The 68,511-nt window shown below is 52.2% G+C and overlaps 3 protein-coding genes across 10 annotated transcripts in view; all 3 read left to right on the top strand.

Moving 5' to 3' along the window:
* JAML (junction adhesion molecule like) overlaps positions 1-18,128 on the top strand; it is a 28,680-nt gene extending 10,552 nt beyond the window's left edge. For all 4 annotated transcript variants that reach the window (XM_059182094.1, XM_059182079.1, XM_059182085.1 and 1 more), the window contains 7 exons: positions 346-571; positions 5,438-5,550; positions 8,201-8,438; positions 11,470-11,608; positions 14,513-14,573; positions 15,986-16,072; positions 17,634-18,128. In XM_059182094.1, coding sequence (XP_059038077.1) covers positions 346-571; positions 5,438-5,550; positions 8,201-8,438; positions 11,470-11,608; positions 14,513-14,573; positions 15,986-16,072; positions 17,634-17,705 — 936 coding nt within the window. In that variant the 3' untranslated portion in view covers positions 17,706-18,128. The remainder of the gene's footprint in view (positions 1-345; positions 572-5,437; positions 5,551-8,200; positions 8,439-11,469; positions 11,609-14,512; positions 14,574-15,985; positions 16,073-17,633) is intronic.
* Positions 18,129-26,581: 8,453 nt separating this feature from the next.
* On the top strand, positions 26,582-39,044 carry SCN2B (sodium voltage-gated channel beta subunit 2). Of its 4 annotated transcripts, XM_059182041.1 has the most exons (6): positions 31,292-31,436; positions 31,829-31,982; positions 32,791-32,856; positions 33,991-34,157; positions 34,448-34,658; positions 35,244-39,044. In XM_059182041.1, exons 1-6 carry the CDS (start codon positions 31,371-31,373, stop codon positions 35,441-35,443), a joined length of 864 nt encoding a protein of 287 aa, XP_059038024.1. In that variant the 5' UTR covers positions 31,292-31,370; the 3' UTR covers positions 35,444-39,044. The 4 variants fall into 4 exon arrangements, with proteins under 4 accessions (XP_059038039.1, XP_059038050.1, XP_059038024.1 ...); XM_059182047.1 differs by lacking the exon at positions 32,791-32,856 and having other exon boundaries at positions 31,296-31,436; XM_059182056.1 differs by lacking the exons at positions 31,292-31,436; positions 31,829-31,982; positions 32,791-32,856 and adding an exon at positions 26,582-26,849.
* Positions 39,045-48,329: 9,285 nt separating this feature from the next.
* SCN4B (sodium voltage-gated channel beta subunit 4) lies at positions 48,330-68,291 on the top strand. Of its 2 annotated transcripts, XM_059182034.1 has the most exons (5): positions 48,517-48,717; positions 56,497-56,669; positions 57,688-57,916; positions 60,504-60,633; positions 64,429-68,291. In XM_059182034.1, exons 1-5 carry the CDS (start codon positions 48,657-48,659, stop codon positions 64,520-64,522), a joined length of 687 nt encoding a protein of 228 aa, XP_059038017.1. In that variant the 5' UTR covers positions 48,517-48,656; the 3' UTR covers positions 64,523-68,291. The 2 variants fall into 2 exon arrangements, with proteins under 2 accessions (XP_059038009.1, XP_059038017.1); XM_059182026.1 differs by lacking the exon at positions 56,497-56,669 and having other exon boundaries at positions 48,330-48,717.
* Positions 68,292-68,511: the final 220 nt, after the last annotated feature.

Here is a 68,511-nt window from a genome sequence, read left to right as displayed (position 1 = left end):
TGATGACGATGGTCATGTTGGTGATGATGGTGGTGGTAGTGATGATGGTGGTGGTGAGGGTGGTGATGATGATGGTGGTGCTGATGGTGGTGGTGGTGATGGTGATGGTGGTGATGGTGGTGGTGGTGATGGTGATGATGATGGTGGTGGTGATGGTGGTGATGGTGATGATGATGGTGGTGGTGATGGTGGTGATGGTGGTAGTGGTGGTGGTAATGATGATGGTGGTGAGGATAATGGTGGTAGAGATGCAGCCACTGGCACAGAACAGGGTCTTTTGGATCCAGACTCCTAGGTCTGGTGCCAGTGACTCTAGATTTTCCCCGACGTTGTGTTGCCCTCCAGGAGGATTATGTGCTGTACTATTATGCCAACCTCAGTGTGCCTGTGGGGCGCTTCAAGAATCGTGTGAGCTTGGTGGGGGACATCTTACGCAATGATGGTTCTCTCCTGCTCCAAAATGTGGAAGACGCTGACCAGGGAACATATACCTGTGAAATCCGGCTGGAAAAGGAAAGCCTGGTGTTCAAAAAAGCAGTGGTGCTGCATGTACTACCGGAGGAACCCAGAGGTACGTGAATGGGCAGGAGGAGGGTGAAGGGGCAAGAGATTTAGTGTGCAGAGAAGGAAGGGAATAGATGTTGTTAAACGTGTGCCAGCCTTTGGTCCAGATATGTACCACAGAGTGAATCCACAGTAGTGGGTGCTCTTTAAATAAAAATAATGAGAATGATTATTTATTTTATTATTTTTTAAAAATTTTATTGATTTATTTAAGGGGGGGGTGGGGAGGAACAGAGGGAGAGGGGCAAGCAGACTCTGTGCTGAGCCCCATATGGGGCTTGATCTCACAGCCCTGAGATCATGATCTGAGCCAAAATCAAGAGTTGGTTGCTTAACCAACCGAGTCACACAGGCGCCCTAAGAATGATTATTTTGTGATTACCTTACATGTGTCCATCCTTGTGAAAATGCTGTGTAGGAGGTATTGATCCTTTTATTTTACAGATGAAGTCACTGAGGCTTAGAGAGGCTTAGATGTGACTTGCCCAAGCACACATATTTATTAAATGGCGTATCTGGCCTTGAGCCCTGGCACCTCTGACCACAAAGTCCCTATTCCTTTTACTCTACCCTGGTGCTTCCCATCAGTTATCCACACTGATGCCATGTCCATATCTCATAGGTTCCTATGGTAAGTGCTGGGGAAAGAAAAGAGATGAGATCTCTCTAACTTCTTTGGATTTCATTTTCCCATTTGTCAGTGGAGGGAATGGCTTTAGTAGACTGTGGTTTTAAGCTGTGCCCTGATGAAGCCTGAAGGTTCAGCCAACATGGTAGGCTGCACAGAGGGTGAGAACAGTCCAGGGGGGTTAATAGAGGACTAGGTCAGGTAGGACCTCAGGCTCCTACCTCCACTGCAACCAAAATCCTTTCTCTTTTTCCTGTTTTATTCATTGGGCTGCCAGCTAAGAGTTTGTTTAAAAGAAAGAATTCTGCTGCTTCAAGAAAGTTTGAAGACCGCTGAATTAGCTACATTCTTTGAAAGTGTGCATTGAGGGAATAGTTCGTGGCCTCAGGAAAGCTTGCAGTCTAGTTAGGGAGCTAAAATCTGGACCTCCTCCCCTCCCCAGCTGTTTGGGTTGGGTCTGTGAGTGAACTCCTTTGGAGCACCTAGTGCTCCTTGTTGGTGATACTTTTCACACCTGTCCAGTTGTATCTTCCCTGTTTGTGTGGGTCTGTATTCTCTGTCCTCTATTCAGCCCTGGACACCATGCGTGGCACAGAGTAAGCAATCAATAAACCTTCACCAAATGAGTGAATTTCTTGAGTTAGTATCCCTCACTTGAATCCAGTTTCTAAAAAACTGGATTTGGAATTGTAGAAGGAATTGTAGAAGGTGGCCTCTGCCTCTCTCCTCCTTTTTCCTACCTTATTTTTTCCTACTTTTTTTTTTAAGATTTTATTTATTTATTTGATAGACAGAGATCACAAGTAGGCAAAGAGGCAGGCAGAGAGAGAGGAAGGGAAGCAGGCTCCCTGCAGAGCAGAGAGCCTGTTGTGGGGCTCGAGCCCAGAACCCTGGGATCATGACCTGAGTTGAAGGCAGAGGTTTTAACCCACTGAGCCACCCAGGTGCCCCTTTTCTTTTCTTTTTTTTTTTTTTTTAAATTATGTTGTATTAGTCACCCTACAGTACTTAGCTTTTGATGTAGTGTTCCATGATTCATTGTTTACGTATAACACCCAGTGCTCATTGTGATACGTGCCCTCCTTAATACCCATCACTGGGTTCATCCATCCCCTCAACCCCTGCCCCTCTAAAACTCTGTTTGTTTCCTGGAGTCTGTAGTCTCTCATGATTCATCTCCCCCTCTGATTTCGATTGACATTTTTCTTTTGCTTTTCAAAGCTGTATTTCTCCAGAAAGAGGAAAGGAATCAGGTTCTCCAAGGATTATCTTTGGGCTACTCCTTTCTGCTTTGTCTTCTGATGCCTTGTCCAAACACAAGCATGGTATATAATATGGGAAGCTGTTCTCTCTTTGAAGAGACACAGAAGGCATGAACTGAAAGCCAGTTTCACAACTGGAGAATCCATGGAGACAGTCCACAGCAATTTTAGGGTTAGTCACATAACTTCCCCACTAGTCCATGGAGCAACCTGTATTTTTCCTTCTAGTCAGAAAGAGGGTAGAGCCAACTCCTCAAAATGTGCCTGGTGGCCACTGAGAAGATGTTCAGCTTGCTTGACGGAGGTTGGCCTCCCCCATGTGAAGCCTCTATACTTTTTTCTACAAAGTTTACTCATCGGTTTATAATCATTCTATGCTTCTACTCCTTCACTTCCTTTTCTCATAGTACTTATTTTAAAATAGGATAAGCAATATTCTTTTAAAAAATTCTAAAATAATTTTTAAAAAGATTTTATTTGTTTATTTGACAGAGATCACAAGTAGGCAGAGAGGCAGGCAGAGAGAGAGGAAGGGAAGCAGAGAGCCCGATGCGGGGCTCGATCCCAGGACCCAGGACCTGAGCTGAAGGCAGAGGCTTTAACCCACTGAGCCACCCAGGTGTCCCTTAAAATAATTTTTTGAAGATTTTTAAAGATTCCACTTATTTGAGAGAAAGAGTAGAGAAATAGAGAGCTCGGGTCGGGGTAGGGGGTGAGGGGCAGAAGGAGAGGGAGAAAACTGCCTGCTCAGTGGGGAGCTGGATGCAGGGCTCGATCCCAGGACCCTGAGATCATGACCTGTCCCGAAGGTAGACGCTTAACCCACTGAGTCACCCAGATGCCCCTATAGGCAATATTCTTGCAAATAAAAATACTGTTAACTTCCTGTACCTTTGCTCTAGAATCAGCTGAAATCAGCTCTCCTTCCACTGATGTGAGGTGGCACAGAATAGTGAGTGAGAGCTTGGGCTTTTCTTCCCTCAGGCCTGGGTTTATGTGCTGGCTCTGCCTTTCACGGACTCTTAGGCTATGTGCCCTTGGGCTCTCTCACCTTTTCCTCTGACAACAGGAGAACAACAGCGCATATCTCAAAATACCGTAATGACTAGCTGACATGCTACATACACAGTGTCTGACACATGCCTGATGAAAGGTGCAGAATCGTTTGGTGTTTATTATTGCATTTTATTCTATCTTGTTTTATTTATTTATTTATTTATGTATTTATATAATTTTTAAAAAGATCTTATTTACTTGAGAGAGAGAGAATGAGAGAGAGCATGGGAGGGGGGAGGGTCAAAGGGAGAAGCAGACTCCCCCTTGAGCAAGGAACCCGATGTGGGACTCGATCCCGGGACTCCAGAATCATGATGTGAGCCTAAGGCAGTGGCTTAACCAACTGAGCCACCCAGGCACCCTTGTTTTTTTTTTTCTTTAGTAGGCTCCATGCCCACTCCCAGTGGGGAGCCCAGTGTGGGGCTTGAACTCACGACCCTGAGATCAAAACCTGAGCAGAGATAGAGAGTCAGATGATTAACCAACTGAGCCACCCAGGTGCCCTTATTACTACATTTAAAAAATAAAGTTCAGTTCTTAATGTACTTTTGGATTTAGAGGACTCCCCCCCCCCCACTGATGTTCTTTGGAGTGAATTTTTATTACTTTCAAAATGATTCCCTCCATAGAGTTTCAAGTTCATAATATTTTCTCTTGGTTTCCTCCTATCGTGCATCTCTCCTGCTGGGCAGGAAGTTCACATTCTCCCAGAGAAACAGTTCCGATGAAAAGGTCAGCTTATGCACTCTTTGTTCCTTCATGAGCTTTGCCTGATGTGCTTTTGAAGGAATTCTGTCCAGTTAAGACTTGCTAAGGCTTGTGTTTCCCTAAATACCACCCTGCATTTCATTTCTCAACTGACTTTCTGGTTGATTTGTGTAGAACATTATTGAAAAACCAGAAATGCCTTGCTAATTTTTTTTTCCAGGAACCCCTCAAAATGACTTATGTAATAAGCATATGATGGGGTCAGCTGCTCATACAAATAAGCAGAAGGAAGAGCCTAGGAGTTGGGAAGCCCGAAGCAGGGGGAGAGGGATCTGCTGAAGGGAGTGGGGGTAGGGATTAAAACAGAAAAAAGAACTAAGAGGAAAAATGTCTATTGTCTTGGCCTAATTAGCAAGCAGTCCTGTGACCTGTACTGTAGCCAAAACTATCCTAAGCAAGTCCTAAGACAACTTGTAAAAAGAATATAAGAAATTGAAGAAAATTGCCTGTGAATCAGTTTTTCAGCTAGAAGAGCTGGTGGGTTATACTTAAGCATGAAAGTTATATAACTCTCTACTTCCTGTTTACGTACCACAGATGTGGGTGTCTAAGTTGGTGAATAGAAAGGGGGGCTTCGGGGCGCCTGGGTGGCTCAGTGGGTTAAAGCCTCTGCCTTCGGCTTGGGTCATGATCCCAGGGTGCTGGCCCCGCATTGGGCTCTCTGCTCGGCAGGGAACCTGCTTCCCTTCCTCTCTCTCTCTGCCTGCCTCTCTGCCCACTTGTGATCTCTGTCAAATAAATAAATAAAATCTTAAAAAAAAAAAAAAGAAAGGGGGGCTTCAAAATTTTTTGTACTTCCTTTAGCATAGCTTGAACTGGAGCGGGGCCTCAGGAGAAATTCTAGAAAAGGGGAAGGAGCAGGGAACTAAAGGGAATCACAAAGTGCTTGTTGTAGTTTGAAGACCCCTCAGAGTTGAAAGTGTGGGTAGCTCTGGGTACTCTCTTACTCATGGGGTGTCCTGTGAGTGGGAGGCCTCTGGCTACTACTTCATCCACACAGGATCATCTGGCTCATCTGTGGAATGAATTTGTGCAGTATTTAGTGGTGACATTGATTTTATGGCTGAGGAGCTTTGGCTAAGCATGAGCTCTTATGGATGTTCTTTGACTTCTGTAGACGTTACCTTGGGTTTGACTTGAGTTACCATTTTATCCCCAGAGCTCACGGTCCATGTGGGTGACTCGACTCAGCTGGGGTGTGTTTTCCAGAGCACAGAAGAGAAACGCATGACCAAGGTAGACTGGACATTCTCATCAGGAGAGCCTGCCAAGGTAAGGAGGAGGAACCATCAGCATGTGGTGGAGTTCCTGGCCAACGGTGTCAGGACAGTGTGGGGAGAGGGAGAGTTTCGGCTCCAGGTGCCATGGGCTTTGGAGCTTGTCAGAAGCGCTACTTGCCTGGGCAGCTTCAGCTCCGTGGTGGGAAGAATAACTCTCATGAAGATGACAAAGAAGAGGACGATATTCCGGCTGCTGCTGCTCAGCCTGTTGGGCTGTTGGGACACGTATGCTAGATCATCCCTGTGAAGCACTTGTGTGTGCCTTGGCCACTGCATTTGAGTTTCCTTCCTCTTTTCCCATTCCCTCTTTGTAGAGTCCAGGGGGTTGGCTTCTGTGGCCTTGTCTCTAAGCTCTGGGCTAGGCATAAGAATGATTGTATTCTTGTTTTTATTTGGATTATTTTGATATGTTTTCTTCTGTGTCCCACTGCCCCACTTATGGGATGGAAGGAATTTTCTTTGTTTTTATGGGTGCTTTGATGTTGGGATTAGTAGGTCCTGGGCCAGGGTATGGAATGGTTTGTGGGAACTCTGAAGCAGCAAGTGGCAAGTTAGTTCACTAGACTGGTGGATCTCCTCTGTGCATGGTGATGTCCTCTGTGCATGGGTCAAGGTGTGTTGTGGGGGAGATCCCAGGTCACTTATTGCTAATAAAAATCAAGGTGCAGAGTAGCTTTTCTATTAAGATATTCCCAGTCATGCCTATAAAAAATCATTTGTACTCACTTGATTCGCATATGCTGAGTGGGTGTGAAAGGGTGGCATTGTGATAGAGTGTGGGAAATTACATGTAGTCTCAGGTCCACCTCTGGGAGCTTATCATGTGTTTAGATGTCTGCCACTATGTGAGTCACAGCAGAAAATAGGTCAAGAAAGGACATTTTGATCTGTGAATTCAAAACACAAGAGATAAGATATTAGGGACCAGGTCTTCTTGTTCATGTTCATGTCTGTATACCCATTTCCTTTCCTTAAAAGCTTTTAAAAATAGTAATATTTACTTCTCTTTATTAAAAATTCCAACACTTACTCATTTAACAAAATTTTTTTTTAAAGATTTTATTTTTTTATTTGACAGAGAGAAATCACAAGTAGGCAGAGAGGCAGGCAGAGAGAGAGAGGAGGAAGCAGGCTCCCTGCTGAGCAGAGAGCCCGATGAGGGACTCGATCCCAGGACCCTGAGATCATGACCTGAGCCGAAGGCAGTGGCTTAACCCACTGAGCCACCCAGGCGCCCCAACAAAATTTTTTTTAAACATTTTATTTATTTATTTGACAGAGAGAGATCACAAGTAGGCAGAGAGGCAGGCAGAGAGAGAGGAGGAAGCAGGCTCTCCACGGAGCAGAGAGCCCGATGCGGGGCTCAATCCCAGGACTCTGGGATCATGACCTGAGCTGAAGGCAAAGGCTTTAACCCACTGAGCCACCCAGGGGCCCCTTAACATGTGTTTTAAGCACCGATGTGGCAGACACTCAGCGCTCCTGCTTTGATGGGAGACTTAAGATCAAGGGAGACACACAGTAAAATAATGAAGAAATAAATATGTAATATGTCAGGTAATAGAGCTATGGAGAACAGAAAAACAGGCATTTGTGGTTCTCATTTTACATAGATGATCAGAGAGGCCTCTCTGAAAAGATGACATTTGAACAGATATCTGCTGGAAGTGAGGGAGGGAACCATGTGTATTTCTGGGGGGAAGAGTGTCCCAGGGAAAGGGAGGAGCAAGTGCAAAGGCCCTGAGGCCAGTACTCAAAAAACGCAATAAGGCCAGTGTGGATGGAGTGAAGTGACACAGATAGGTGAGGGAGGAAAAAGTAGAAGATGAAATCAAAGAGGAAGATGGAGTGGGGCAGATCATGGAAGGTCTTCTACTTTTAGTTGAAATGGGGAGCCATTGGAGGGTTTGAAGTAGAGAAGTAACATGATTTAACTTCTATTTCTAAGGGCTCTCCTATTGAGAATAAACCATAGTTGGGAGTAAGGACAAATAAGGAAGCTCTTTGCAGGAATTCAGGTGAGGGTTGGGGTGGGTTGGGCCAGAATGATAACCGTGGAGGAAGTGAGAAATGGCTAGATTTCGGATCTTTTTTTTTTTTTTTTTGGATCTGTCTTGAAGGTAGGAGTGACAGGATTTGCTGAGGGATTTCAGTGTGAGTTTAAGAAAGAGAGGAATTAAGGATGACTCCATGATTTTTAGCCTGAGCATCTGGAAGAAGGCTTTGCCATTTACCAAAAAGGGATGGACTGGAAGGAGCTGGTTTGGGGGAATAATTTGGAGTTTAGTTTTAGACATGTTTCAAGTGCCTATTGGAAATCCAACCGGAAGTGCTAAGAAGTAAAGGTATACCTTTACTTCCTTTCCCTGGTGAAGTACAAAAAAGGAATGGCCCTTCTCCCCTTTTCTTCCTCATGCCTTTGTGCCAGTCGACAGTTGTTCATGGTTTGGTGTGTCCGTCACAGCTACACATGCTACACACGCGTGTGTGTGCATGACTCATGATGTCTCATACTGCCTGATCACGCCTTCACTGCCCACACATTCAGGGCCCTGTGAGTCCCAAGAGCCCCCTACTCCATCTTCCCTTCTCCCCCCTCTTCCATAGTCCTTGCAAACTCATATGTTGCCTTTCCCTTCTAGGAGGAAGTTGTGTTACGTTATTACCCCAAACTCAGTGTCCCTGTGGGGTACTCCCAGAACTGGGGCCGCTTCCAGAACCGTGTAACTCTGGTGGGGGACACTTCCCGCAATGATGCATCTATCCTGCTGCAAGGAGTGAAGGGGTCTGACAGAGGAAGCTACACCTGCAGTATCCACCTGGGGAACCTGACCTTCAGGAAGACCACTTTGCTGCACGTGATCGTGAAAGAGCCCCAAAGTATCTGGCATTTGGTTGAGGGGGAGGGGCCTCCAAGCTGGGAGGCATGGCCAGGACTAGGGTGAGGTCAGAGAGGCATCGGGGGTGTGAAATTGCAGGAGGCACACCTCTGAGATGCTGTACTTCCATGACCCTGACATAAGTCCTCGTACCCTGGACATACGTGACCTTCACAGTGATGCCTCCTTCAGTCTGGAGTCCGAGGCACCTTGCTTGCCTCACTCTAGTTCTGGCCCTGCGGGTGCCTCAAAGACAAGGGAGCTAATATTTGGTGAACTCCAGCCTTCCGCCAGAACTCACTCCCTGCCCGTCTAGTATACTGATTTAAAAATACAGGAGCTCAGAGATGGATTGGGGCTAATGTCCAAGGTCTTTTTTCCTTGGATGCTGTACACTCTGTAGCAGAAGGGAAAATGACCCTGAGCTGGTGAGCGACAGAACAGAGCAGAGAGAAAACAGGAAGGGACCAGAACCCAAAATAGAGGTGTTCTCTGATGAAAGCTTCTCTATTCTGGCAGACATTGTACATTAAAGCCAGTGGTGTGTCAATTGTGTGGACCCAGAGAGGTTGATAAGTGAGGGCTTAAAGTTAAACGGTAACACAGTTAACAGTCAGGATGTGGCCTGTGGACTTTGCCTTTTGCTGGAGCCCTTTGCTGGGGGTTGGCTGCGGTTTGTTGGGGGTGGGGATATGGGTGAGGAGGGAACACACCTCAGTACCTCTGACCAGAGACTTGAGTCTCTGGAGGCACCTCGTTTTAAGACATAACAAGGGGGCACCTGGGTGGCTCAGCCGTTAAGCGGCTGCCTTTGGCTCAGGTTGTGATCTCAGGGTCCTGGGATCAAATCCTGAACCAGGCTCCCTGCTCAGCAGGATGTCTGCTTCTCCATCTGCCCCTCCCTCCTACTCATGCTCCCTCTCTCTCCATCTCAAATAAAATCTTTAAAACACACACACACAGCAAAGGGTCCCAGCTGGAGGGGGAAGCAGGACAGATGGATTTCTTCACTCTCAGAAGTCTTATTTCCATTTCACAAGGAAAATACACACCCTGAATGGGAGCTCACTCAACCTCCAAGCCCCCAGCCCGCCCCTCTCCAGGCCTACCTCCATCTGCCCACATCCTCCCCTGTCTGTCTGTCCCGCCGTGCCAGGCTCCCTTCCACCCCAGGCTCATCCAGACTCCTGTGCTCACGTGGCATTTTCTCCCTGTCTCGGGAAACTAACGCTTTCTAGTGGCTTCTGCCATCCAGCCTATAAATATGCTCACCCCTTCCTCTCACCTTCTGTCCGTGTCTACTTTAGCTCTTATCCCGTGTCGTCGTCTTAAAACAGAAACAACTCACATCCTATACATTCACCCATTTAAAGCCTACAACTCGGTGACTTTTAGTATATTCAGAGTTGTGTGTCCTTCACTTCAATCAGTTCTCGATTTCTGTCTTGACCTAGCCAAGCCGCTTGCTCAGGGACCATATGTGGTGCCTCCTCTCTCACTTCCCATTAATTCTTTCGTGCATTGCATCCTGGCTCCTGCTTCCGCCTCTGCTCTAGCCTAGGTCACCAGCGTGGCTCTGTCTGCCCTCGGCCTTCTTTACCCCAGTAGTATTGGACGCCGTATTCTCTGTATATACAATATATTCAATATATTCTGTGTTGGATTCATTCTTCCTTCCTTCTTTCCTCCTACCCCTCCCTTCCTCCCTCCCTCCCTGTCTAATCCATTTATGTATCCATCCAAATTCTAGCCAGATAGTCCACAGATACTTCATATGCAACATTATCCTAACCCGCTTCTGCACTCCTCTTCCTGGCCCATCTCCTCCACCTCAGTCAACGCCGTCACCCTCTACACAGTTTCCTAGCTGGGTGCCTGGGAGTTGTATCCCTTTCCCATGGCCCCCAATCTCACAGGTCAACCAGGTCTGTCGTTTCTCCTACTGACTTTGAGTACGCCTCCCTTCCAGTCCTGCCTAACACTCTAGCTGTCTTCCTCTCTGTCTTGACCTGTAGGCCTCCAGCTGGTGTCTGCTCTCATTCTCAGCCCCGCTCGCACTCTCCCTGCAGCTCTCCGAGCCATCGCTCTAAATCACAAATCCCAGCGTTCTGTCCTGGGGCTCAGAGTCTTTCAGTGGTTGGTTTCTCCATCATTTACAGAAAGCAAGCCAGACTCCTGGGTGGTTTAATCAAGGCCCTTCATGACTGAGACTCTGCCATCTGTCCAGCCTAATTCCCCACCTTGCCCACAAATGCAGCTTTGAGCCAGACCCGTGGAACTATTTCTAATTTCTGGAAGTACCATCATCCTCTTGGGTCTCCAGACCTTGTGTATAATGCGCCCCCTTTCCCATATTGTCTGCCCAACAAACTTGATGTTTCCTTAAGACTTTTAAACTTTAACATTGTTGTTGAGAAATTCTCAACATCTGTTTCCCATAGAATTGGGTACCCTTTTGGACTTCCCATATGGACTTCTGTCATGGCCCCTATAGCAGTCTGTGGTTTTCTGTCAACATGTTTGTCCCCATCCTTGAAGGGATCATGTCTTATTTGTCTTTGTAGCTTCTTTGCCTAGTGATATTTGGCACCCAGGAGTGTTTGTGTACATATTTAGAGTAAACTGAAGAAATGAATGAAGGGTAAATATGGGTAGAAATGCTTCACCTGGTATCAGGACTGTGGGTCTGAGTGTTGTCCCATATATGCTTTTGAAACCAATCACTTTCTCACAGAAAGATCTGAAGCCTCTAAAACGTCTGTTATTTTATTTTAAGGTAGAATTGTTAATAACAATGTCTGCTGTCACCCATCCACCTTAATCCACACTGTAGGTAGGGATAAGCAAGGCAGCCAGACTTGGTTCTCCATCGAATAGGGACAGCTGGAGACCCAGCGTTTCAGCGTGGGGTGAAGTCTGGCCTTCTCCCCCAAATTCCTGGCTTGGCTGTGTCTCCTTGGTAAGAACTGGTGGGACTCACGGCTCTTTTCTGGGATATTGAGACCCTCTCATTGCTTTTCTCCTTTCCCAAGCATCGGTGACCCCAGTAGCCCTCAGACCCGAGCTCCTGGGTGGCAATCAGCTGGTGATCATCGTGGGGATTGTCTGCGGCACTATCCTGCTGCTTCCTGTTCTGATACTGATTGTGAAGAGGACCCACAGGAGTAAGAGGTACAGGGCTGGGTCGGGAGGCCAGTGGTGCTTCGAGCCTGAAGTGGAAGAGCGAGAGGGTGCTCGCTGTGCCATCCTCACAGAAGCGGGTACTTTTTTTTTTTTTTTTTTAAGATTTTATTTATTTATTTGACAGAGATCACAAGTAGGCAGAGAGGCAGGCAGAGAGAGAGAGAGAGAGGAAGGGAAGCAGGCTCCCCGCGGAGCAGAGAGCCCCATACGGGGCTCGATGCCAGGACCCTGGGACCATGACCTGAGCCGAAGGCAGAGGCTTTAACCCACTGAGCCACCCAGGTGCCCCAGAAGCAGGTACTTTAAATAGAATCGTCCGTGGTTGTCACGATAGATGTCATCTCTGTAGTGACCCCAACCCTCCACTCGCTGTGTTCCAGGAAGACTTCGTATGGCTTTACACCCTCCTCTTTCATTCTGGTATTTTACAGAGATTATCAGCTCTTTTGTAAACGGGGTTCTGAGGGGAGCATAATTAAGAGTATAAATCTTACACGAGAGCTATAAGCTGTCATTCCATGCCAGAGAGAAGTGGTTTTTGAATTATCCACAATACCCACTTCACAGGGAAGATTGGATCTTGAGGGTTGTCGGGGGCTTATTTAAAGGAGCACATTCGGGAAGCCTGAGCGGCTCAGTTGGTTAAGCCTCTGCCTTCGGCTCAGGTCATGATCCCAGGGTTCTGGGATCGAGTCCCGCATCGGGCTCCTTGCTCGGCAGGGAGCCTGCTTCTCCCTCTGCCTCTGCCTGCCTCTTTGTCTGCCTGTGCTCACTCGCTCTCTCTCCCTCTGTCTCTGACAAATAAATAAATAAAATCTTTTTAAAAAATAAATAAATAAAGGAGCACATTCCAGGGCACCTGGGAGGCTCAGTGGGCTAAGTATCCGACTCTTGATTTCGGCTCAGGTCATGGACTCAGGGTCGTGGTATTAAGCCCCACGGGGGCTCCATGTTCAGTGCAGGGTCTGCTTGTCCCTCTCCCTCTGCTCCTCTCCTTGATCACACTTTCCACTCTCTGTCTCTCAAATAAATAACATCTTAAAAAAAATAAATAAAGGGCCACATTCTAATTCTGAGAGGCTATTTTTTGTATGGATACCCTTAGGTCCCAAGTTACTTATTGTCGAAATATGTTGTTAAAGTCTTGAATTTCATCACTCCTTCTCCCAGCATCTCCGAAATGTCCAGATGCCCCGAACACGGCAGCCGTGTTTCACCGGCTGTGAGCAGGCCTGCGTCCCCCCATTTTCCCACCTGTTGATGAGGGGATCCATTGCTGGGGCAAACCAGCTCTCTTGTCGAAATGCTGTCAGTGGGCAAAGACCCCCATTGCAGGTGCTGCCTGCTGAGTCTCCTTTCCTCACAAGACACGGACTCTACAAAAAGCGCTTGGCCTGCTGGGTTGGCACTTCTGATCCCCAGGGCCTCTCTGACTTGGTTTGTACTTGGTTGGCCTCTCTGAGGGTCTTTGCTCTGGGTGTGCAGATGGCCCTGAGCCCAGAGGTAGATGGCTGTATCAACTCACCTCCCCACTCTGGGCCTCAGTTTCCCTCAAAATGAAATCAGTAATTCCACATATACTAGCTTATCTTAAAGAAACAACCAGGCTGGTACACTGAGATCTGTACACACGGTTGCTGTAGCCATGATGATATTTAAACATGGAAATCATCCTCGGTGACTGTCCGCTAACGGTTCCCTGAATCAGTGTTCCACTCCGGGACATACTGCTCGATCCCGGATGTAGGGATGTGGGAAGGTGTCCCATGTGTAGTATGTAATATGATCTCATCTTTATAAAAAAGAAAATTAGATAATGCTCGCTGCAGCAGCATACACAAAAAATATATTTTATGTGAGCACATGTAGGCCTGTGTCAAGAAAGAATAATTCAGGGGCGCCTGGGTGGCTCAGTGGGTTAAGCCGCTGCCTTCGGCTCAGGTCATGATCTCGGAGTCCTGGGATCGAGTCCCGCATCGGGCTCTCTGCTCAGCAGAGAGCCTGCTTCTCTCTCTCTCTCTCTGCCTGCCTCTCCATCTACTTGTGATTTCTCTATGTCAAATAAATAAATAAAATCTTTAAAAAAAAAAAAAAAAAAAAGAAAGAATAATTCAGTAGTGTCAGTAGTACCATTTGAGAGAAAAGACAAGGTGGGTCCCACAAGGGCAGGAGCTTTACCAGGACTTCAACCTCCAACTCTCTCTGTTTCTTTACTATTTGAATTAATTTTACAATGAGAGCATACAACCTTATAATGAGAAAGTATGAGAAAACGATTTCCTCCACTTTGGGACCAAATATATATATATATATATATATATATGGTTTCTTTTCTAGCTTCAAACCCCCCCCCCTTTTTTTTTTCGCTCTACCTTAGGCCAAAACAGAAAAAAGGAAGTATATTCAGTGGCAGATGCAGAAGGCAGATGGTCAAGAGATCAAAGGCCAAGGGCTGGGAAGGGGCCAGTGCTGGCGGCTGGGGTGGGGGTGAGGAGGAGGGGGCGATGTGGCGGTATTTCTGTAAGCCCCCCCCCCCCCCCCCCCGCATCGCCGAGCTTCGGCTGCCCCCTGCTGGCTCAGCAACACCTCCCCAGTTCTGGATTCTGGTAACATGGAATCCTGTGGCGGCGCTCGCTATTAATTCCTAAAGACTGTGTGGACAGAAAGATGTTAGCTAGGAGATAGAGAAGGCAAAGCTGTTGAGCCCAGACTCCCTCCAGAATGCCTCCCTGCTCTCCACCATAGAGATGTACTTTCCAGGTTTCAGAGCGAGCTGGGGAGCCTAGAGAGCAGCGTTCCTCCTCTGGGGTCCCCCTCGGTGGGGTCTCGGGCTGGCCCCCTTGAGTATACAGTGCTGTCCGGTTAATTCCACCTGCTTTTCTTGTCTTGCAGCTCAGTAACCTCCACAACCCTGGTAAAAAGCCTGGAGAACATAAAGAAGGCTGATCCAGAGGTAAGGAACAAACTCAAACCTCCGTTTTGCTGCTGTGCCCTGTGAGGGCAGGGCGGATACGCTCCATCATCCAAGTGGCGTCACTGTCTTTCTCCGTGGCCTGTCTTACTTGGTGTTACATCTCAGCATGCTGGCCAGTGCTGGGCATGGAGAGGGGCTCGGGAAAACTTCATCACCAGAGTGAGAGCCCCCGAGGAGGGAGTGGGGTGGGCCCATGGGGCCTCCTGGTAGGGCCACAGGAAAGAGCACTGGACTCAGAATCAAAAAATCCCCGCTCATGGGAGGCATAGGTGGCTCAGTCCGTTAAGTGTCTGCCTTGGGCTCAGGTCATGATCCCAGGGTCCTGGGATCGAGTCCTGCATCAGGCTCCCTGCTCAGTGGGGGAGTCTGCCTCTCCTTCTCCCTCTGCTGCTCCCCCTGCTTTCTCTCTCTCTCTCTCTCGCTCGCTGGCTCTCTGACAAATAAATAAATAAAATCTTTAAAAAAAAAAAATCCCTGTTCAAGCCCAGCTCTGCCACCTCCCAGAGCCACACTTTTCTCCCCAGTAAAATGAGAATGTGGACCAACATATTTGACTGTTTTAAGGTTCAGATAACCTGAAGTTCTGCAAGGGCTTCATGATCTCTGTGGAAGCATAAGGGAGAATTGGGGTTCATTTAGGAGTTACAGGAAGGAGTTAACAGTTCAAATTAAATATTCGGGAGCCCTAAGAAAGAGGATCAGGAAGAACTTTTTCTTCCATATTAGTTTATCATGGAGCTGTACTGGGGTCTGAGAAATGAATTCATTTTCGTGAACTCCCTTTCCTCCCTCCCTCCCTTGTTTTAAAAACTCCTCTTGGAATATTTACTTTCCCATATTTTGCCCTGTCTGTGACCCAAGAGTAGGATTTTTGTCACAACATGGCACAGGGGCTTCCAGAAGCCCAAGAGTTTGTCACCGGATGACATCACCTCCCCAGTTAGGGACAGGAATGTGAATCACAGCGTACCAGTGACCTCACAGATACAAGGTCCAGCGAGGGCTGTCCCTGCCCTACAGACCCTCTTGAAGAGCTGGCCCTGGTTAGTTGCCAGGCCTTGAATTAGAGGGAAATAAGCGCGAAGTACAAGTAACCTGGCCAAACAAGGGTTCCCTGCTGCTGCCTTAAAGTGCCCGTCCAAGCAAAGAGGTTTGTCTTTTGAAGCAAAGAATTTGTTTCTTAAGGTAGTGCTCTTTGCTGACTGGCCAATTTTCTTAATTTTTGAGAAGACTGGGGATTGAATTATCATCATCAGTGATCATTGTTCTGGCTCTCAATAGCCCTCTGGTGTCGACGCCCTGCAGATACTTATAGATGGTTTTTTTCTTTGGCATGTAACATTTACTGATGTTTAGTAATGTTTATACTATTCCCGCCCCCCCCCCCCCAGAAGCATGTTTACTCTTCAATAGCCACACGGGAGCAGACTGAGGAAGAAGAATCCAGTGGAAAAGCAGAGGCCACCTACATGACCATGGTGAGAGCACTTCTGGGCGCAGCTGGGCCAGGTGTCCAGAGGATGGAAAAGGAGCTGGCAAGGATGTGGCAATGTGGCTGGGTCCCTGGAGGAGGTGACTGCTGAGGGCGGAGACTTTTCTCTGTAGCTGGGAAGTCCGGGAAGCTGACAGTCTGCTGGATAGAAGAGTGACACCAAACTCGCCTTCATACCCAGTCTCGAGTATTTAAAGGTCATTGGGGCTAACGATGATTGATTTTAGTGGTGAAAAGAGGCACCTTTGTCAGGGAGAAGCAAGTGTCTTTGCCTCATTAGAGGTTAAGCAGAACCTAAAAGAGAAGGTACCACAGATCCTTGGACAGACGTCGTGTTGCAACTTTCCTTCTGATCCGAGAGTCCCTTCCAGTTCTTAAGTTTTTAAATTCTGTGGCTTATGTTGTTCTGACATACTGTGATTGACAGGAAGGCTACATTCTATATAATAATATGGAGTCGGATTCCTGCTGTCTCCTTCCTCCACTCCCGGGAAGTGCAGCACCTAGAAAAGGCACCTGGCAGCGGGCACGGTGCTATCGGTAGGCTAGTCATAGGCATCCAGGCCATGCAGGGACCAGTGTTCTGCTAGGCTCGGGAAGGCTGGCCTCCTCCATTTGGGGGATGGTGGCTTGCGTGTGTTCCCATCACACCAGCGCTGAGGACACATGATGGCAGCAGAGAAAGATCAGGGGCCTGGCGGGGTTCCACCTAGTGGAACAGTATCCGCCCTCGGCGGGAGTCGTGTGCAGTCCCGTTTCCCCCGCTGTTCTTCTCCCGTGATCACCACTGGTGCTCCCGGCGCCGCCTGTCCTTGTGCGGCCTCTCGGACTCCTGCTGCTGACAGCTGCACGGACTGGTGGCCAAAAACCTGTGAGGCCTTCTTCCCCCGTGTTTGGCAGAGGCGCTTGGATTGAGACTCTGCAGAAAAGAGCACTTCTGTCGTTCGGGAACGGGTCCAGTGAAGCGAGTACGGTGATAGGCCAAAGCCACAAGACTCTTAAGTCCTGTAGAGGCCGGTCAAGTTGTTTTAAAGGCCGTATTCCCAGTTCAGGAAGCCTCTGGGTGAATCCGGGCCCGCAGGCAGCCTGCGGGAGATCTCGGGCAGAGAGGCGTTATTTGGTTAGGGAGCAGGGAGACAACAAGCCTTTGATTTTGTTGTTGTTGTTGTTGTTGTTGAATTGATTACGTCTGCTTCAGAGGAAGGGGCACCATGCCCTCTGTGTCCCTGTTCTGGGGCCGGACAGCTGGTGGTTAACATGGCAAGCTTTGAAGCTGGGCAGACCTGGGCCCGACTCCTGGCTCTGTGACTTTGACACTGGATGATTGCAGGCAGTAACTTAGCTTGTCTGACACTCAGTTTCCTCATCCTTAAAATGGGAATCACAGTACCCACCTCCCAGGTGGTGAGGCTCTCACACAGGAGGGCTTGTGAAATTCAGAATTGGGGCAGACGGATGGAAAGCGCTTAGTACATGGCAACTATTCTGGTGGAAATACTTACACATGTGCTTTGTTTCTTTCCTCCCCCTCCCCCTGCCCCTGGCAGCACCCAGTTTGGCCTTCTGTGAGATCGGCACCCAGTAACCCACCCGAGAAACGTCCGCTGGGGGAATTCTAAAGCCAGAGCAAGATGTTTGAGAAGAAAAGAGAGTTCCTTTTGCGCTTAGCAATGGCAGAGACTCCTCTGTGTGTCCTGAGTTACTGCGCGGGTCCTTCTGGGACCCCCCCTGCCCCCCGAGTTGTTCTCTTGCCTCATTGGTCGAAGGGCTGAAGAAGGAGGGTTCAGAACCTGGCAGAAAGACTGGACAGCTTGGGAGGGACAGGCCCCGGCGGAGGGAAGCATGGATGCAGTCCTTCTGGCCTGGGATGCTGGCCCTGGGGACCCTGGCCAAGCCGTGGTGGCCTCGAGCGTTCCCTCAGATCCTCCGCATCGATGGTGCTCTTCGTGGAGGGGTCCCTGGGAAGAATCACAGAAACAAAAACCAACCCAAATGATTCCTTTGGCAAATTACCCCTAAATAAACATGGCTTGTGAAAATCATCCTCTTTGTATACCTGGCTGAGGGGGGCAAGCAGAGGCTTGGCGAGGAATTTAGAGTTAGGAACGCCTCGGACAGCCGAAGTGAGGAGAGCCGTTCTTGACTCACACTGGAGGCGGTGTTGGCCCTGGGACCGTGCGTTGGTGAGCAGGTTGGAGTGGGCTGTGAATACCGCTGGAGGATTTAGCCCGGCCTCTGCTGGCCTGGCTGGGTATCTAACGGCAGGCGGCTCTTTGCTGGGCTCCACCAGAGGCATCCAAGCTGGAGCGTGGGCACATGTCTTTTTCAGAAGTGGTGCTCACGGGCTGCTGAAGTGGACAGCCACTGATGTAGCTCTTGATCTGAAAGGTGAGGTTCCTGTACTTTTTGGTTACCATCGTAAAATTTAATGAGGTTTGTTTTAAAGATCCTCTGGTTCTTGGGGCGCCTGGCTCAGTTGGTGAAGCATCGGCCTTTGGCTCAGGTCATGATCCTGGGGTCCTAGGATCAGGCCCCTGCATTGAGGTCCCTGTTCCTTGGGAGAGTTTGCTTTTCCCTCTGCCTCTGCCTCTCCTCCCTCTTGTGCTCTCTCTCTCAAATAAATAAAATGTTCAAGAAAAAATAAATAAAGGTTTTTTGGTTCTGAGCTCCCATTTCTAGCCTGGGCTCTGCTCAGACCTCCTCTCCACCACCACTGATGCCCTTCCTCATTCTCTGCACCCCAATGCCACCCACTTAGCCATTCAGGGCATGGATTTCTGATCTAATCTCAAGAGTTTTTTGTTGTTGTTGTTGTTTCTTCCTTTTAGAGTTGGGGAGGGGTAGAGGGAAGAAGGAGAGAAAGAACCTCAAGCAGACTCCCCTCAGAGCCCAATGTGGGGCTCAATTTCACAGCCCTGAGTTCATGACCTGAGCCAACATCAAGATTCCAATGCTTAACCAGCTGAGCCACCCAGGCGCCCCTGGAGCTACATTTTTAAAGGATTCTCCTAACTCTCCAAACTTCAGGACCCTCTTATAACACATCCATTATTACTTCTTTCTCTTTTACCGACTGTTCTTGGGCGACTGTTTGGAGTCCTGTCCTGTAGCCTCTGTTCTTGGTCAGTTGTGGGTGAGAGTCGTTGAATGCATCCTTCTCACCTGTTACTCTAATAAGGAATATGTCAGTAATTTGCAAGACGTGCATCCTGTCCAACACATACCAGAGAAGTGACACATGCTGCCATGGTAAGTAGAACAGAGAGAAAGACTTTCATATCTTAAGAATTCATGGAGAGGAAGTGATTTCATTTGGGCATTGTTAAGTAACATGCTCTCCTGAGCTAGGGGTCCTTTTTTACTTCCTGAAATATTATATTCAGAAGAGGAGGACTTTGAAGATATGAGTTAGGTGGTTGGATGAGGATATTAATTCTTGTAATCTGGATCAAAGAGAATATACTGGGGTGAGAGCTGGAGGGAGGGCTGTGCAGTTACCCAAATGCTCCTGCAGGGGGCGCTTGGATAGGGAAGTGTGGGCACCGCCCCTGCAGGGGTGGACTGGTCCAGATTTGAACTTCAGTCATTCAAAGTTTGGCTTTCATTCTGGGTGGAGCAGTTATAACTGAGGAGGAGGAGGAAGAGGAAGCTTACTTCTCTCTCCCAATCCTACCTCCCCACAAACCTTTCTTTGATACACAGTCCTCAAGTCAAGGTGGGGAGTGGAAATCACAGCTGTCACATATTAATTTTGCCTCATAACAGAACAACCCTGTGAGGACCATGAGAAGATCTGCTTGCTTCTTCATGCTCTTCTCCTAGGGGTGGTCGTCTGTTAAATGCAGGAGCATGAAGGAATATGGTGTAGGGAATGGGCTTCAAGTTCAAACAGGCCTGGTTCAAATCCTGGTTCTGCCTTTTGCTAAGTTTACTTCAGTTCTTTGTGGCTGATTCCCTTTATAGAAAATAGAGACTCAAAGGGTCTTTTTGTAAGGACTACATGGGGTCGCTTAGGTGCCAGTGCCCGGTGTGGACCCTCCAGCCCCTTCTGGTGTGTTCTTCCCTAGTTGGGTTGGTCTAACGGTGATTCAGTCCCCGTCTCTCATTAATTTTTATTTCTGTGGGCAGAAAGCCCTTTAACCCAACACACCTAAATCCCTCTTCCCACCCAAAGGAAGAGAGCGCTAGGACGCTGAGCTTCTGGAAGGGTTTTGCTGGGGGACGGGGGGCGTTCCACGGGTGGGAGAGCTCCTGAAGACAGCCAGCTGGATCTCCTTGTGGTCGAGCCTTCAGCTAGTGCTTCTGTTGCTTACATTTGCAACTTAGTTTAAGTCCCTAGAACACCAGATGCTCCCACATTCAAAGGTTTCCAGAAGTATGCAGGCTTTTGCCAAAGGAAATCGGGCCTTGAAAGGGGGAGGGGGTGGGGCCCCCCCATGAATAATGGAGAAGTTGGCAGCCTCAGAGCTTGGCTGTTGGAACTGAAAACACTTCAGCCTGTCCCCAGGGACCTGGAGAAGATGTGTCTCCTGGAAAAGGCTGCTGCCTTCCACCAGCCCTTTACTCTTTGTTCCAGGTTCCCACCCGGCTTTGTCTCCCTTTGGCTGGTCAGTACACTTCCATGTCTGCATTGGCAGCTTATCGTATAAAACACTAGCCGTGTGCACGCACATGTGCGTGTGTGTATGTGGGTTTGGGAGGGGGCACGCTTCCCCTAAATGAACTTGGTCACTTAAAGCCAAAAAATCTTAGCTTGCAAATTTTGTTCCAACACAGACCAGTTATCCCCTTTTAAGAAAAAACAAAGTTTCTAAGGACTCTTGACCTTCTGTCCAGGCCAGCTAGCTCTTGAATGTGGTCTGGTCCTCCTCAAGGGAGATCAGGCAATCCATAACCACTTCTGTAAAACTCAGCTCTCAAAACATGTCTCCTTTACCAAAAAATAAAGGAACTCCGAGTTTTCTCAGAAGGCTAAAACCTTTCTTTAAAAAAAAAAAAAAAAGATTTTATGTATTTATTGGAGAGAGAAAGCAAGCACAAACAGGGGAGGAGGAGAGGGAGAAGAAAATTTCGCTCCCCACCTCAGCCCACCCCCAGCAGGGAGGCCGCTGTGGGGCTAGATTCTGGGACTCCAGGATCATGACCTGAGCCCACGGCAGACACCTAACAGACTGAGCCACCCAGGCAACCCTTAAACCTTGCTTATTTTATAGATGATGAGAGCAACAGTGATTGGCCCATCCCAGAACTTTCAAAGCACCTGTCTGAACCCCATATCTTACGTTCATGGCCTCCTGAGACTGGGGGCCATGTTGTCTGCCTATCCATTCCTCCCTTTTTTTGTTTCTTCCATGGCAGGACCCCTCTGTTCCATATACCCGTGTCCTTTCTGCTTCAGAGCCTTTGCTCTTGGTGTTTCCCTGACTAGAATTTCCTGTCCCTTCTTGCCTGTTCAAATCAACATTCTTTTTTTTTTTTTCTTTTTTAAAGATTCTATCTATTTATTTGACAGACAGAGAACACAAGTAGGCAGAGAGGCAGGCAGAGAGAGAGGGGGAAGCAGGCTCTCCGCTGAGCAGAGAACCCCATGCGGAGCTCGATCCCAGGACCCTGGGACCTGAGCCGAAGGCAGAGGCTTTAACCCACTGAACCACCCAGGCACCCCCCAAATAAACATTCTTTCAAGGCTCCGCTTCAGTCCTCTCTCTAACATCTCCCTGAATGTGTCTCCATTTACCAGATCTTATCTGCTAACATTCTCTAGTTGTCTCATGGATGTGGAGCTTTATTTTCTCAGCGATCATAAACTCTTAGAGACCTTGTTTTAGGTCTTTTCTGTGTCTTTTGCAACATCTGACTCCACGTGGGTCAATCCCTTGTTAATGGGATTCCTAGAAATGGCATGGGACAGCACGTATGGGAAGCTGCTGGACCTGGCTTCTGGTTGGGGTTCTATCCTTGGCTGCGTAAGTTCAGGCTGATGGAGTTTCTGCCCTTTACCCAGATTTATTTATTTATTCTCAAGTGTCAGAGACAAGGGAGAGGCTCTGCTCAAACTCAAAATGAGACCTACCCCCTGTCCTTAGCTGTAGTTAAGCTGGGGAGACAAGACAGGTAAACAAAAAAATGACAATCCTTTCTGATATCCAGGCAATACCAGGTGTACATTTGTTCCTGTACCCCTTGTTGAGGGGAGTTTATACCTTTGACTCCCCGTCTAGAATGGGAAGAAGGTGAGCTGTATTTCATTGGCGGTTGAGTCTCTAGCATCTAGCCTGGTATCTGGCGCATGCGGGACAGTAAGTGGATATTTGAGTTTGTTGAATGGGGGAGTTGATAGAGTGAACGTACCCAGTGTCGCAGGTGCACAGAGAGAAGGGGTACATAGGAGGTAAGGAAGAGGTGAGTTGGTAGCACTTTTTTTTTTTTTAAGACTTTATTTATTTGACAGACAGAGATCACAAGTAGGCAGGCAGAGAGAAAGAGGGGAAGCAGACTCCCCGCTGAGCACTGAGCAGAGAGCCCAATGCGGATAGATCCCAGGACCTTGGGGTCATGACCTGAGCCAAAAGCAGAGGCTTTACCCACTGAGCCACCCAGGCAGCAGAGTTTTGAAGAAAGACTAGGAGGTTGCTGAACAGACAAGAGAAGAGGGGCACTCCCAGAGGAAGAAACAGCAAAGGAAGGATGCCAAGATGTGAAGAGCTGGGCTGGGTGAGAGGAGCCACCCAGTATGCAAGGGCTGGAGATGCGCTTGCGGCAGAGGAGAGGTGAGTAGAATAGTCCCGGGCTTTGTTAACTCCTCTGGTTCTGCAGACCCTGGGACCAGCATCTCATCCTCCGCTCGCTCCTGCTTCCTGGACCTGGCTTCTCATTGCCCCTTGCTCATGGATTGCAAACCTTTTACTTTTAGTTGAAGTCAAGACTTGAATGTGCTTGAGAAGCACCTAGAGATCTTATTAAAAATGCAGACTGTGGTCTTATGGGTCTGAGGTGGGGCCTGTGGCTCTGCATCTCTCAGCAGCTCCCAGGTGACCCTGCAATGCTGGTCCGGGGACCACGCTTTGAGAAGTGAGGCTTTAAGACAAACAGGCTAGGGAGGCTCTCTGTAGAATTGGGATTGGGCATTCCAAAGACAAACGGAAACTACCTTCCTTTGGATTACTGAGAACACTGCTTCTCCCAGCAGGGTGGGTGACTAAATATTATCTAATAAAATATTCAGGGGTAAATGGCACCGGGTAGAAATGCCAAAATATAGGACTTTACTCCCCCCACAGCCTGTTTTTTGATATTGGTATCTTCGTTCTACGAAACACCTCTTTGAGTTTCAGCTTCCCTGGCTTTGCTGGCTCCCAGGGAACAAATGGGCATTTGGAGGCCCAGGTGAGCCATGGAAGGTTCTGCGGTAGCCCTCCTCCTGCCTCACCCTTCCACCCCTGATCTTTTGACCCTTACTCCTGGGGGATTGAGTTGCACAAAGGCTATTCTGTTATAAATTGTACACATGATTTCCCTTTCCCAAGTTTTGGGTAGAAACAGAGGGACATTCCTTATCTCAGATGTCTCCAGAATAGAAGTTTCTGGACCCTATGTGAGACCAAATGAGCCAAGGAAGCAGCTTCCCTGAGCCCCACAGTCACCCTCCGCGACATAAGGAAAAGGAGGAGGCCGGCTACGTCAAACCAAAACTCTCCGGCTGACATGTGCCTGCGGCAGCTTGGGTGGCTGAGCTGCAGACCCGGGCTGGCTTTGCTGGGCCCGGCGGGAGGCCAGCCTCTCCCTCTGGGCACTCTGGAGAGCCAGGCAGCTGCCGGTGCTGGAGGAGGGCTGTGGGGATGGAGACAGGCTGTTGCCACTGGAGGACACTTTTCCCTAGGCTGCCCCTCTGCTCCTTTGCTGATCTCCCTTCCCCTGGGCTGTGCTCCCCTTGTGGAGGAACCTGCTGAACCAGCCACAGCCAGACACGATTAAGTGATGGAGTCTGTGAAGATCTGGGTGCCTAGAGGCACCTCTCTTCCCGCTGCCTTCAGCCCCGCCCCCCCCAACCCGGCCCACGTCACTCCTTCCAGCCCAGAACAGTTTCAGCAGCCTTGGGGGCTGATTTCACTGCTGTCAGCACGGTGTCTGCTTTCCCCCATTTTCTCTTCAAATTCATTCATTCGTTCTTCATTCCTTCTTCGCTTCGGTCATTCAGGCTTGCGCCTTGCAGCGACTACTATCCCTGTGTGTTGTCTGCCTGCTCCTTGCAGCGACTACTATCCCTGTGTGTTGTCTGCCTGCTCTGAGCCAAACACCGCACTGGGCTCCCATTCTGTTTATCCACACCCCGCGCGCTCTAGCACCCTCTTCTCACAGCCTGTGCAAAGGTCCCTCGCTTTGTCCATTCCAGTCTTCTCTTCCCTGTGTCTCTAAACAACCTGATGGGAGGTCTGGGGTCTCTTCCCCTTGGTGATGGGTTGTGTAGAATACTGGAAGTACCCCCTGGCTCACACAGACCTCAGTTTGAATCCTGGCTCTGATTCTGCCCTCACTGCCTACCATGTGTCTTCTCAGGTGGGTTAAGGTCTGTTAGCCTCAGTTTCCCCATTTGCAATTAAAAAAAGAGAGAGAAGAAGAAATCCCCATCCCAGGGCTAGAGTTCAGTCGAGATATCACCTGTGAAGTACTTGGCACAGAGTTATTACTCAAAAGGATGAGCTGCTTGCTCCCTCTTTGGTGCCTCGGTGGCCCTGGGCAAGTGTGAGGGATTGCTGCACAGAAACCTCTGTTCTACCGAACATCTCCCCAGAAGGGCTACCTTGGTTCTCCAACCTAAGTCCTCGTACTTGCGACGTTTGCCTATTTTTTCCTTCTTTTTTCAAATGGAAAGTTTTCAAACCTGCACCACCGAAGACAGAACTGTGTAATGAGCTCTGTGCACCGGCCGCCAGGTTCAACCATGAACAGCAACGTCCAGACTCGGGTCACCTACCTGCCACTCCTTTTGTGTGTGTGTGTGTGTGTGTGTGTGTGTGTGTGCGTGTGTGTGTAATAAAGCAACTACAAGCCACCCTATCATCTCACTTTAACACTCCAGTGTGTATAACAGATAAAGATGTTCAAATCAAAATCACAGTAAGATACCATCTCACACTGGTCAAATTGGCTTAAATAAACCACTCAGGAAACAACAAGTGTTGGCGAGGATCCGGAGAAAGGGGAGCCCTCTTGAACTGTTGGTGGGAATGCAAACGGGTGCAGCCACTCTGGAGAACAGTATGGAGGTTCCGCAAAAAGTTGAAAATGCTTACTCTACGATCCAGCAATCGCACTACTAGGTGTTTATACAAAGGACACAAACCTAGCGATTTGAAGAGCACGTGCAACCCAGTGTTTATAGCGGCAATGTCCACAAAAGCCGAACTATGGAAAGAGTCCAAATGTCCATCAACAGAGGAACGGATAAAGAAGATGTGGAGTAGATACGTACTCAGTCTTCAGAAAGAATGAAATCTTGCCATTTGCGATGACCTGGATGGAACGAGAGGGTACAGTGCTAAGTGAAATAAGTAAGTTAGAGAAAGACAAATACCATATGATATCGCTCATATGGGGCATTTAAGAAAAAGCAGATGATCATAGGGGAAGGGAAGGAAAAACAAAGATGAAATCAGAGAGGGAGACAAACCATAAGAGACTCTTAACTCTAGGGGACAAGCTAGGGTTTGTTGCAGGAGGGGAGGAAGGTGGGGGGGTGATGGGCATTAAGGAGGTCCCGTGATGTAATGCGCACTGGGTGTTACATGCAACTGATGAACCACTGAACTCTACCTCTGAAACTAAAAATCCAGTATATGTTAACTAAATTGAATTTAAATAAAGAATTAAAAAAAACCAAAAAGATATTCAAGAACATAACCACAATATTTTATCACACCCAACAAAACTAAGAATTATTCATGAATATAATTTAATACCCAGCCCACATTTATTTTTTCCCAACTGTCTCAAAAAATGTCTTTTTACTCTTGATTTGACTGGGTGTCAGGATTCCCCAAAGGCTCGTATTACATTCCTTTGTAAGATCTGTTAGGTGTTTTTACACCAACCTGCTTTGATATGTTCTGTTTTCAGTGGTAATTGTAGAAAAATGAGGAAGTCCTCATTTCCAGAAACTCTCCCCAACTCACTTCCCAGAACCCTTTCTAGATAACACAAAACAAGCATCTCCTTTTGGGGGTGTTTTAAAGAGTCCCCCCCCAACTTATAGCAGTTTTGAAATGAATGAGCTTCTCTAACAACCTTTAAATCCCAACAGTCATCCCAGAGAAGAAGAAGAAAGAAGAAGAAGGGAGGCAGGACTTGGTTTAGTTCTTGGTTTAGGGGGAAAAGAATCCTGGGGAACTTTGTTCTTTTCAGAAAGACTTTTTTATGCCCTCCCACCTGCTTTTCAAAATCCACCAACCACAGAATTTACTCCATCCCCCTTTTTCTCTCTCTCCCTTACACACTCCCTCTCTCTTTTTAGCAGCAACAGACAAGCCGGCCATATTAGAGAGATGGAAATAAAGCTTCCTTAAAGTTGTATGTGTCTTTGAAGTACCTCTGTGCATTTTTTTTTTTAGCATCTAACCATTCCTCCCTTGTAGCCCTCGGCCCCTCAAATCACCCTGTCCCTTATCCCACCCGACTAACATCTCAGTCTCTGAAAATGCACAGAGATGCCTGGCTACCTCGCCCTGCCTTCAGTCTCACGGGGCTCAGTCTCTTTTTCTCTTTGGGTAAGTTAGACTGCACATCTGCATGCTCCTGAGGGTCCAGAAGTGTAGCCACAGCTGGAAAGAGGATGGGGGCCGGGGGCAGGAAAGGAGACCTGGCTGGAGCTTCCCTTCATGTCCTTGGGAAGGGAGGTACCGGGGACTGGGGGAAGACATTGTTGGGGACTGCATAACGCTGGGACGAGCTGGTCACAGAAATGTTGGGTCGGGGATCTGAGTGTGCCTCGGGGGTGACAGTTAAAACCACGGGAAGTGATTTTTCTTTGGGTTCCCCTGAAATGGACTTACGTGGGGGTGGGGGAGGAGGATAGGTCGATCTGCAAAGTCTCTTCGTGGATTTTTTCTAAGCTGCTGCAAACATGGGGTCCTGGGTCTTCATGCTCTCTTAAGGGGCTTCTCTAGCAGACCATGATCTTTGGAATCTGGTGGATTTAGGATATTAGGAAAGAATGTTTGGGGGAGTGGGAGGTAGAAAGTTGAGTCTGGAAATCGGTACCATTGATTTGTGGAAATGTGGGGGGGGGGGCGGTGGGGGGATATCAGGCTTGAAGTATGGTCTCTGCATTGAGGACAGACTTGCTGAAGCAAGCGCTGATGGAGGCCTCTGGGCCAGATGGAGTGGAGGAGGGAGTCAGGTGAAGGGATCAGGAAAAAAAGAAAAAAAAAAAAAAAAAAGGAACTCTTTGGCTGAGTGTGGCTGTGGCCCTTTAAGAGCAGCCCAACCTTGCAAACAGCCTTGTCAACTGATCCAAATGTTAATTTCTAATTTCACTTTGGACCACTCAGGACTTCCTGGTGAGTAGGTGGGCTAGAGAGTTATTTGCAAGCCTGCTTTATAGGTAGCTTCCTTCTTGCTCCTAAACTTACTCATTGCTGATGTAGTCAAGCCCAGGGATTGTCAGTGGGGTTAGTCCCCAACACTATCCTCCCTCCTCCTTCCCTCTTTCTCCTTGTCTTTCTCTGGTGTGCTGGGTTGGATATTGGGCAGGAGTGCTAGACAGAGACAACACAGAGCCCCTGGCAGCTTGCGTCATAAGGCCTACTAGATTTGCCGAGTTACTGGACATATTAACAGAGCAGGAATGTTACGGAAGCCTGGGCCCTACAGAGACTGGGCCATACAAAGATGGTGAGCCTTGGAATCAGTTCTGGGTTTAAAATCACCTTTACTTCATGACCATAGACAAGTGACTTGACCCTTCTGAGCTTTGGTTCTTTCGTGGGTAACCTGGAGAATGCCTGGGTTTTGTGTAAAGCTGCGGTATACAGCAGGTGCTCAATAATAGTTGGGCTTTTCACATGCCCAGGGGGTGTATGCCTTATTTAGTCCTCGGGATAATCAGTAGAATGAGGTAGGTGCTGTTATGATCCTTCTGTTATGGATGAGGAAACAGGCACAGAGAAATGCAGTAAGTAAGTTACTTAAAGTAACTGAAAGTCATACGACTAGTGTAAGGTGAACTGAGATTTGAACCAGTTTGTCGGGCTTCTAGTTCTTAGCTGTTGAACTCTACTGCCCCCAATGTTCCTGAAATGGTACTGCTATATTAACAAGAATGGATCAAAGAATCTCAAGGCAGGCAAAGAGACGGGGAGTTGGGGGATGACCTGGGTGTAAGGAGCCAGGGATGGAGGACACGTGACTTCCTTGGCACGTAGGGAGAGCTTCCTGTGGAAGGGCGACAGTCTTATGAGAGCCTGATCTAAGTGAAAAAAAGGAAGGGGGCTCCATGACTGTGACCAGGGAATGTTTTCCGGGAGGATGGGGTCTAGAGTGAAGAGGTCAGGGAATGGGGCTTGTAAGGTGATGGTGGGAGGAAGCTAGAGCCTCTGCAACCTGGGTGGTAGATCTTGAACTTGAACTTGACTGATGCTATGATGAGGTAGGCCCTGGCACTCCAAGTCTAAGGGCTCAGGTGGACAGTGGAATTTTGGTGATTGTAATGGCGTCAGTCTCCAAGGTGAAGGGACAAATGACAAAGGGGGGACCACATCAGGGGAAGGGTTTGTGAGGATAACCATAGAGCAGGTAAATCATAGAGGATAACCAGCTGGGCAATCTGCCGTACACACAGCAGAGGCACGTGAGACTAGTTTTTAGCTAGAAATAGTCTGAATGACTGGACTTGCCAGAGTTTTTCTTAAGACCATCGGCTCTGCAGTCACCAGCCTTGTTACCAAGACTGGGTTAAGTTAGGCGAGGGTTAGAAAGTGGAGTCCGGTCCTCACTCGGGCCCACTGCCTGCATCTGCAGGGCTCTGGACATGGAGGGGAAATACCTTTCCTTCCTTCCACAGACATTTATGGAGTGCCCATCTGGTATCACATACTGTTCTGGGGATACCAAGGGGATACCCAGGGATACCAAGATGAGTAGAAATCAGTTCCCCAGAGCCTCCCAAGGGACACAGACACAGGCACACGAACAGATAATGACAGCACAACATCACAGGGCCTGTCCTAATGATAAATCATAATGAGGCTGATCATGATAGTAGCGAGCCTTCGTCGAGGAATATGTACCAGGCATCACTGGGAGCTTCATACATTTGCAAGTCATGTAATCCTCACAACTGCCCTAGGAGTCGGATTCTATTATTGTCTCCCATTTTACAGATGAGGAAACTGGGGTCTGGATGGTTAACTCTCTTGCCTAAGATCTCACCGCTTGGCCACAAGGCTGTTCTGCCTTCCAGTCACCTGGAAGTGATAGGAACAGGGCTGGGGAGAGGGTCCAGGTGCTGGGCAAGCTGTCCTCATGGCATGCCTCATGAGCTGTGAACTGCAGCATAGGGAAGAGGGCCCCAAGTTGAAAAGGGTGAATGAGATTCCTGGCCTGAAGCATAAACGTATGCAGAGGCATGAGGGGTGAAAGAAGGTGGGTTTGTTAGGAAAAGTAAGGAGTCGGAGATCACCGATGTGGAGGAAGCACGGATGGTTGGGAGCTGCAGGTGAGGAGGCCAAGACTTAGGTTGGTCCCAGATGGCAAAGGGTTGGAAGCTGTGCCCAGGAGCCTGGACTTGATCCTGAAAGCAACAGGGAGCCAGTGGAGGGGTGGTGAGGACATGTTGCCAGGGGTAGACTTGGCTTGGAGATGGAGATCCTGGTGTGGGGGAGGGTCTGAAAGCAGGAGGCAGGGTCTGTGTTTCACACTCCTCTGGGAGGCAGGGGGCTGCCTCAGAAGGTTGGGGAGGACCAGTCCTCTGCTTAGATACTCTCTTAATGAAGAAGAAAATAAACCTACCTCATTGGTTGCTGTAAGGTTGGAAAGAGGAATGGAGAGAGTTCCCTTTTGTCTTTGCAGGAGACAGAGTTTGGTAGGACATGAGCAAATCTGTGTGATCTTTGAAAGATGGGCCAGTTAGAACAGTGGATAGCATGGGACCTGGGGTGCCCAGATGTGGCCCCCCAAGAAAGGAGGGGAGGCTTGGGTGCCAGTGATGCTTTGGAGCTAAGACCAGAAGCCACATCCTTACTATACCCCCCATTGATCCCCATTTCCTTTCTATCTGTTGGAAATCAGGAGACCCAGACCTGGTCCTAAATGGGACAACCAGGCCTGAGCTTCCTTTCATGGATGTTCCTTTAAACAGTACCATTCCCCTCCAGAGGTGGGGGCTGGCAGTTTGGGGCTGGTTCTGCTGTGGAGACAGTCCGGGGGTGGGGAGAGATGGGGGGTGGAGGCGTGGTTGTTCCCTGGCATTCCTTGGAGTATCACCAGGCCTCAACCCCTCACCCCTTGTCTGGAGCCTGGCAGCCTGGGCCAAAATGGAACTTTGTCACTTATTAGCTGTGAACTTGGGCTATGCATGTAACTTATTTGTGCTCAATTGCAACATCTGGAAAACAGGGTGGTAACAGGGCTCTTGTAAGTATCAAATGAGGTCATATCTATGGAATGAGTAAGACAGCATCTGGCCTGCAGGAAGCACTCTGTTGTTGGGAAGTCCTTTCCATGGCCCTAGCTGCGGGCTTGGCTACTTTCCGGGAGCCGCAGAGTTTACTGGGGTTTTGCTCACAGCTCTGACCTTCTTGCATGGTGCTTTCTTCGTCTTTAATGGGGGCCTGGATTGGTGAGAGGTCTAAAACCCTGGTAGGGGACTCAGGCTGACGACGGTGACTTAGAGTAGGAGTCAGGAAGCACGGTCTGGCCCTAGCTTGTCCGCGTCCTCTGTGTGTTTCCCTCAGTGTCTCACTTGCCTTACTGGGGAAGCGGTGGGTCTAGGTCCCCAATTCTGGTGATGTCCCATCTGGCTTCCTCTGTTGTGACCATCCCCGCGTCTCTCTGCGCTTGGGACTCCCTGGTTGTCTCTGACCACTAGAGGGCGCACGCGTCCCTCCTGGGGCCTCCAGCCGGGGCCAGGCGGCTGGGCTGCAGGAAGTAAAGGGACTCCGCATTGCACCTCGGCTCACTCTGCTCAGCCAGAAAGGACCTCCCCGCAGCTCTGCCCTTCCACACGGCAGGGTGCGGGCTCCTTCTCAGCGGAGGGGGCTGCCTGTGGAATTCAAGTTCTCATCTGAGGGATGGGGGCTGACCTGGGAAAAAGGCCAGGGATAGGTCAGCCCGTTTCACAGCACCTGCTTTCTGGGGTCAGTCGGAGGCCCCTTTTGGGAAGGAGCCCTGGGAAGGTAGCGGCACTCGGAGGGGGTTAGAGAAGCGGGGGCCTTACTCGGGTAAGAGGTGAGCTCAGGACAAGGCCCTGCCTGGTTGCTTCCCTGCAGATTTCTCTGCCTCTGCAGAGCGCGGGCGGCAGTGGCATTTTCTGCACACCTCCTCCTTGCCTGGCGCTGTGCTAGGTGCTTTCATAATGCTGATGAGAGCGGGGATCCGGGAAATGGGCTTTGTTCTTCTTGGCAGGCCCACTCAGCCTCCCCAGGTCACGCTCCCCTAGTGAGCGCAGCCCACGCTCCCAGAAGCCCGGGCGCTGCAGGTGGGTCTGCACGCCTAATGCCTCCACCTAAGACTCCGCTACGACCTCTAGAGCCAGCAGGTCGGAGCCCCTCCGGTCCTTAAATCCCGGCCACTTATCCCGGGGGAGGAGCTCAGCAGACCGACATCCCCCGGTTCGCAGGCTGCGCTGCGGCTGCTTCCGGGGAGGGGCCCAGCTGTTGTGCGCTACACCGCGGTTTGGCAAGGTGAGACCTGCGGGTGATGCTTCCGGCCTGCGCCGCGGGCCGGCCGGGTGCCAGAGCTGGGGGAATTCCAAGGGGCTGCCCTCTGCCAGGACACTGTCCCATAAGGCCTTCCTGTTTAGGAGGGCAGAACTTAAGGAGAATGTAGGGTAGCAGGAGCTGCCAGCCTGCGCATCACGCTTTTAGTATTTTATCTCTTTGAAATGATGATGGCAGGAGGTGGCTGTCATCAGTTGTGTTTTACGGAGCAGGCGACTGGGCCTTGGAAGGTGAAGGAGCTTGCCCACATCCCCCCAGCGATGGAAGGCAGAGCTGGAAGGGGCCCCGTGTCTCAGGGATCTCCTAGTCTACGCTCTTCCTGTAGCCATAGCTTCCTAGCCACGCCCTCTGCCCCTCCTCCGTTTGCACCCCTCCCGCCTCCATCCCCAAGCCCCAGAGAGCTTTCTATCACACACAGAAGAAAATCGGAATCCCAAATTCTGGCCACCCAGAGCCCCTAGTGCCTCACTCCTGCCTAACTCTGGGATCCTACCATTTGCTCCTTGATTGCTGCTCCTTGTGATGCAGACACAAGAAGCTCATTCCAGCCACTGGGACTGTGGTCTTGATGCTCCACTGCTCTGCACTTGATTCCTTCAGGATTTGAGATGGCTCACTCCCTCACTTTGTCAGGGGCTGCCTACACGTCAGCTCCTCCGAGCAGTCCTCCCTGACTGTGGGTAGGAAACAACACCCCTTTGCTTTGCTATAATTCTTACAGTAGCTGCCAGACATCACTACATAGTTACATTATAATTTTCTTCCTTGTTAGGGTGTGTTCCCTTCCCTAGATGGCAAACTTCATGTGGCGGGGACTCTGCCGCCATTGTTCACAGCAGTAAGTCCTGGGGCGTAGGCTAAGTGCAGGGGCGTGTGGGGGGGGGTGGCTTGTAAATATGGGGTAAATGAATGAATGCGTGGCTGATTCTGGACGTTACAGATTAACTCTATAAACAAAATGAATATTTTGGCAGAAAATCTTAGCGTTAAGTTCAGGACTAAGGTGAGGCCAGTGAGGGACCTATGGTGTGCAGTTTAAAGACATGTTTGCCTGACCCTGAGGGTGGATGACCCCTTAAATTCTGTGTCCAAGGCTTTCTGCCCCATGGAGATCCCTGCGGCTTCAACTGGAAGGGCTTGGGCTCCCTCAGCTCACCCTAGCCTCTGCTCTGCTGAAGGTGTCCAAGGGGGCCGGGCAGCCCCAGCACCCAACTCTTCTACACTAGGCCTGGTGCTCCTTATAGGATTTGACAGAAATCTGCTGTCCCCATTCTGTTACCCCTTCAGCCTATGTCAGCTCCTTGCTGGGACATTTCCAGGTCTGACATCTCCAGAAGGGACTCCTGTCCTCGTTGATGCATCCGCTGGTCCCTTGGAATTGTGCCTCTTCTTCTGGGATCCCTCTTACCTCCCACTGCTTGGCTGCCATTTTTCCTGCTTGCCAGAAACCCCAGGGAAGAGCAGGCGGCTGGGCTTTCCTGTGGCCCTCGTGCATAGAGAGCAAGGCCTTCTGAATCTTCACCTGTCCTGAAGGCTTTCTGCCATGTGGGAGTCACTGCAGCTTCGGCTGGAGGGGCTTGGGATCAGCAGAGTTGAGAAGGGGGAAACTGAGGCCAGCACAGTGGAGTCCCTTGTCCACGGTCTTCTGCTAGCAGGTGGTAATAGTAGAGCTGGGGCAGGACAGCCAGATGAGGGGTTGCACATCTATGGTCCTGGGAAAGACTTGGGGCCATTCGTCTGCCCTGGCTTAATAGGCAACTTCTCTCCCCACCAAGCCTTGCTTTACTCCAAGGGCCACATCACGTACCCTGGGTAGCTTTGCCCACCCCACACCACTCCCTGACTCATTTCAGACCCAAGGGACCCAGCCCAAGGCCAAGGCTCTGCTCCTCTCCCCATCAGGTGCAGAAGGCTTGCTGCCTCCCTGGGCCCATGAGCCAGAATCCTCACCAGCTTGTCACTTTATCCACAGTGCCGCCGGGGCGGACCATGGAGGTCACAGTACCTACCACACTCAACGTCCTCAATGGCTCTGATGCCCGTCTGCCCTGTACATTCAACTCCTGCTACACAGTGAACCACAAACAGTTCTCCCTGAACTGGACCTACCAGGAGTGTAGTAACTGCTCTGAGGAGATGGTGAGTCCCCGGAGGGGGTCGGTGGGGAGGGAGGGGGCAGGAGCTCCTGGGCATGAAGCCCACATTTCCCACCGTCTGCCCCTTGCCGTGGACCAGGACCCTGGGGATCCTGGTGGGCAGTCTGCTCCAGAGGGCTTCTGCAGAAGGTGTGTGGTCACACCTGGGTGGCCCTGGGAGGGCGGCAGAGACCTGGAGGTAGCCGCCTCTCTTCCAGGGAACCAGGTGGGCAGAGGGGAGGGGTGCACGCCCTCTCCTTGCAGCTGCTCGATCATGTGGTTCCTCCTCCCCAGTTCCTCCAGTTCCGCATGAAGATCATCAACCTGAAGCTGGAGCGGTTCCGAGACCGCGTGGAGTTCTCAGGGAACCCCAGCAAGTATGACGTGTCGGTCACACTGAGAAACGTGCAGCTCGAGGATGCGGGCACCTACAACTGTTACATCATGAACCCGCCCGACCGCCACCGCGGCCACGGAAAGATCTACCTGCAGGTCCTCATGGAAGGTGAGTGGCGGGCAGAGTGGGCAGTCGACTGCCCTGGGGCCCCTGCCTGTCCCACGCCCCACCCTCCAGCAGGGGGATCACCCCGCTCCTTGGGAGGGGCTGTGCCTTCCTGAGGTGGGAGCTCTGGCTTGTGGGGGGGTGGTGCGGGGAGGCATCCCTGTTACTTCCTCAGGTCTCTGAGGACTGAAACCAGGTCTTATCCTTATAATGACCTTGGTCATGGTCATGAGGCCACGGTCATTGGTTGGGCACATGCTATCACTAGAAGTCAGCCACCTAAGGTCATGCAATGAGTGAATAGCACAATCAGGACTCAAGTTTGGGTCTATTTGATCTCAAAGTCCGTGCTCTTAAATTCTGCATTTTACTGTCCTTCCCTGGGGCTTTGAGGTGCGCTGCGATTTTGGGGTGGAGTGCAGAGAGCTCAGGGGCCTGGTTTGATTGTGGCTTTTACTACAGTGCTTTCTATGCCAAGCGTCCGGTCAGGACCACCCCACGTATACTGCGGGGAGCAGGGGGCCGAGGCGGAGGCTCCCTTTCCCTGCCCCGGTGCTCAGGGGAGGTCTGTTTCTTTTCCTTCTGCAGAGCCCCCTGAGCGGGACTCCACAGTGGCCGTGATCGTGGGCGCCTCCGTGGGCGGCTTCCTGGCGGTGGTCATCTTGGTGCTGATGGTAGTAAAGTGTGTGAGGAGGAAAAAAGAGCAGAAACTGAGCACGGATGACCTGAAGACGGAGGAGGAGGGCAAGACAGACGGAGAGGGCAACGCGGAGGACGGCCCCAAGTAACATGGCCCCGCGGCCCCTCCCTCGCGTCCTGTCTTCCTCCCACCCTCCACCCTGCACACTGTGCCCCCGCCTGCCCTCTCTTGGTGTGCTTCTCTTGATCCAGGGTCCCAGGGCCCACCTGGGGCCTCCCGAACCCCTCACTTCGTACCCCCTACCCTGCACCAAGAGTGACTCACCTCTCTTTCATTTGGGAAACCTGCCATGGCACGTGGGACGTGTGGGCCCTGGGGAGGGAGAAGTGGGCTCAAACTGCCTGTCCCTGAGAGGAGGCAGGAGGCCTGAGCGAGGGTCCCAGAGGGGGGGTGGATGAGGGGGAGGTCAGCGGCCCAGCCTGCCTCGTTTGTGGACTGGTCTGGTGGGCCTCAGGGAAGATCTGCGGATGGCTGAGGGGCTCTCCTGGACTGCCTCAAGAGAGCCTGGGCTGTGGCGTGGCTCTGCTCCCTGAGCTGCTCCAGGCCAGGCAGCCCTGTCAGGCTGGGGACTGCTGAAGGGTTCCTGTCACTTGGGTGGGGGTGGGGCATGTTGAAGGGATGACTGCATTTCCTGGGCACTGAGGGGAAGCCTTGGCCCAAGGACCTGTGCTCTTACCCCCTCTCCTTCGACAGCTGTTACCACAGGAGCCTGGGGGGGGGGGGAGTTCTGTTGGCAGCGCATCTCTTGGGATTGGGGCGGGAGGAGCACCACATGAAGACTCACGGAGCTGGGCTGGGGATGGGTTGATTCCTTGCAGGAAGTGGTCATTTTTCACCATAGTGAACTACTAAGAGCAGAGAAATTTCAAAGTTGGCTAAGGTCTGAAGGGGTGGGGGCTCCGTGGTAAAATGGAGTTGGTTACAGTCTGCCTCCTCCAGCGGGGTGACGGCCCTCAGTGAGAGCGTGGGGCTGGGGAAGGTGGACGCGACTGTGGAGGAGTTGAGGTACAGACTGGGGCCTTCATCTGGGCCTTCTCTTCAGACTTTCTCCGTGAGCTTCAGCAGGGTTTTTAGCTTTTCCTTTCCAGGGAAGGGGATGCCCTGAGGGAAACATCCTGCCGCCATGTTTCACCCTCCAGGCCCCAGGGCCCCCCCTCTGTGGGGAGGCAAGTAGCATTTCTGGAAAGCCAACTTTCACTGCCATTTTACTCACATGAAGAGGGAATTATTTAAGCCTCAAGAGAGGGAGAGAGACAGAGAGAACCTGCTGACGTGCACTCTACCTTGGAAGACCCTCAGAGATCCAGGCGGCAAGCCATTCCTTACGGGTGGGGAACCAGGTTCAGACTGGCAAGACTGAGCGTCCGGCCCTTCCCTCCTCTGGTTCCTCAGTCTCCAGTTTGAACCAACAGAGCCATAGTTTTCCCTGTGGCAAGGGTCTCTGCGGGCTGCTAGACAGGGAAGTGAGGTGAGAGAGCTGGGCTGTCCACTGCCTGATCCTCTCCCAGGGCGCTGGGGACGGAAGGATGGAGCGGGCGGGCAGAGCTGCTGGCAAGGCCCCCCCCAATCCCCATCCCAGACTGACCTTCTTCAGCATTTCCCCAGCCTTTCCAGGAGATCAGACCCTGCCCAGGCTCCTGGAGTCAGTGCCTAGGGCAGGAACCGGTCTGAGGAAAGGGGGTAGAGACAGGATGTGACAGTCTCAGGGAGCATTCTCTGCCTCTGCCAGGCAGGTGGCCAATTTGGGGAGAGAACAAGAGCATACGGGAGGTTAAGTTTAAGTCACTTCAATTCGACATCCATTTACTGAGCATCTCCTGTGTGCCGGCCACCGTGCTGGCCGCCGGGGGGGACACACAAAGCCATAACAGAGTTGGGAACTGTCAGGTCAGCACTGTGGGGACCAAGATTCTTTTTTTTTTTTTTTTTTTTTTGTGCATCTAATTCCACCTCTGCAGCCACTGCTTCCAGGGCTGGAGTTGGAGAAGGAAGAGAGTCCTGACTCTGGGCCCTGGGAAGGGAAGAAAGGAAGGAAAGGGGAGGGGGAGGTGCACAGGGAACAAGGTGACAGGCCAGGCAGAGTGGGTGAAGAGTGGGGGACGGACAGCCTGGGTCACAGCTCCTGGGTGGGGGGAGTCCAGCTCCGTACCTAACTGCCAATCAACACACTGCCAATGGGAGTGGGCTAAGCCACCAGGATGCCTGGGGTGGGCGGGCACAGCCCATCCTTGGAGCCAACCAGCTCAGAGGGGAGCGATGGGTGGTAGGCATCTCATACCAGCTGAGACCAAGGGTGGTTGGGACACACTTCTGCAGCCTGCAGATTTCACTTTCCGGCAACCTCTCAAGTGCTCTCCTCTCCCAGGATGAGTGGGGATCTGCGCTGATGCGGAGCACTTTTCTTTTTCCAGGAGGCGTAACATTTAGGGGAAATTTTTGCGTGATTCCCTAGGTTTATTCTAAGAAGTCCTAACTCTCCACCAAGAAGCGCCAGACTTCTGGGTTCATTCCTTTCAACACCCTGACCCAGTGGGGCCCCCCGGCTGCCCACCCTCATGGGCGCTTTCTCTTGCAGCCTCTTAGAATCTCTTCTGGAGGTCTCCTAGGGCTGCCTCCCCCAGAGCCGTGAGGTTGGGAACAAGATGGGGCTTCTTTGAGTAGAGGTGGGGAACGAGTGACATGTTCCCATAGCAGCCATTTCTCTACCCTGCTTTCTAGTTTCTGCCAGCAAGCTGCTCCTGTCCCTGCGGGGTGGGGTCCAACCCCACTTCCAGCTGCATGTTCCCATCACTGCGCTCTGCTGGGTCCAGTCTGCTGGTTTCCTCCACCACCCCTGCCTCTCCTGTTGTCTTGGAGCTCCCTGTCTATCTCTTCCTCCTAATCAAGGGCCACTTGTAAAGAGATGGGCTGGTCAACCCATGGGACTTAACTTCTAAGAACAAAGTACAATTTTTCAGGACTGAAATGCCTTGAGGTGCCTTGAAACTGGCTTTGAAAATGACTGCCTGCCCCTTAGCTATGGACTAATCACAGTTATTCCCAATTTATAGAAAGGAAAAGCTGATTGGATCCATATTTTCTCCCCGGAAGTCCCCTTGGGGAAGTCGGGCTGGTAAGTATTTACAAGGTCAGGTAAAGCAGATGGACAATGGGAAATACTGGCCAGGTCCCAGAAGATAGTCCCGGGCCATAAGGATGGCATGGTGCGGTTGGAATGAGTGATAAATCAAGAAATTTCCTTGCAATTTGTCTTAAGGACAGACTGTGCCTCTTGCTGATGTCTTCCTCTATTGAAGTTTGCTGATGCATTTGCACATAGGTATATAGGTATAGATATATTCTATATACAAATAGAAAACATTGTGTTACATCCACCCCAAAAGTTATACTGGGTGAGGTGGGGGAAACCATCATTTCTCAATGTTTTGAGTTGATTCACCAAAGGCAAATTACGGAATGTTCTTACTGCTTTTTGTGCACTTGGAGGAGAAAACCCAACTACTTTTGCACTTTCTAGGTTTAATGTGCTACAGGGTGGTTGGGGGGGGGGTGGCGGGGAGAAAAATCCAGTGGTCCTCTGTGGCCCAGCTGCTGTGAGGTGTCTGCTTCTTGGAGCAGACTGCGTTTCTTTTGCAGTTTGCCGTATTGCTTGGATCTTTGGCTGCAATAAACAGATCATCTCCCCTGAACATCCCTTGAGTGTGGCTTTTTTCGGGGGTGCAGAGTGGGGTAAATTGGAGGCTTTGGAGGGATACTGCCAGGGATCCCTGCTGCTCCTCTCCTGGTGATCCCGCTGATGTTGCCCTGTCCTCAGCAAGGACACAGTCCTTCTACTCTGCTCATGTTGAGAAATGGCTCATGTCTTTCCCCCTTTGCCTTCTCTCGGAATCCTGGGCACTCCCTCCACCTTGGAAGCACCCTGAAGACATGGCGGCTCAACACCCACTTCTTGGGGGCCTCTTGGTTATTTCTAGGATGACGAGTCTTGGGCACAGTGACACTGTTAAATGGATGTTGGCCATTTTTTCCATAGATGGATGGGCCATTCTTCCCCCCCAGCCCCCACCAATTTCTAAGCCATGTCTCACTAGGCAGGCACTTCCTTTGCCTGCTCTGGACTTGGTGGGTTGGGGGAGAATAGGTGAGAGCTACTCAGAGTCTGCCCTCATGCCCATTCACGGGTGAGGGTGGTAAGGGGGAAGAGTCAGGTTGTTCATGTCCCATCTGAGCACTGCTGGATCAGATTTGTGTGCTGCTGCGGAATCCCACTCTCGGGACTAAGGACGCCCTCCTGGTGTGGCTGGGTAGGGGGACACTCCTAGTCCAGACAAATCCAGTCTTTTTCTTTCTTGCTTCCTGTTCTTAGTCTCTGCATTTTTTTTACCTACACGCACACATGCACGAATGTACATACACGCGTGCGTGTGCACAAGAAAGATAAGAAAAGTTGAAACTTTCTGAATGGCAAGGAAATGCAGAAGTGGTTCATTCCTATTTTTCTTCTGGTTTCTCTGTCATTCTGTCTACTCCCTGGCGACCCAGAGACCCTTGCCAGTGCTTAGTGGCCAGGTGCATGTTAGAATATTCCCAGGGACCCTGACATTGGTAGTTGTGACACCTGCAGGGATTCTAGCCGCTACCTGAGAGAGAAGCCAGAGGGAGGGGCAGCTCTGTTCTCCAGAGCCTCTGAGTCCTTCCAAGGATGGGATGTAAGAGAGGATCCTTCTGTACTTAACAAATAGGGAAACTGAGGCAGGACAGGTAGACTGAGCAGCAGAAGGCACTGAGGATTCTGGCTGGCTCTTTCTGGGGTGGGGCCAGCATCTTCCTTATTCTAGGGCTTTTCTCCCAGAACACTTTGGAACCATGCCTGGCTTCTGGGAGAGTTGGATTTGGCTCGGGCATCTCTCTTAAATTGATGTTTTCTTTAGCTCAGCCTACTTGGGGCCGGGGTGGGGGGAGTTCTGATTGCAGAATGAGGTCCCCGGTGGAGGAAGAGCTAGCTCCCATTCTGGTGCTCAGAACTGGTCACCAGTCTTCTGTATCCCCCACTGAGATACAAGAGCCTCTCATTTCCCACTGCTGAGCCCCTGGAGGGCTGGGCACCCCATCCGCCTGTCCACTGCCTACTGTCTGGAAGATGAGTCTGTATAGGGGCGGGGAGGGGGTATTTCAGAGTCCCTAGGAGAAGTCCCTTGGCCAAATGGAGTGGGATAGGAGGGGAGATCTTTACAACATCAGAGACAGGGGGATCTTAGGGAGCCACTGGCCAAGCCTCCTGAGTATCCTGAAGGGGAAGCTGAGGACCATAACAGGCAAGTGACTTGCTTATGGCCACATGACGAGTCAAGGACAAGACAGGATCTCCTATTGGACTCCAGGTCGGCAGTTCTCCCACAGTCCCCAGTCTGGGCACAGCTGAGCACAGCTGCACACACCAGCCCCAGATCCTGCCCACCCCTCTCCAGCTGGGCCTGGGGGGAGCTAGAAGAGGCCCAGTGCTTCTACAAGGGGTATATGTAAAGCCAAGACCCAGATAGCAGAAGTGTTCCTCCCAGAGCCCCAGCTGGCTAATGAAGAGCCTGCCCTGGAAACCAGTCTCTCCTCCCCAGGTAAGACCTTCCCCAGGCTGAGCTGATGCCCATCAGGACAAGAAGATGCCTGTCTCCCAGCTCCAAGGCCCAGAGTCCTATTCCCACATTGCCTCATGTTGGTTTGTATACAGGCCCCTCTTAGAGCACGTGTCTCCTTCTCATTTTGCTGGGCTGGGGGCAGTATCTACAGATTTCCAGATGAGACGAGTCTGGGCAGTGTCCAGGGGGCTGTGGGCTGGTCAGCTTGGATTGGAGTGTGAGCCCCCACTAGGTCTCTAGCCCTCCCCCTGGCATTTTGAGGGCTTAGAAGGTCCCTGTTGGCAGGGCACCATAGGGACTCTTCTCAGATGGCCCTGGTGGCCTTGCCCCCCTCCCCAGACCTCTCACCCTGAAGCCCACCAGGTTCTAGTCATTCCTGGCTGCCCACTGCCATGCTGGTGTTCAGGGCACCAGCTACCTTTTAAGACAAGCTCCAGCCGTCCAGTGGATGAGCTCACCAGGAGACCTGGGGGAGGGAAGCCCCTCCAAGAACTATATCTTGCCATTGTGACCTAGGTTTGATCCCAAGATAGACTGTCCTCGCCTAGGAGCCCCTAGCCCTGCAGGACTGAGGAGGCCTCTGGCTAGAAGAGCGAGAAAGACTGATAAAGGTGCTTTTCCTTTTCTCTGGCAAGAATGACCTTGAGGGTCCAGGAGGCACCAGGGAAGGTGGCAAATGGGCACTGGGCACTCAGCTTGGCTACTTGGGGTTCCACGGGAGGGACTTGCCCTACAGCCCTGGCGAAGTCACCTCGATCCCAGACACAGCTGGCTCTGCTTCTCAGCTGGGACAACTGCCCCATAAACAGGTGACACATGGACTAGGAGCCATTTGCCTCAACAGACTGAAGCCCCTCTTATGTATGGGCAAATGGGCAGATGAAGAGGGCTTGTTCCATGGAGGGGATGTGAGTATCGCAGCTGTTGGCCAATACAGTGGCTGGGTTTGTGGCCACAGGGAAAGGGATTAGACTTGTCCCATTCTGCCCCAAGGCAGAACATTAGGGCAGGCGGGCAGAGACAGGTATTGATCCAATGTGAAGTCAGAGCTGTGCCAAGGGTTGAGTTTCTCTGAGGTAATGAGATCCCCATCCCGGAAGGTATTCAAGTGTGGCTTGAGGGTGTTGTTGAGAAGACTCATATATCAGAGCATACTTTTAGATGCCTTCTAAGGTCGCTAACATGGCCCTCTGCAGCCCTCGTTTTAGGATTCAAGTGATAAAAGGGGGATTAACTCTTGCTTGCCTGAAGACAAATATGACCTAGACACAGACCAACAACCATCCCTCTGCCTTCTTACTCAGCCATGCTCTTCCCCAGCCTGCCTCTGTCCCCTTGTGCCCTTTACCCTGTTCATCTTTACCTGATTTATCCGTGGCGGGGAGAGGGGAGGTGGTGAGCACCTATTCATACGAGAAATAGACTGTGAGAGGCTGGAAATTTGGAACTTCTCTCCCAAGATCAGGCCAAGTGTAAATTGTGTCCTTGGCTCTTTGGTCAGGGCAGACCTTTCCTTGTCCTTCCAGCCCAGACTGTAGGAAGAAGGTGCTAGCTTTCACAGCTTCCTCCTCGGTGAGCCCTCCTAGCTTCACCAAAGTCTCCAGCCTCTCCATCCCCGTGGCTTGCTCACGCCTGAGCTGGGTGCACTGCTGCAGTGAATGGCTGTGGGGTCAGGTTCAAGTCCAGCTGAGGGGGTCGGGGTGAGGTGTGGGGAGGGGAAAGGGAAGGGGCAGATGAGTGAGAGTTGGCTAGATTAGCAGGGATAATCACCATTGGCTGAGTACTGTTCCTGTGCCTGGCCCTGGAACTAAGCATTCTATGGATGTCAGCTGATGGAATTTTCAGGGCAACTCCCCAAATATGCATTCTTTTCTCACTTTTACAGATGGGGAGGCCAAAGCTCTGCTATATTAAGTTCGTCTGCACACAAAGTGACATGGCCATGGCTAGAAAGGGGCAGAGGACTCAACCCTGGGGCAGGGTGATGCAAAAGGCACCACATCACATGAAAGAAAGGGGCAGAGGACTGACCTCTCGCAGCCCAAAGACCTAGGAGTGAGTGGGGGAAGGGTGGCTTGGCACCAACCTCGGAACGACCATGGACCAGGTGAGGGCAAAAGGGTTTGGGAGCAGAAGCAAAGCCTCCTCAATGGGCCCCTAATAGCCCACCCCCTCCATGCCTGGCCCTGACCCCACAGCTCTGTGCCTATAGCTCTGGCCTCTGCTGGCCGCTTTCTCTTCTCTTGGCTCCTAAAAACCTATAAAACCACTTCTTGGCTCCGGGCAGCTGTCCCCTGCTTCTACCCCTACTCCAGGGCCTGTGCCACACTCCAACTTCTCCAAGTTCTCCCTTCGCTCCAGGGAGACGCTTCTCCATCTCCCCCACCTTTGCCCCCTGCCTTGTCTCCACCCCCCCACCCCACCCCCCAACCCCGGCCTCCATTTGCAAGACCTCCTACTCCTGCACTACAGTGTTCTGGAGCAGATGGATCAGAATATTCAGGGGGTTGGGCCTGGCACTCCCCACCACTCTGTCTTACACTTCTGTTTTGGTCAGGCTGTCTCAGCGCCCCGTTCAGGGCAGAACCAGGTCTAAGGTCCAGGAGGACATCTAGCCATCCAGCTGACAAGGCAGTCCCATGGCTGCAGTGAATGTCGAATCTTCCCGATGCCTCCCGCCCCCAGCCCTTCTGAGCCCCCACGCTCACTTGACAGGGTGGCAAGGGAAGCAGGAAGTCAACACAGCTCTGGGGAGCTGGTTGGGGTAGCTGAGCCTGCCCTGGGGCCTCTCGCCCCACCCCCATGTGGCTCAGAATCAAGAGATTCCCAGGACTCACCCCATCTCTGAGCTGCGGCAGGGAAGCCGACGTGAAGCCGACGTCTGCTCCTAGAAGTGGGCACACGCCCCTCTCCAGCTTGGGACTGTCCGGAGAGCACCTCCTTGGTCAGGACGGTTCAGCTCCCGCCTCCCTCTGCCCTCCTCCACCCAATGAGCTCATCTGTCTGGGGCTCCCCACCCCCTTTGCCCGAAGGGATGTTTGGATAGAACCTGGAAGAAAACAGAAGAGGAGGATGGGTGTGATGGAGGAGGTGGCTGGCTGCCTACCTGCCGGTGCCCAGAGCCCTTAGAAAGTGGAGGGTTCGGGAAGAGCTTATCTTTACTCTAACTCCACCATGCGAGGTGGGCTGGGGAGCCCTGGCTAGGTGACCAGTACGGTCCGAGTCCGCATCTCAGACTGCTAGACCACGTGCCTGCGGGGCTGGTTTGGTGCATGCCTTCTTGTTAACCCCCTCGGCACCGCCAAACTTCAGTGGATGCCCAGACCGTAGCTGGGGGCGGGCGCTGGCACTCTGGGCTGGAGGGAGGAGGGTGGTGAGGAGGGACGCGCTGGGGACAGACGCAGGTGCACTAGGAAGGAGGCTTCCAAAAGTTTGTCCAGGTAGCAGCCACCCAAGCCCAACCTGAGAGGCAGAAGGGTTTCACGGCATTTAACTTTAAATTAATGCAGGCATGCAGGCAGAGAATCTCGCCAGCATTTCCACGGTCCTAGGGCTAGGGCTCTGTTTATAGCCAGAGGGAGGGCAGCTGAGAGAAGGGAGTGGAAGCAGATCCTGGTGTAGATCAGAGGCTGGTAGGAGAGGAGCTGTAGGGTGAAGTGTGCGGGGGCTCCCCGCAGAACCCCGTGTCTTCTGCCTTTTCCTGCTGGGTCTACGCCGCCGCCAGTGAGCTCTGTTACCTGCAAGGCCCAGACAGGGACGAGCACAGGGACAGGAGCTGCGCGGGGGCTTGTGGGGCAGGAGAGGGGGAGAGGGAGGAGGGGAGGAGGGGGAGGAGGGAGAGAGGGGTGGCAGGCTAGGGCCTTCGGGAGCCAGAGGCGGGAGGCTCCCTGCCAGGCTCCTGTTACTTAGGAGGAACTCCTCTTTAAATAGCTCCGGAGATCTCCGGAGGTCGAGGGAGCATTCCCTCACCCTCCCCGCTGTGTGGGGTCTTGGTGGCTGCCTTTCTGAGAACCGACAGGGGATGGAGCCTTCTGTCTACCTGCTTTGGTAGAAGGTGGGACCGCCCAAGGCAGGCGGGTGCGAGTGCCTTCCCTTGGGAGAGCATTTCCAGGTCAGTCGCCCGGACCTTGAGCTCTGCCCCCAGGGGCTCCCCCTCTTCCCAGCTATCCCCGACCTTCCACGCACTTTCCATCCTGGCTCCAGTCCAGCTGCCTGGAGGGCAGGAATGACAGTTTGCCTGCCTTCAGAGAGGACTATTGGACTGTTTCAAAGAATATATGTGCCCCCCCCCCCCCGCCTTTCTCCTTCCCCTTCAATCTGGACCCTATTTCCCCACCCCCTCCCCCTTCCCCCAGATGACAGCTCCCCGACAGCTTCTTGGCAAGGGGTCCCCTCCCCATCCGCCTCTCTGAAAACTTGTTCTTCCCCGTATTTCTGAGCCAGGCTGCCCAAGATGTGAGTGTGCATTCCCTGTCACCAAGGAGCAAGCCTGTCAGGGTGCCACTGTGTCCCAGCCACCATCCCCGCCCTCAGGGGACTTCCAGGGGATGGAGGGGAAAGAACAAAAGTGCCAGGTGCTGCAGTGCGTAGTCACACCCCCACCAGGAGACAGGAGGTCTTGAGCTGGGCGGAAGGGGCTAAATCAGGGAGGTCCCTCAAAGAGATGGTTCTCAAAGGGTCGGAGAGGAGGCGCTCTGACCTTCTGTCACCCTGTCCTCGAGCACCCTCAGGACAGTCCTCCAAGCTGGATCAGTGGGCTAGGGTTTTGAGAATTTTTGAGGCAAGTGCTCTAAAAATGTGGAAATCTTCTAGCCACTAATGCATTTCTCAAGCACTTTTTCTGTCCGGGGTGTGGAACCCTCCTGGCGTTCTTCAGAGGAAAGTCGAGGGTGGAGGCAGGGAATCACACAGTGGGGGAGGTTCTAATCCTGGCTTTGAGACACACATTCTCTGTGACCTTGGGCTATGCATTCTACCTCTCTGGGCCTGGTTCTTCAGCTGTGAAATGCTTGTGTCTCCTGAGGATCCTTTGGACTCTCAGCAGGGTCGAAGGGAGGCTGTGGGGAGGGTAGAGGGCACTGGGGACAGGGCCCCTTTTCCTGCGGCCAGGATCTAAAGATAGCCAGAGAGCTCTGTCCCCTCCCCTCCCCTTCTCTGGGCAGGGGTCACTTGCCTTCCCTTTGGCTCACCTCCTCTCTCACCTCAGCCTCCTGTTCTGAGAAACTTGAGCCCTGATGTAAAAATAAAGCAGGCCGGCCCGGATGCCTGGACCTGTGAATCTAGTGTCCAGGACCTCCTAGGAGAGGGCGGGCTTGGAGATGGGAAGAGACTTAGCATTTTGCGGGGGGCCACAGACCTCTTTGAGAATAACAAGAACTAAAATGGACTGCGTGTTTACCCTCTGTCTACCACTCTGCTAAACATTTTTATATGCAATGATATCTCATTCGGTCCTTATAGCTAGGTCCACCCCCAAGGCTTGTAAGGCCTGGAGTAAGTGTACAAACGGAAATTACATATGTGCCTAAATATGAGTTCTAAATTGGGATAACAAAGGGTTAAAATTTATCTATTGTCCTCTGACTTGATTACTTTTCCTTGACCTTAATTTGAAGACCTAGTCCAAAAGGCCTTCTCTGGTCCACTCTCATGGGTGCCTGAGAACATTTCACCTGATGTCAAGTTCTAGACACTCCCTAGCCCCCTGCAAACAGCTGTACCTTGCCCACCACCGGGTGCACCGTCAGACAGGGCCTAGGCTCCTGGGAGAAGGGGCCTGGGGAAGAGGCTGGCTCAGGGTTGAGTCATCGGAGCAGGGAATTCCAGAGGCCCAGATCTTCAGAGCCTGGTCTAGAAGAGGGAGGTACATGGACCACCCTCCTTTTCTGCCCCATGGGACCCCCTTGCCCAGGGGGGAGATGATAGCCAGAGGAGGGCCAGAGCAAGGCCCTGGGGGCTCAGGAGCCCAGGGCCCCTGAGGCCCCTCCCTGTCATCCAGCCTAAGAGTGGCATTGTTCTTAACAATCTCACGAGGTAAATATCATTCCCTTCACCAGAGTACAGATGAGGCTTCTGCAGAAGATTGCATAACTTGCTCAAGGTCGGTCGGCAGTAGACGCTGGAGCTGGGATTGGACTCCCCAGCACCTAACCCCAGAGCTCCTGCAATACTGTCACAGCTCACGGAGGAAAGGCCGTGGGCCTCTCTTCTGGAAAAACAGGCATTCAGCATTTCTCAGCCAACATGGGGGTGGGGGTGGGGTCCATGATCTCCTTGAAGCCCACTAGGGGCCCCAGCTTAAGAAGGTGGGGTGCTAAAAAAAAAAGAAGAAGGTGGGGTGCTGGTGAAGCAACGGTGGGGCTGTGGCAGGGGTCAGGGCATGTAGTGGGAGCAGGTTTTCAAGTTTGAATCAGCCTCCAGATGTATGATGAGTGGAGATCCAGGGAAGGAGATGGGATCTGTGACTGACGGAGGGGTCTGGATTGTTGGCAAGGGATTGTTGAAGAGGACAGTGAGAATAGCCGACCCTGGCTACCAGACCACCCCAAATAGCGTTTCTCACTCTTCCCTCAGAGGCTAGATAAGGCTTTCTGGGTAGAGGTCTCACTGCAGCCCTGCTACCAGGCTGTAACAGCAAGCAGGGAGGCCTGCCCTGGGCTCCTTCACCCCCGGACCCCAAAAGGGAGGCCCAGGGAACCTCCTGGAGGAGGGGGCAAAGGCAGAGTCTGAAGGGACAGCCTAGTTGGGAGAAATGAGAAGTAGGGGTGTGGCGGGAGGGTGTAGCTGGACGCAGATAGGGAGTGTTTGGCCCGGTTGCCTAGTTGGGAGCATCACGATTTCTCAGGAGTCCACGAAGAAATGGAAGAGGTTGGTGGGCGGTGGGCGGGGGCAGTTTGCAACTGGAAGCTTAGTTCCCGGAGCCCCAAGCCTCGGGGGCGAAGGCGGAGGGCTGCAGGCGCTGGAGTCCGCAGTGGGCCAGCCCACACGGGCTCACCCGCTGCGGCGGGGCGACCCGCGGACGTTCCAGTGGTCCCTCTGCGGTCCCGGGAGAGGGAGTCGCTACCCTACTCGTGGTCTCCAAAGCAGAACCAACACATCCTTCCAACACCAAGAGCTCCCTATCTACTCCCCCCCAAACTATCCTCCTAATTGGCAGCTCAGCGCCGGGAACGATGCGGGCGGCTGCGGGTGGCTCTGCAGTGCCAAGCCGCAGCCGCCCAGCCCGAGATGGTGAGGGAGTGGGGTGCCCGGCATGCTCCCGGGGCTCCCGGGTGGCGAGGTAGAGCGCGCCGGGCTGGGTGCGCAACGGGCGGGGGCGCCCGGGGCTCCGCGGCGGCCACCGCCCCTCCTGCGGCTGGAGCGCTTCCAGAGCAGAGGCGCAGCGCCGCTCTCTTCTGCGCCCGCTCAGCGGTCCTCGAGCTCGTCGCCGTCCTCCTCCCCTTGCTCCTCCTTCTCCTGCCGCTGCCCTCAGCAGCAGCTCCGGGAGCCGGCTCCTCCTCTCCCTCCCTCCCCCAGCTCTTGCGCTCTCTCCGCTAACTTTCCCCGAGCCCGGGCGGGCGGCGCAGAGCTGCCGGCGGCTTCGCCGCCCACTGCAGACCGCGGGCTGCGAGCGGCTGTGCCCTGTATCTCGTCCCCGCGCCCCCGGCGCGCTCCGGAGACCACACGAAGATGCCCGGGGCCGGGGACAGAGGCGCAGCCCGGGCGAGATGGCTGGGCACTGGGCTTTTGGGTAAGGCAGCCCCGGCTTGATCCCTTCTCTTTCTCCACCCTCTTCTCCCCGGGGAGGAGACACTTGGAAGAGAAGTGCCTCGGACCCGGGTGGGCTTTGGAGCGTGGCGTGGTACGGAATAAGCCCTGCTGCCACCAGTTTTTTGCCGGCCGCCCTGCTCGGACGGCTGTGCCCCCTGGGGACCGTGCGTGTCCCCCGCCCCGTGATTAGTTCTTTGCTGTCTCTGGTGCCTTCAGCTCCAGGCTTCTGGAGCTGTCTCTCGGGGCTGCAGTACGGGTCTCCCGGGTTCCGAGGTTTAGGGGTGCTAGGCGAGGGTGTCTGTGCCCTGGGTTGGGGGTAGGGAGGATGCCAGGGGGGTGCACGTGTGATCGTTGGGATGGTGCTTTCTACCCCTGCCCAGAGCTGTTTGCAACTTGGAGGCTTGTTGCCCAGGCATCAGGCATGCACCAATTGGAGGGGGTGGAGAGGGGAACGCGGGGGCGGAGGGGGGCTCCCCTTCCTCCTGGCCCTTTTTCTCTTTGTCTCCTCTGCCCTCTATCTCCTTCAGTGCCCACTGTCTTCCCTGAGGCTCCACACCAAGAACTGGAGAGGGTTGGAGGGACTTGGAGGATCATTCAAGCCCCCTTTTAGGAAGGATCTTGTCTCTCTTCTTAGGAAGAGATCCCACAGAGAGAACCTGTTTAATCTGCTCTCAGCTCTTGGTTTTGGGGGTGAATGTGAAGACTGAGGAGCTAGAGCCAGAGGCCACAGAAGGAACAGAGTCTTAATATCTATTAATATGGACATGATGGTTTCAAGTGGCGAACTCCAAGAGATTAGAGAATGAGGTTGGTCCAGAATATAATCTCCTCGTAAAACCGTAGCTGGATTTCGACGTAAACTGACTCCATCTCTGGCACCTGGACCTCTTCCTGTTTATACTTGTCAGATTTGGTTTTTGGCAGCTCCCCTCTCTGGACTGGGCGCATGATGTAGGCATTTGTGCTGAAAACAGGGAGACCCAGCTTTTAAGGGCAGTCGTTGCTGTTTCAGCAAATGTAAATAAACCGTCTGCAGACCTGCATGTTGGCACATGGTCCTGGAGGGAGAGAGAGTATTTCTCTCACTCACGGGCCACTGATTTCATTGCATGTCCCCAGCTAGAGAGAAGACGCTGGTGTTTTCTCCTGCCCCTTTGGCACAGATGTGTGCTGGTTTCACCGTGGCCCTAATGAGGTTGGTCTCCATGAGGTCTAAGACGTCTCTTTCCGGGGGGTGGGCACCGTGCTGCTGCACACCCCACTCCCCCCATCCCATTTCTGATCAGCTCCAGTTCTCACGGTGACCACAGCTGGGGTAAGGGGGTCACTGGGGACTTCACATGCATGTGGTTGTTAATCCAGCCCACTTATCAACACCTCTGGCTTCCCTTCGGCCTACTGCCCAGCTGGGTGGTGGGATGCCAGTGCCTGGGCCATTAGAATATTCATAGAACCACAGCGGGGGGGAAACCACACCACACCACACCACACACTGGGGGAGGACTGTGGGCAGAGTCTCCGTACTTTTCTCCAGGGGGAAGTCCCCACTTCTTCCAAGGACCATTCCATAAACTAGGTAGGAGCAGGAGCTCATTGGAGCAGGTTTGGGTGAGGCCCTGAGCTATCCTCTGGGAGCCCAGGAGAAAGCAGAGTGATTTTCAGGTGGGAGACTTACAGGCCCTAAAACTGGTCCTGCCTACTGTTCCCTGCCCCTCTGGTTTGCAGAGCGAATACCACCAGGGGCCCACTTTGGACCTCATCCAGGCGGCCACTGCTGAGCCCACCCAGGGGGCATTGCTTTGAGCTTGGGACCCAGACACCGTCCTTGCCCTCAGTCTGGCCCGGGGAGAGCAGAAGCAACTGGACAGCCCACTGCAGGAAGTGTGGAAACCATATCACAGAGCTCCTCAAAGGATGAGGAAAACAGGGTCCAGAGGGGGGAAGGAGGCTCGCCCAACAGGGCCAACTGATGGTCACGTGGACTAGAATCTAGGTCTCCTGGGCTCTGTTAGCTCAACTTGCCTCCTAGTTGACCAAAGTTGGCTGAGAGGGAAGGTCAGCAGGACTGTGCAGATGGGCCGAGGGAAGCGGGAGGCATGCAGGGATGGAGGCCTGGGGGCCCAGACGACTGTGGAGACTGGACACGGAGCATTAGCCTCCCAGGAGTCCTTCACCCTCCCCCGCCCAGACCCCTGGCTTCATGTTGAGCTCAGTCTCACAGACTGATCCTACAGATTTCTCCTAACCTCACAAGACGTCCTTCTCTTCAGTGGAGGAAGAGTTTCCCAAGCTGCATCATTGCAGCTGGGGTTTCCGTGGGTGCCAGTCCCTTCCAGAGCTTGTAACTGGTAATATATCTGTCCTGCCCACCCCTTCCTTGTTCCCTCATTTGCTTAATTGCTGTGTTCTGTGTTTAATTATCACTTGTGAGGGCGCTATGTTGCACAACCCTCTCTCCCTTGGTATGTATTTATTAAGGGCTTGTTTAATGAGAACACAATTAAGGAGAGGGTGCTCAGACCCGCTCAGAGAAAAGGAAAGGGAAGGGGAGGTAAGGAGTTAACGCAGAAGAGGGCGGGAAAGGGGAAAACTGGTGGGAGCGTGGGGTGGGGTGGGGGAGAATGTACCAGGTTTGAGTCTGGCCCTGGTGACTGTTTTTTTCTGGAGATGCTGCCTTATGGGGTATCCCAAAGCCCTTTGGCCTGTCCACCCCCAACTGGGTTCTGTGTGAGATGTAGACCCCAGCATAGATTCTCAGACTTCGCCCTCTTGCTGAGTGTGGGGATCCCCGCACAAGCCTAGGCGAGCATTCCGCATTCTGCAGTCCTGCAAGAGGAAGGATAAGCACACCGTTTGGGCTTGTTGGCAAAGCTGGTTTTGTTGAGCATCCAGTCGTCTCTGAGGGCCCTGCTTCTGTCTCCTCAAAGCTCCTGGGGGTGGGCAGGAAGTATGCAGGTTGCCTAGGGAGAGGGAGCTAAGATCTTTCCTTTGTCTCTGGGCCCAGGGGCCTTGGTTGGCCCAGCCCTGCCTCCCACAGCCTCCAGAGCCCGACCCCCCCGGGGGGGGGGGGGTCTTGTCCTGCTGCCTCGGCCCACTTTCTGCCTCTCAGCTCTAACTTGGAGCCTGTCTGACTCCCCTAGGGCCCCAGAGTATCAGCTTCCTTATTACAGTCAGCCTGTTTCCGCCTGCCATGCCAGGCAAAGCCTTGGAGCTAAACTTAGAGTCCAGGCCACCTTGCCCCTCTTTCCTCTCTGCCCTCAGGCCGTGTGTGTGTGTGTGTGTGTGTGTGTGTGTGTGTGTGTGTGTATGTGTGTGTGTGTCCCCGTGACAGATCCTTGGATGTGGGAAAAGATGGCAGACCATTTCCTGCCTTGGCATTTGCCTTGGAATGTCTGCTGGGGGTCTGAAGACTGGCTGGTGGGAGTATTTAATAAGATTTGCATGCACCGAGTACTTTTATTGCCTTATTTAGTGGAACCTTGGAGTCCCGAGTCAATCCTCCTACAGAGCCCCGTCGTACCCAGGAGAGGATGGGAGGGACGGAAGGCTTCAGAGAGGCATGAGCTTGCTGCTTAGGGCCTTTTAGTGAGCAAAGGCAAAGCTTTGGCGCTCAGGGTGGAAAGCTACAGGATCATGGGGACTTGCCCATCGGTCCCACGATGTCAGAGAGAGGCCCCCAATCCCAGATACACATGTGCACACACTGAAATTCTCAACAGCTGAAATTCTAAGCAGCGTATTTACTCCATGAGGTGGTACAGGGAGTGAGTACAAAACGTGTGAATGGCTTGGAGACAAGCTCAGACACTGGTTACTAAGCGAGGGGGGCCCTGGTTACTTCCAGACCTGGGATGAAGGCCAGACCTGCTCCCTCCCTCCATTAGAACGCCATCCATCCTCCTCTACCAGCAGGGTGCCTCGGTCAGGGGGGATGGACTCACTGAAGTCCTTCCTGTGTTTTGTAAGCTTGTGTTTTGGCTTCACACCAAGCTCAGAAGATAGGAAAGACAACCGTCCTAGTTGTCCTAGTTTGGGGGCCTGCGTGCTGGATGTGGCATCCCTGACTTTCTCAAGGTCAGCAGGCCAGCAGGCAGAGCAGGGCCTGCCTTGCACCTGCTGACCACCCCCTACCCCGCTCCTGGCCTGGCCATCCTACTGAAGCTCTTCTCTGGGGGTCTCCAGTAGATCAACACTCTGGCCTTGCTCCCTCTGTCCCCCTAGCACAGCTTCACATGGGAGAGAGCACCCCGGGGAGGGAGGGAGACAGGCCCCTGGGGCTTTCCTAAGCAGGAGCCTCTCAGACATTGAGGGGCAGGGCTTCCAGATTGCTGGGAGGATGTGTGGTGCAGAGGCCAGCCCTGCCCACCTTCTCTGATGCCTTCCCTTGGACAGGGCTCTGGACTTATCTGTGAAAGCCTCTGTGCCTTTCCTTTGTCCCCTCCAGGCTGTGGGGAGAATGGCAGTGTTTCACTGTGGCAGTCCAGAGGATCTTACTTAAGTCACTCACACAGGCACACACTAATCAGGCAGAAATGTGCATTGTCATGAGCTAGACCTTAAAGAAATAGTCTGTCCTCTGTTCTGGACTGTTCTTTTGCTCTCTCTCTCTCTCTTTTTTTTTTTTTTTTTTTTGGCTTCTACCTATTTAAAGCAGTTTGAAAGATTTTACTTTGGATGTGTATTTTTGGTACTCTTGGAGATCCTATTCTGGCTGGGGTTGGGGAGGTGATCTGACACCTGACTTGAGTTCCCCCATCTTCCCCAGGATCCAGGTTCCTGGGCAAGGGGTTTCAGGGAGCACTGGAGGCTGGAGCTGTGGTTCTCCTTGGAGCTCAGGCCCCGAGGGAGGTCTGTAGTTATCAGGAAGAGTCTCCTGGGGGCTTTTCTGTCATAGCTCCGTATTCTCTTCCTTGGTTTGGAAGAAGATTGGAGATGGGAAGCAGAGCTGGGTTCTCCTACGTCATCTGGGCTGGAGGGCTGACTCTCCTGTCTGGTCTCTGTCCCCGACCTCCTGGGGAGGTGTGCCGCAGAGCAGGAGCAGAGGTAGAAAGAAAGCCTTGCGCGCTAAGCAGAGGTAGCCTTGACAGTGTCAGTACCTCTTATTCCCCTCATTGGGGGTGTGGCCTTGAGCAAGTTCATGTCTCTGAGCCTGTTTCTTCATTCTGCATACTGAGGATAAAAATAATGACCACACAGGATTAGTATAAGGATTAAATGAGACAATGTATATAAAATGCCTGTCCTTTCTTAGAGGAAATGCCCAGCCCCCAATTCACCATTTACTCTGTGGCCCTGGGCCAGTTACTTAACCTCTCAGAGCCTCAATTTCATCTAATCTGTAAGATGAGAAAAAGTCTACCTACCTTTTGGTGTTCTAATAAAAGTTGGCGTTCCTATGTAGAAACACTCTAGCACAGTAGTTCTCGAGGTATTATCCCTGATCCCAGCAGTCCCTGGAGTCATTTAGAAATGCAAGTTTTCAGGCACTAGATCTACTGAATCAGAAACTCCAGAGGGAGGGCCAAGCTCTTTGGTGTCCTCCAGGTGATCTGATGTTCCCTCAAATTGGAAAAGCCACTGCTCTAGAACACTTCCTGGCACCTAAGATCCGATCAAAGGAGGGCTAACTTCTCAGCACTGACGGGAACCTTGGTGGGCAAGTCCCACTATATTAGGATGTAAGAAAGGATTTTTTTTCCCCCCTTTGGGGCTTTGGAATGCTAGAAATGTTTCTTGTTGACCTTAGGTAGGTCACTTAACCTCTCTGTGCTTTGTTGTCTCCTCTGTAAGCGGGACCTATGCTAGTATGTCCCTCATAGGATGGGGTTGAGGATCAAATGGGCACATCAGCTATTATCGACAGTGGCAGGGGTCATGATGGGTCACTGCACCCCTGGGGTTCTTTCTGGCCTTTGGAGGTAAGAACGCTCCCCTTTGCCTTCAGAAGCTAGGGTGATGCGAAGAAGGTCAGAGGAGCCCCAAGGGCAAGGAACAGAGCAGCCAGCTCTCTTCAAGCCTTCTCTGTCATTTAAAAAGCATTGCTTAGGGGAGAAAAGCAAGGGAAAGCTGTTGATAGGGGCCATGGGGGATCAAGGTAGACAAAGGAGGATCTTCTTTAGGAGTGAGGATGGGCTCGAAAGAGCAAGGTTGTTGACCTTTAAAACAAAGACGACCCTGGCTCTCTTGGGAACAACACCAATTCTGGGGATGGACCTGGGACAACAGAGGGTTTCAGGGGGCCCGGTCAGTACACCTGGTCACCACAACTGGGTATCCTCCCATGTGGGGCCTTGTGGTCCTGTGTCTCCAGCAGGCAGTGAGAGTAACAGATCAGTCTGGGGCCTCAAAGAGTGGCGTAGGATCGAAGTAGCTGAGAGAAGGTGCGGTCTGGGAGGAAACATTGGGCAAACTTTGGGACAGGAATTAGTCCAGCCGTATGGCTCCCCTCAACTGCCCACGAGCTCTTAGGTCAGACCTGGGCTCAGACTTCAAGAATCCCTAGAAGTTGTACAACTTTGGGCAAGACACTTTGCTCTTCTGAGTCTCGCCTTTCCCATCTGTAAATGCAGGATTAGTGATACCCATCTTACTAGTGTGGGTTGGGAAGGCAATATCCGCTGGCAGCTCGTAGCAAGGTTCTGGGCCCAGAAAGGGGGGGTCTCTGGGAACCCGACTAGGACTGTCTCTGAGACCTCAGGTGCCCCTTTCACGTCGTGGCTAGGACACCACCTAGGCATCTTATTCTGACGCCCCTCCCCTTGGGCCTCCTCCAGGACTCTGTAGGACAGGAGGGCCAGGGCCCGTTACAAGGACTCATGAGGGGGGAGTCCCAAAGGCCAAGAGTGGAGACTAATGGTTTCCACTCGCCCCAGTGGCGGGGGTGTGTGTGTGGGGGAGGGTCCAGAGGGACCAGCGGTCCTGCACCCTCTCCAAGCCGCCCCGGCTCCAGCATCCCTGGGGTCGGGAATCGGCCTCCACCGGTGTCTCCCGCCCTCCCTCCCACTCTCTCCTGGGATCGCGTTCCGCGCGCTCGCTCGCCGCTACCCGGTGCGGCCCAGTCCCTTCCCCGCCTGGGCCGGCTCCCTCCTGTTCCGGGGGTCCCGACCCGTGGTCCGAGGGTGTGGGACCCCGCCGGCCAAGCACGCTGGGGCGGGAGGTGGCCCTCTGCCTCTCCGCCTGTTGGCGCCGGTGAGCGTGTCCAGGGCTCGCGGATGAGAGGCGGCGGCGCAGTGTCGCGGGATGCGTTTGGCCATTTTCTCTTCTCCGCGAGGGACTAGGCTCCGGCACGCCCCCTCCGCTCTTCTCCTGCCCCGGGCCCCGCCCCACTCCCCATCCGGGAAATGTAACCAGGGGGCAGCGCACCGTCCTATGAGAAACTCCCACGGCAAACAGGTGGAGCCCGTCCCGCGCACCGGGTGGTGCGGGGATGGCACTTGCGGGGTCTGCGCCCGCAGGGTAGGGGCGCGGCCTCGCGGCAAGGGCCTCGTTTTCCTGGGTTGGGGCGACCTCTGGTGGTCATTCCGGGTGCCACACGGGCAGCTCCCTGGCCCAGGCCGAGGGGGAGAGATGAATGAGGGCAGGTGGCTCAGGCAGTGTTAACTGAGGTAAAGAGAACCATCCTCCGGAAGTTGATACACAGGGCGACAGCGACCTCCCTGCCTGGCCTGGCCACTCCTCCCTGCCCGAGTGTCCTCTTCCAGAGCTCCAGGCTGGAGATTCCAGTGAGGTTTTCTTAAGAGAGGTGGTGCCTGTCACACAGGTCTCTTCCTGCTCCCGGTGTCCTTGTCGCTGGAGGTGTCTGTGGGAAAGGCCACCACCATCTACGCTGTCAATGGCACAGAGATCCTGCTACCCTGCACCTTCTCCAGCTGCTTTGGCTTTCAAGACCTCCACTTCTGGTGGTCCTACAACATCAGTGATACCTACAGGATTGTAAGTAGTAGGGGAAGGGACAGGACATCTCAGACACTCCTCCCTTCCCTATCACCTCACCCCTGCCTTCCTTTCCCCTGTTCTGGTCCCTTCTGGACTGACCTCACTGTGATGGTCCCCAGAATCCACCTATTGTCATCCTTTCTCCTAGCATTCTTTCCAGAGCCTGTCCAGAAGGATCTAAGTGGAAAGGATGCTTAGACGGTGTTGCCAGAATTTGGGTTTGTTGGAGTTCTTGGCTAGAGTCCTTTGTCTGGTCTGAAGAAATGCCTGAAACTTGGATAGTTTGTGTAAAAATAATTCAATTTAAAAGACAGGAGAGAGAAAGACCTTTGGAAGGCTTGGGGAGAGGAAATGAGAAGAGTCCAAATGTGAGAAGGCTGGGGAACTGGACCTAGAAAGAACGGAGGGGCGGCTAGGGAAGAGGAAGGTCTTCTGAGGGTGCACCAGCAGGGCTGTGGGCTGGCGGTGGAGATGGACCAGCCCGCAGGTGTTTAGTGAGTACTCACGGTGCAGTCTCGTAGGGGACCCGAAGTGTACATAAGGAGGCCACAAGAGACCAACTCTGGATGTAATGAAACACTGGGCTCAGGGCCGCTGATGGACAGTGCTGTAGGATTGACCCAAATATTGATGGAGAGCCAGAATTCAGATGGACAGGGTACAAGTCGTCAGCAAAAGCTGTGGATGGTGGTGGTGACAGAGGGAAATAAGAGTGGTAATTGCCAGAGCCATTACGTAAAAGGCTTTTATGAAGAAAGAGATAAAAGCTGTGCTGCATTCCAGGGAGATCTTAATGACAGAAAATGGGTTTAGCTTGAAGCAAGTGAAATTCAGGTTAGACAGGCAGCGCTATCGGTATTGGAAGGAAACCAAGTTGGGGGGAGCACCTCTGGCTGTAGGCTCTCTCAAGACCTGGACAGTGAGGCACCCAAGGAATGGGCTGGAGTGATGCGGTGACTCTTGAGGACCACGATTCTTTCTGAGCCCCCTCTTCCCCATCCCTTTCCTGCCCTAGCTCATAGACGGGACGGTAAAGAACGAGAAGTCCGACCCCAAGGTGAAGTTCAAAAGTGATGATCGCATCACTCTGGAGGGTTCCACTAAGGAGAAGATGAACAACATTTCCATTCTGCTGAGGAACCTGGAATTCAGCGACACAGGCAAATACACCTGTCATGTGCAGAACCCCAAGGAGAATAATTTTCAGCACCAGGCTACCATCTTCCTCCAAGTCGTTGATAAACGTAAGCAGTGGGGGCTGGGATGAGGGCAGTGGGATGGGAAGCATGGCGGGGAGCCCCACTCAGTGGGGTCAAAGGGCATTTCAGTCAAATGGCAAAATGGACCACCTTGGTGTTTTCTTTTGCTTTACGCTTTTGAAAGTTACTGGAGTCACTTCTGGAAGCTCAGATAACCTGGCTCTAATACCTAGTCTGCCCCTGAATAGCTTATGATAAAGACTTCGCCCCTCAGGGCCTGGTTTTCCTCACCTGCAAATTCTGCCCCATCCTAGGATGCTCGTGAGAAGCAGGAATGGGATATAGGATGGTTCGTGGTGGGAAAGTTCTCTGTGTGAGCTGATGATTACTGCTCTTGTGTATGCCCCTAGCAACTGTTAATTGAACGCCAGGCATCTGAACAAAAGGGACATGAATAATCCCCAGTGTTCTTCCTTGAGGAAGGACTATAGTCCAGGGTAAGACAGAAAATGGGTCAACAGAGGACAGACCGAGGGACAGAGCATGTAGAGCCACAGGCAACTGAGACTGAGTTACTGCTGTCCTCTGGAGGCGGAACCACAGCTGAGGACAGCAGTCTGCCACAGGTGGGGCAGGGGGACAGGGAGGAAGCCTGTGAGGAGCAGCCAGCTGGTCACATGACCACTGACACTAGAGGTGGTTAGAGAAGGGGCTGGTGGGATTATGCTGGGCTTCATGGATGGGGAGCCTGGAAGGTGAAGGGGGCACAGAAATAGAGAAAAAGGGAAGAAACCTGTTTGTGCTGCATTTCTTGGGTGCCTGGGAACTCACTGCTCTCCTGGATGAAGTGAGGTGCTTGGAGAGAGAGAGATGCCCATGGGTTCACTGTTGACTGTGCCAAGGGCAGAGCCAGAGGCCTTCCAGGCAGCTCTCTCTGAGCCTAGAGCTGTTGGAGTCAAGGCTGCGTATGGCATCATCTCATCCTTTCGTCGGTCTGGATGTTGTCTTGCTTGTGCTCAGCCTTTGCGGGAGGGAAGAGGAGGGGAAGGGAACCAACATTTATGAAGGATAAATTTATGGAGGATCTTGAACACTGAGTTAGGTGCTGTCCATTACCTTTGCATCTTTGTCCCTCCCATGTCCCTTTGAAGGCATCTTCCTATTTATAGATTCCTTCATTCATCTAGTCAACAAATATCTGTTGAGCAACAACTTATGTGGCACCTACTGTGGCATGAACAAGGTAGACAAGTTTCTGCCTTTATGGAATTTCCATCTAGTCAGGGGAGATATGTAGTAAACAAAATAAGAAGAAAATGGTGTTGTATGAGGGAGCATGGCTGGTGTTGTAGGGAAAAAGCAAAATGGGGAGGGAGAGATGGGGTGCCAGCAGGGTCACCAGGGAAGGCCTCACGGAAAAGGTGACACAGCATAAGGACCTTTGAGGGACCAATGAGGATGTCTTTGGGAAGATAGTCCAGGCAGAAGGAACAGCAAGTGCAAAGGCCCTGAGGCCTATACTTGAACATCAATGAGGCCAATGTGGCTGGAGCAGGGCAAATAGCAAGAAATTAGTCAAGTTAAGCCATGTTATGTGGAGCCTTGTAAGCCTGCATGAGATGGGAGCCATTGAAGAGCTCTGAGCAGATGAGTTAACCTAGAACAAGCTCTCTGTGGGGCCAAAAATAGACAATGAAGTAAGGAGTCTGGTTAAGAGGCCCCTACAAATGTCTAGGCCGGATGTCTTGAGCCAATGTGGTATTGAGAGATCAGATTCTGGAATTTTTTTAAAAAATATTTTATTTATTTATTTAACAGAGAAAGACAAAATGAGAGAGGGAACACAAGCAGGGGGAGTGGGAGAGGGAGAAACAGGCTTCTTGCAGAGCAGGGAGCCCAATGCCGGGCTCGATTCCAGAACCCTGGAATCATGACCTGAACTGAAGGCGGATGCTTAACGATTGAGCATCCCAGGTGCCCCTGGATTCTGGAATTTTTAAGTTAAGTCTGTTAGGATTCTCAGGGGGATTGAATGTGGGGTTCGGAGAAGGAAGGGGTCATGGATGACTCCAAGGATTTTGGTCAGAACAGTGGGAAGGATGGAGTTTTCTCAATGGAGGTGGGGAGATGGAGCAGGTTCCAGAGGTCACGAGTTCAGTTTTCAGATGAGGAAGCTGAGGGAGAGGGCTAACGTGGCCAGCTCAGAGTTACCAGCCTGTTAGTGACTACTGAGACCCTGAAGTTAAAATCCAGACGCCCTGACCCCAAAGTCTTCCAGCCACGTAAAAGTTGTTTCAGGGAGATTCTTGATTTTTCCTGTGTGGACGAAGGAGGTCCAGAAAGAGACAATGACATGTTTAATGTGGCAATTTTGGGGGCCAAGTCAAACCACGGTGGGCCCTGAGTGTGAATTATTCCAGAACCGTGTGTGTGTCCATGGGAAAGTATGTGTGTGAGGGGTTGTGCCTTAGCCGGGTAGCCACCATGTTCCAGCTTCTGTTTCCTGTGGGGGTGGGTGCATCCCAGATGCCAGGGTTGGAGGGGTGTAGTCATCGGGCTGCCATCGTGCTGGGCTCCAGGTGACTCCTGCTCCCCTCACCTGCCCCCTTCTCTCCCTGATCTGGCCATACAGTGGAAGAAGTGGACAACACGGTGACCCTCATCATCCTGGGCGTCGTGGGTGGGGTCATCGGGCTCCTCATCCTCATCCTGCTGGTCAAGAAGTTCATTGCCTTCATCATCAAGAAGACTCAGGAGAAGAAGTGAGTTGACTCCATTGCGCGCTCCTGTCCTCCCACTGGCCCACCACCCACTCCTGTCTTGTGTTGTGGGTGTTCCCAGCATCGTCTCATTCCACCGTCATCTGCCCCCATCCACCTTCATCCTTCCATCTGTCCCCTCGTCACGTCCTCTCTTCCCACTCCTACTACTCTTTGCTGTCTCCCAGCCCCTCTTCCTGTCCCTCCTAGTACATATTTATTGAGCACAATGGGTTCCCTGAGTACATGAACTTACTCTTCCTTATCCGGCTTCCTCATGCATCCCATTAAACGTCTCTCTTTCCATTTGTACCTCCCCAACCTAAGTCCTACCAAAGGATTTAGATGCCTTGTTTTTTTCCATCAGAGAAAAGCCAAGATTCCATGAATAGAAACTCTAAAATGGGAAGACCCTTCTAGAGAGATCGGAGTCTTACTGTGAGACTCTGGAAGTTCACATGGGGGAGACTAAAAAAAAACCCCACAAAGGCTCATAGGGCCTCCCCAGAAGCCTCAGGGTGAGCTCAGGTTTGAGATAGACATCTTAAGGAGAAGAGGAGGGAAAACAGGGAGGTAGAGAGGGTGTGAGCTCAAGGTCCAGAATTGCTAGAACTATGTCAGGCTCCAGAGAAGCAGGAGTGAATGTAAAAAGGCATTTGGAAATTGTATTTTTTAAAAAATTTTATTTATTTACTTGAGAAAGAGAGAGAGAGAGAAATAGAGTGAGAGGGGGCGAGAGAACACAGGCATGAATGAGGGGAAGGGGCAGAGAGAGGGAGAAGCAGACTCTCCACTGAGCAGGGAACCCCATGCGGGGCTCGATCCCAGGATCCCGAAATCATGACCTGAGCCAAAGGCAGGTGTTTAACTGACTGAGCCACTCAGGTGCCCCTGGAAGTTGTATTATCAGCAAGAAAGATGAGAGGAGACATTGGAGCAGAGAGAGGGGTAGCAGCAAGGAGATGCCAGGGGGAAGGGAGAGCTGCTCTCTTTCTGTCCCTGTTCACTCTGCTTTGTTGAGAGAGGGAATTAGGCTTGAAAGGGCAGAAGTTGTGCTGGTAACAAGGGAAGGAAGCTGAAGTCAGGAAGGCACCGGGGGGTGGGGAAGGGGAGGCACTGACTGAGATAGATGGAGAATTCTTGGATTGTCTCCTTGCGTCGTGGCCAGAGTTTTGGAGATTTTGAAAGAGAGGCCAGGGGCATGGAGTTAGACCAAATTCTCTTTTTGGTTTTGCTACTGATGGTTAGCAAAACTGGAAAACCGATTATTCAACCCGTGGTTTAAGAGCACCTAGAAAAGAAAATAGCGATCCTTGGGAGCTGCCATGGGCTCATCAAGAACAAGGCAGGCCAGACATTTTCCTGCCAGGGCACTGGTGGATCAGGAGACGGCTGCGGGCAGTAATGATTCTTGTTACTCAGTGAATGCCCACCACGTGTTAGGTACTGTGTTAGGTATTTATGTGATAGCCACGATTTTTATATTTTACAGTCGAGCGTGGTGGGGCTCAGAGTGGTGATATAGCTTGCCCAAGGCCACACAGCTGGAAAGTGTTAGACCTGAAAGTGTTAGACCTGTTTGCATCCTGGCTTGTTTGGCTTCAAAGCTTTAACCACGGTCACTGTATCCTCCTGATTCGGGTAGTATATCCAGAGTTCATTCATTCCTTCTTTCATGTGATGGCTGTTTCTGAAGTAGCGTGTACAAGGCACTGTGCCAGGTGCTGTAGGAAATTCTGGAAGGAATGAGATTCTGCCCGTGAGTAAAGAAGACAGGGCGTGTATGCAAATCAATGTGAGACAAGGTAGAGAGGATGGGTGCCAGCAAAGACATGTTATAGAATGATCCAGGGCTTCCAAAGAGGGTGGAATACTAGGGAAGGGTTTTTGGTTGAAGGATGTTTGTGGCAGGCCTTGCAAGACGATGTAATGTAAGCCCTGGGGAGGGTGAGGAGAAGGTCGTTCCTGAACTGCTGAGAGCAGAGGCAGGGTCTAGGAAGAGACATGTGTCTGGAGAACAAGGCGTTTTGTCAGTTGAGAGACTGGGGGGATTGGTAGGGGGAAGGAGAGAACAAGCCTGCACAGGGCATTGCCGGGAGACCCCTGGGGACTGGGCAGTCTGGGTTGAGACTGGCTTTTTTCCTGGGTTCAGAGGGGCTGATGAAGGCTTTCAGGGCCTGGCATGATCAGAAGGCTCTGGAAGAAGGGGTCTGGCCTTGATGAGCGCAGGGAGGGCAGGGGGAGGCTGGAGGCAGGAGACAGACCACAGGGAAACTTGAGAGGGGTCCTCTGAGCGCGAGGAAAGCCTGCATGAACAGCAGAGATGGGGTGGCTTCCCCAGAAGGGAGGTGTTGGACAACATCTCAGGGTTTCCACTCATGGGGCAGTTCCCCCTCTCTCCTTTCCTGCTCATCTTTGTCGGTCTCAAATTCTGTGACCTGTCCAAAGAGCCCTCCCTGACCCCTCGGAGGAGGCTTCCTATGTGGATCCCTCTTTGGTAAACCCTTCCTCCTATCACTTATCACATCGTACTGTGGTTACTCATTGAATGTCACGTTCTCTGGAAGACTGTGAGTTTTCTGAGAGCAGGCAGCCTCCTAGTCTGACAACGTGCTTGGTACCCAGCAGATCCTCGGAAAAGCAATATAGAGTGCTTGGGAGTACAGTGATGTGGACAGGAATTGTCTGGGTTGACTACCTTAAGTATAGAGATATGTAGGTAGATTGATCAATCGATCGATCGATTTGCATAGAGGTCTTTATTGGTATGCCACAGGCCTCTGCTCATTCATTGTTATTAATATTTGAATTACACCAGGAATGATATCAAGTTTTCAGGGACCTAGTGACTATGTTGGAGAACAAAACTGGGATCTAGGAGGAGCTTGAAAGGCTGGAGCTACGGACTAAATTTTGCAGAACAAAACGGATGAAGACAAAATAGTTAAGTCCTTCCTGAAGGCCTCGAAGCCGGCTACACAAGTCCGGGGTAAGGATGAGATAGTTCAGCCACAGCAGCCGTGAAACAGGCTTGAAAGTTTTCCCAAGCAGCAAGCTCAAACTGATGTAGCTGTGAGGTTCCCCGGAGCGCTCTGCACAGCCCGGGTGCTGCGGGCGAGGGTAGGGTGGGACATGCTCGCTCTGGAGCGTGTCCAGCTGCCAGCAGGAGGTGGGGATGTCTTCCCAAGTAACTATCTCCCCTTCCTGCTGCCATCTCCCATCCTACCACACTCTGCCCACCTCCGCCTTCCCTGCTGCCCAGACCTCGGCCTGCACCGCCACTGGCGTGAGCATTCTTCTCCCTCTGGTCACAGCCAGCTCAGAGAGGAAGGGGGTCTGCGGAAGGAGCTCTTTGACCTTGCCATTGCCATACTGCCTGCTGGCCTGCACCCTTCCCGCTGGGTTGGTGCAGCCTGGGAATGAACCTGGTTTGGCTCCCCTGTGCACTGATCCCTAAGACCAGCGCCTGGTGCCCTTGCCTTTCACCAGGCTGGGATGACTCGGTGATAGTGGGCCTTATGGGCTCTCTCTGCGTGCCAGGCCCTGTTCTAGGTGCTTAGTGATGCCTCACAGCATCCCCATGAAGAAGGTCATCGTCATATCCATTTTATAGATGAGAAAACTGAGGCCCAGAGGGGTTCAGTGACTTGACCTCTTGCCACCTTTGCCTGACAGAGGGCCATGGGGTCGGCATGGGGCTGGTCGCAGGGCCCAGGCTTCTGTCCACAGCCAAGCCCTTACTCTGGTCCCTCTCCTCACCCGCTCACCAGCTCCCTCTCCTCCTTTCTCCCTCTCCAGGAAGGAGTGCCTTGTGAGTTCCTCAGGGAATGATAACACAGAGAATGGGCTGCCTGGCTCTAAGGCGGAAGAGAAACCACCAACCAAAGTGTGAGCCCCCGCTGGGGGCCAAGCCGCAGCCTGGGCCTCACTTGCTGATGACGAACTGATGCTTGAGCCATGTCCGTGAACCCACGTGCCTGAGACACCTGCTGCTTGGCTCCAACTGTAGTCTTCCTGGAGAGAAACTGGGGTCCTGCCCAGCCTGCCTGCTCCCTCCCAGCCAGGGCTCCCAAGGGATGGGGGCTGGCCAGGGGAGGGGGCTTGTGGAAAGTTCAGGAAAGGAAAGGAGGGCTGGGTGGTGTGGAGGGCGGTTTCCCTGACACCTGGGGTACATGGGGTCTTCTTTAGTCTCCTGACCCTGTATGAGCAATACCTTGGTTTTCCTCCAGTTTTCTCTTTAAGAGAGACTTGGGGGGATCATGAGGCCTGCCCTAACAGATGAATAATAGTGTGGAGATCTAACCCTTTTGGTGGTGGATGTGGCCTAGAAGATTCTGTACAGGATCCGGGGCGGGAGCCTACTGGAGGGGTGCTGATAGTGAGAGGCTCCGATGGATACTGACCCCCCAGGTCCCTCTAGTAAGGCGCTTCCCTCCCTCCCACACAGGGTGTCTGGCAGCCCCTGATCCATCCCCACTCCCCAGACCCCTGCCACCCCCCCTGCTTCTTGGAGTCTGTGAACCCTCCCAACTAGGGCTGGCCACCCTGGTCTTGGGGTCCCGGCCCCCCTAGCCTGCTCCTCTGATCTCTGAGTTTCTAAGGGGCTCGTGTTGGGGAGCCTCCCGCCTTCCTGGAGCACTGGGGTGCTACCTATGCCTTTCCTAGCATTTCTCCTTGGGGAAACAGGACTGCAGAGATGGGAGAGCCTATGTCCGGGACCTCTTGGCCACTGGGATGCCCACCCCAGCCCCACCCATCCTGGCTGCCCCTTCTTGGCATGGCTGGCCCATTGCCGCCCCTGGGAACTCCTGAGCCTGCCTCCCCTCCGCTCTTCTTTCCCTGAGGCAGCAGGTGGCATCCTCTTGCTTGAGGTGTTGTTCCCTCAAATCCTCCCCTCCCACGGATTCACGCCCACACCTCCCTTGCCTCTTGCTCATCCATCACACCTTCTCCCCTGGCCCAGGGTTGTTCACCTCCACCCTGGGGTCAAGGGCTTGCTTTCACCTCAGGGATCCTCTTGCTTCAGAAGAGGGAGCCCCTTGTGTTTTCTGGCTGCTTCCTGTTCAGCTCTGTCACCCCTTCCTCACCTCCCCCAGGGTTGGGGAGGAGCAGGGAGAGGGTTCTCATTCTTCCTTTGCTTTCCTGAGAACTGGTTTGCACACCCCTGTGTGGGGGGCTGGACTGTGCCTTAGCTTGTCATGTCCAGGCTCATCCCCTCCATCCCCTCTCCAGCCTGTGCATGACAGCCAGCCCTGGGGTGTCGCTATGAGGGGTTCCCCAACCTGCCTCCGCCCAAGGTCATGCTGGAGACCCTGGAGCTGGGGTGGTGCCACCCACGGCCCCCTGGACAGTGATGGAATCTTGGAGCTGTTGGGAGACAGTGGTAGTGTCCCCACGGGGCGGGAGGGATTAAGTGAGTGCTGCGGTGTTAGAGGAGGACTCTGCCATCTGCTTCTGCTCACTTCCTCTCTGATACTCTGTCCTTTGGGCCTGGGAGGAATGCGAGGGCAGTAGCCTCCCTTTCCAGAGGTTTTTTTTTTTTTTTTTTTCCCTTTCCTTCCTCCTTTCCAAAGAGGTTATGGGGACTGCCTCAGGATTCTCCCTGTTAAAAAGCAGCTGCTGGCTTCCCCCAGGATGGGGGTAGGGGAGACTGAGGAGCAGCAGCTCCGGCAGGTGCCTGGCTGTGGCCTGTGCCCCTCACCCCACCTGATGGGTTCGCAGGGTCCCACTTTGATCTGCCTGCAGGACTCCCATCCTTGTCCCCCCAGAACCTGAGGCGCAGGCTCAGATTGTCCTGGTTGGGAAGCAGACAGACAAGAGCTACCAGCCATTTGGAAAACTTCTTGTGTCTACCTTCATGAAAGCTGCTTTCTTTCTCCCTCCCAGCTCCAACATTTGAATGAGCTGAATCAGCTGGGCTCCCCTTACTGGCTTTGGAGGAGGCCAGGTATAAAGAGCAGGGGGGCTGTGGGGGAAGAGCATCATCCTTTCCACTCCTGGGTCTACTATTGACTGATAGGTGGGTCATGCATCTTCTCTGGGCTCAGCTTTTCCCATCTATAAAGTGGGTGTAATCATATGTACCTACCTCCTGGGTTGTGGGGCTTGGTGAGTTTTTGTTTTAAAACAAACAAACAAACAAACAAACAGACAAACAGACAAACAACTTTTTGGCTTGGAAAGGGATCTAGGAGGCCAGGCATTATAATTGGAGGAATTGTTCCAAGTCTGTCCTGTCCTCACCTCTGTGTCCCATCCCTAGGAGACACATGCACACACACTCACACACGCACACTCGCACGCATGCACTTTCTCTCTCACTCTTGCGCACGTTCTCTCTCTTCCCACTCCTCCCCCTTGGAATTATTTTAGTCTTTGTAATATTAGAAACTTTGGCTCTGATGCTTAAAGCTTCTTATCCACGACTCTTGTTTGGGAGTTTCCAATAGAGGTGAGATGATAGGGAATCTGGGGGACATTTTGGGTAGTCCCAGTGACTGCGGGCACTATGGACATTTAGAGAGTGCTCAGGAATGCTCAGCTTCATCCTCACAACAGAGAATTGTTGTGCCCTAATGCTGGGGTGCAACCCATGGAGGAACATGGGCATGGATTTGCAGTAGAATGTCTGTGGGCAAAGCCATCTTCTCAGAAAGAGCCTCAGTGCATGCAGATCTGCAGGGGCTGGTGAAGGTGTTTCCCGGGCTTGTGGGCTAGAGAGAACCATTTACAGAGCTGATCTTGGGAGCCCTGCAGGCACGCAGCTGTGCTGACAGTCAAGTCAGTGAGACCAAAGATACAGTTTTCTGAGCTCCCCATCTTTGACCTCAAAACGGGACCTCAGCATTCCAGGCCTTGGGTTTCTCCCTGGGTAGGAATTGAACAAAAGCTCATCAGAATGAATCTGTGAGGCTATAGTGATCTGCGAGAGGGGTCAATGGACTTCAGACATTACCCACCTGCCTGGCTGATCAGAGCAGGAGGTGAAGCGAGGGGTGTGACAGCGTGTCCCAGAGATGGTGGCAGGTGATGGTGTATATGGAGATGCATGCCTGTGGCCTGGGGGTCTAGATGGGGGAGACTCGGCAACATTTGGGGAGCCATCTTCCCTGGCCTGAGCTACACCTGTTGGGACACCAGGAACCTGAGAAAAGATAAGAGACAGAGGGGAAGACCAGCCATGCTCTTTGGTTCCATAACTCTGTGACTCCACGACTCCCTCCCACCGTTATGGACAGCTGCCAGGAGTGCTAGAGGAGGGAGGGCAAGGAGGGGAATTTCTTGGGAAAAAACCCTATAGCTTGCTTCACCTCACTGTGTCCCAGGTTGGAGTCCCTCCCCTCCCACCTCCCACCTAATATTCAGAGCTTTTGACTATCTTATGCATGGTTTATTCCTCTGGCTTGGATGACAATACCCATAGTCACTTTTTTTTTTTTTTTATATATATATAACTATAGATCAAAACAATGCAGCAGGGGGTCTGAGGCCTCTGGTCCATGGGTGCCTCTGGGAGGCACAGATATGCACACACCCAGCAATGACTTGTGTTCAAGCACAGAACAGATGTGATCAACTATCCTGCCTTTATAACACGTTTGGCATTGTAGAATTTTATTTAGCTTTGCCTTGAATGAAATAAAAATTATGTTTAATAGAAATGGCTTGGGGTTTCCATCTTTGACTTATTGAGAGTTGGGTTCCTTTTTTTTTTTTTTTAAGATTTTATTTATTTATTTGACAGAGAGAGATCACAAGTAGACAGAGAGGCAGGCAGAGAGAGAGAGGGAAGCAGGCTCCCTGCCGAGCAGAGAGCCCGACGTGGGACTCGATCCCAGGACCCTGAGATCATGACCTGAGCTGAAGGCAGTGGCTCAACCC

The sequence above is a fragment of the Mustela lutreola genome, chromosome 1 (genome assembly GCF_030435805.1).
Source record: "Mustela lutreola isolate mMusLut2 chromosome 1, mMusLut2.pri, whole genome shotgun sequence".
NCBI lineage: Eukaryota > Metazoa > Chordata > Mammalia > Carnivora > Mustelidae > Mustela > Mustela lutreola.
Note: the sequence above shows the minus strand (reverse complement) of the source record. Positions and strands in the feature narration are given on the sequence as shown.

What these genes read in the sequence shown, in the direction of transcription:
- SCN2B (XM_059182041.1), top strand. Translation starts at nt 31,371, where the DNA reads ATGGGGGCTGACCTGGGAAAAAGGCCAGGGATAGGTCAGCCCGTTTCA. An exon ending in CACAGCACCTGCTTTCTGGG is followed by an intron (nt 31,437 to 31,828) that starts GTCAGTCGGAGG and finishes TACGACCTCTAG; the next exon opens with AGCCAGCAGGTCGGAGCCCC. An exon ending in CTACACCGCGGTTTGGCAAG is followed by an intron (nt 31,983 to 32,790) that starts GTGAGACCTGCG and finishes CTTCCTTGTTAG; the next exon opens with GGTGTGTTCCCTTCCCTAGA.
- SCN4B (XM_059182034.1), top strand. Translation starts at nt 48,657, where the DNA reads ATGCCCGGGGCCGGGGACAGAGGCGCAGCCCGGGCGAGATGGCTGGGC. An exon ending in TCAGTGATACCTACAGGATT is followed by an intron (nt 56,670 to 57,687) that starts GTAAGTAGTAGG and finishes TTCCTGCCCTAG; the next exon opens with CTCATAGACGGGACGGTAAA. An exon ending in CCTCCAAGTCGTTGATAAAC is followed by an intron (nt 57,917 to 60,503) that starts GTAAGCAGTGGG and finishes CTGGCCATACAG; the next exon opens with TGGAAGAAGTGGACAACACG.